This window comes from Nymphaea colorata, chromosome 2, assembly GCF_008831285.2.
Source record: "Nymphaea colorata isolate Beijing-Zhang1983 chromosome 2, ASM883128v2, whole genome shotgun sequence".
Taxonomy (NCBI): Eukaryota; Viridiplantae; Streptophyta; class Magnoliopsida; order Nymphaeales; family Nymphaeaceae; genus Nymphaea; species Nymphaea colorata.
Genome location: NC_045139.1, coordinates 20,515,215 through 20,587,303, shown reverse-complemented (window position 1 = coordinate 20,587,303; position 72,089 = coordinate 20,515,215). Strand labels below are relative to the sequence as shown.

Genomic DNA, 72,089 nt, shown 5'->3' with positions numbered 1-72,089 from the left:
TAAGGTCATTATCTAGGTCTATTTGGTCTAGATCCAGATCCATGACATGGACCCATCAGGTCTTGATATGAAGTCATGATTTGGATCTAGTATCATGCTTTGGATATACGTGGGTTTAGGTATGAAATCATGATTTGGATCTGTTTGGATATGTATTTGAAGTCAAGATTCTGATCCCTTCTGGCTTTGGTTGCAAGCTCATGACCTTTGTCTATTTGGTCTGGCTCTAAGACCATGACATAGCTCCATTTGTTTTAATATATTGAATAGTTCGTGCATGCAAGACTTGTTATATTGGTATTCAAATTTAAATTGTGGTCTAGTCTGATATTTTAAAGATGAATTGATTGAAATAACATACTAACAAAGTAGCCACTTATGTTGTACTTAGTTTATTTTGGAATATTAAGACGTTTGTGTGTTTGTCCTTCATGCAAACAATAATCAGCCCAAAGGAAGGCTACTGTCTGACAAAAGTTCAAACATATTTTTCAGTAATAGATATGTGATTATCTATAAGATTTTCATGTGAACAACAAGTCAGTCCAAAAATAGATTTGTCGTTCGACAACGTTGTTTATTAATATTTGTTACTATATAGAATACCACTTATAAGTTGATGTTACTGTTCAAGGATATGATATAAATGTTGTGTGAGGTGTTCTGCGATGGGTTACATTTATTTGAATTTGTTCATTTAGATAACGTTCGGCAGCACCAGGATTGAAATCCTAGGATAGAAATCTCAGGCTTTGAATCCTAGAACCTGTAGAATGGGGATTTGCGTCCCCATTCTAAAATGTGGGCTTGTTTGTTGAACTTGGATTATAAACTGCTGGATTTCCATCCGGTGTTTGCTGCATCATGGAAAAAAATTTGGAGCATTGATATTATGCAACATGTTCAAACCTTAAATTTCTCCTTTATAACAACATTAACAACTTTGCAAAGTCGATAACCACAAAGTACACATTAATAAGATTGAAAACTCATTTTGTCGAGCAAATCAATAAAACCTCTCACCAAGCCCCAACGCCCCAACATGGACACATGAAGCAAGCAAGCTCACAAGTGTAAATTCATTGATAGCAACTCCAGAATCCTGCATCTCTACATAAGACGACAACATTTCCTCATGAATCCTGGCTTATGAAAAGCAAGCCAGCACAACATTCCAGCAAACGACTTCTCTCTTGGTGGCAACTCTATGTTAAAGAATTTTCTATGTAAGCAAGTAGCATATATGTTGGCATGATGATATCCTCAGAGAAGCCGCATTTCATAATCATTGCATGGACCTTCTTGCGCTAGTCCAGCTTTAGTACAGGCCTTGAGCACAAAGGAGACGCTGTACTTATTGGGCAAGAAAGAGGATGCCACCATTTTGTAATTGAAGACTGCTTCCAAAGGGAGGGATGGCCTCTGGCAGAAGGCCTGGATAATGGAATTCCATATATGGATGCTTGGCTTGCGGAGCTTCTGCAGAATCAAGCAATCCAAGTGAAGGTTGCTGAAGATATAGAGAGCATAGAGGTTGACCAGCATGGTGGCTATGGATATGTTCTGCCGGTAGCCATTTAAGAAGACTTGGGAGTGGATTTTCTAAAGGGGAACCACAACATCAAGATGGATGCAACGAGGGGGTTAAGGGAGCTAACCTGCAATGGAGGGCTGAATGGCCTGTGGCCCTGTGCAGCAAGCAACAATGAGGAAACTGATGGATGAGGCTGCGGCGGAGTGCTACAGCGGAGGAAGACAATGAGAAGAGGGAGAATACGAAAGCCCTAATGGGAAAATAAATTTTCCATGGATTCCGATTTCGATTGTTTCCCTCTTGGGTGGATCGAAAAACATGGATCACAATCCTGATTTTGCATCGAATATTCATGAATACAATCTCTTGCTTGTCGGATTGGGATGAAAATTTGAATTTTGGGATGAGGAACCCACTTATATAGTGGATTCCTCTCCCGACAAACACACCTTTAATGGAATTGCATGTATGTTCAAACATTAGCTTGTGTTTGACTATTTTGTTATTTGTGTAGTTAATGTCAATCTTCCTTCAATATCTATGCAAATAGAATTTTATCTCTCTATAGAATGGCTCAAACTTCAAAAACTAGAAAGAGAAAGGATAGTTCTTGGGTGCATGGATCTGGATCTTGCCTTAAGAGAGTAAGTGCCAAAGGCTCTTACAAATGAAAGTTCTACTTCGAATAAAAGGAACTTTAAGAAGTGACAACCTTTCAATTGGATGAGCCTCATGATCATGAAACATGCGATTTCAGAAACTTTTAGGGAGGTCATATCTGAGATGTAAATGATAAATAACTCCTAGATGAAATGGAAAAGCATTTTACCAAAAACGAGAAAGTAGATGCATGCATACTTTTGGCAAACGTTTGTTCAAACCTGGCCCGGGCCCGATAGGCCGGCCCGGTGGCGGCCCGGCCCGACTCCCTCACTATATCTCCGGTCCCCCTCTCCCTCTCCCTCCCCTCCCGCTCTCCCTCTCCCTCTCCACTCCCCCTCCCCCTCCCCCTCTCTCGCTTACCCTCTCCCTCTCCGCTTCCCCTCTCCCTCTCTACTCCTGCTCCCCCCTCTCCCTCTCCCTCTCTGCTCCTGCTCCCCCTCTCCCTCTCCCTCTCTGCTCCCGCTCCCCCTCTCCACTCCCCCTCTCCCTCTCCCTCTCTGCTCCCGCTCCCCTTCTCCCTCTCCCTCTCCCTCTCTGCTCCCGCTCCCCTTCTCCCTCTCCCTCTCCCTCTCTGCTCCCGCTCCCCCTCTCCACTCCCCCTCTCCCTCTCCCTCCTTCGCCGTCTCCCTCGCCGCTCCCCCTCCTCCTCCCGTCCTCCGTCTCCCTCCCCCTCCTCCTCCATCAGAGCGCGACGGGAGGGCGGGGGAAAGGGGGTCGGGAGGGGGAAAGGGGCCTGGGTTCGGGAGGGCGGAGGAAAGGGGCTGGGTCGGGAGGGCTGGGCAGGCCGTGCCGGGCAGGGTCCGGGCTGGGCTGAGCGGCCCGATGGGCCGGCGGGGCCGGGCCCGGGCTGAGCGGCCCGATGCCTAGAAAAAGAAACATTAAAGAGTACATAATACAAATGTCTCATCTTCTTTCAAAACTGAAAGCGCTTAAATTGGAGTTTTCTTAAGACTTGCTTCTATATTTAGTGTTTATCTTTCGGCACAATTTAACTATTTTAAGGTTAGTTACTACTGCCGAACGAAGTAATGCATTGTGTGCAAGAGGAAGAGATGATGGAATAAGAGAAGACAAAAAGTAGAAAGTACTCGCATGACAACTATGTCTAAAGTTAAAACTCGAAAGAGGAAAAAGCCTAAGTTGTAGATGATTCACTACTGTAGAAGAAGCAAAAAAGACATAAAGATAAAATATCAAGTTGTTTCTTATGTAAGGGGGTGTTCGATGGGTGCGGACATCACTGTAGAGCATGGACTTTTGTCTGTGTTATTGAGTTTTATCCACACCTCATCATGCATGGGGGAAAAGCCTATGCTCTAGAGGTTAAGAGCTTGGACAAAAATCGGACCTTGAGAGTTCCGATAAAAATCCATGGATAAAAAATTAATCACTATAAGGTGTGCAAGAGTTGCATCTTCACCGCCACAGCAGCACAACCCGTGTTCACCCATCCACTTCCAGCACAACAGCAGCATAACCATCACAAGACGGCAGCTGTAACCCTATACCATCCCTTCTTCCCTAATGTTGGCCCAATGTCAGTGAACAAAATCTCTCGCTCAACATGTATCCAGTTGCATCCCCACTATGAATCTTGTTGTCTGCTCTTTGTTTGTGGTCGCCTTTTGCCCCTATTGCCTCCACTGCTCACCGACAAGTGTGCTTCCGCCATCACTCGGTGCTTTTGCTACCGTTGACTCCTGCTGCTACTGACACCCTCACTCCCAGCTATTACTGTTCCCATCACTCAACACCAGTTGCTGCCGGTTTGTAGTGTGGCATCGTGGGTTCATGTCCCTTCTACAACAGTCACCACTTTCATTAATTTCCTTTTGCGTTAGATGCAGGCCGGTGTTTTGTAGCCCCCACAGCCCCAGCTTTCAGGCCCTATTCTACTTCATTAGCTGCCTTCTTATGTACTCTATTTTGCCTCAGCTACACGGCCCCCATTTCTCTTTGTTCGTGCCTTGGTCTTTTCAGTCGGTGCGTGAGCAAAAAGGGGGAAATTCTCTTCATTTTTGAGGTGGCTAGCTCTTGGTAAATCTCCTCATTTTTGGAGCAGCTAGCTATAAAATCAGTAGATTTCTAATTTTTTTAATCATAATATGTAATGTTTAGATGGCATATTTATTGTGTGCATAAAATGCATCAAAAGGAAACAAACAAACATTAAGAAAACTTGTGCTTAGAGATGTTTAGATGTCTTATAATTTATTCATACTCATATTGTGGTCCATTCCTTATGGTTTCATGGAATGACCAATAGTATTTTATAACGTTCATAGACGATTATTCTTGTTATAGATACTTGTATTTAATTCATGAAAAGTCACAGTCGTTGAATGTGTTCAAAGTTTTTAATGCTGAAGTTAAAAACCAACTCGGCAAAAGGATTAAAGCCATCAAATCTATCCATGGTGATGAATACTATGATGGATCAGGTGAATAACAGCTGGGACCATTTGCTAAGTTTCCAAAGGAATGTGGTATTGTCTCTCAATACAAATACTGGATAGTTCGTGCATGAATGGTGTTGTTGAAAAACAAAATAGGACTCTTAAGGATATCGTAAGGACTATGATTAGTCATTCCACCTTATTTAAATGTCTTTGTAGTGAAACACTAAAGGATGTAGCATATATATTGAATAGAATACTAAATAAAGCAACATGTAAAACCCCTTATGAATTGTAGACATGCAAGAAGCCTAGTATGAAACATTTTTATATTTGAGGATGTCTAGTTGAGGCTAGTCCATATAGGTCTAACGAAAGAAAATTAGACACTTGAACAGTTAGCTGCTACTTTATTGGATATTCTAAAAGATCTAGGGGCTAAAAGTTTTATCACCATGTTAACAAATCCTTTTTAGAGACAGGAAATGCTTGTTTATTTGATGACAAAGTTTGGGAGATGTGATAAGATTAAAGACTTGGATTTGACGAAGATCGTTTTTCTATTCCTACAATTATTGTGAAGACCATGTTCAGTTGCTTGACATAGATCAAATAGCAAATGCAAAACAAGGTATCATCCAAGATCTTCCTACTGATGAAACATAGGTCTTTCCTAAAAATCAAACTCAACAACCTCAAGAAACTCATGAACAGGTAAGAAGATCTACTAGAGGGATGAGAAGTGTAATTTTAGATGATTATATTGTATATCCCAACTTGACAGGGTCCTTTTATAAGATGCCTTCAAGATTGGTGCAATGTCAGACACGAGATCAATGGTAAAGTCAATCTCTCAAGGTGGCTGTAATTTTGGAGATCCTTAGGAAAAGCTTGAGTGAACTTTGAACTTCAAGAATTTTATCTATCTGGGATATATCTACCTTTGCTCCAATCAAACTCGGCAGGTAGGCAAGGTTTCCCATATGAATGCGTTGTTGCACTTTTAGGGCAAGTGTTGCTAGCTGAGGACTGGCTCTATGAGTGGAGGCCTTCGATGAGATCACATCATAGAGTTTATAAATCTTCAATAGTCTTAGAATATACATGCCCCATTGCCCTCATGCGATATGGCTAACTAGAATCCACCTGACAGGCAAAGGTGGACCGTTCTTGGTTGACAATTATGACTGTTGTTATCGTTGATGTTGTTGTTCTCTCTTTTTCGGGCAATCCCAATAAAATGCCCATTTGCACCATAAAAAAGACAAACACCTAATAATTTGGGGCCCTAGCATTCTGTACAGCCTAAACATTACTATCTTGGTGATGGTGGCCTTTACTCCTACAGAGGAGGTGGAGGCATTCTTCTTCTGAGTGGGAAATGCTTCTTCACGTTCTTCTGATTGATCTCACTGAGAACATCCACTCTCTTCTTCTCGATGCACTCTTGCACCTGAGCCCAATTATCTTTGAATCTGATAGCCATTTTCATTGTTTCCTTTAGATTAGTTGGTTTTGTGCTCATCACCTTGACATAAAACCTATGTGTCCAATCCTTGATGAATTTGTGTAATATAAATATGGGAGCAGTACTTCTCAATATATCTAAATTTGGCCACATAGTCTGTCATACTCATTCCTTACTAGGATAGGTTACATAATTCTTGTATACAGCTCAGTCGTACATGATCAGGAATGTAACTCTCAACAAATAGCTATCTAAATTTTTCCCATGAAGTATCCCTATCTCAAAAACATGACTCTTTGGTGTTATCCACTAGTCCTCTACATCTATGCCCAACATGTAAGTGACATGTCTAAGTTTCCACTCTTCAAGCATCTTAGACATCACGAAAGCATTTTCGATCTCTTTAAGCCATTCTTCTCCACTTCTACACCATCACTGCTTATGAATTTTTAGTGGCTTCATGTTCAAAAGTGCTTATACTGAGTCTTGGATAATGGATGCACTAAGGGTATAAGGATTGTAGCGGTTGTAACAACTGATTGAATTAGTGCCACAGCTACCAGCACATAGTAGCCTCTACCTGACATGACATGCAGTAGCCTATATAAAGCTTGCACAAACCCTGTGAGTTCATGCAGGGTCTCCAAAATAAGGGCTTGATCATCAGGTTCCTACTGCTGGGCTCTCTTTTCTCCCTCAGAAGAAGCACTAGCCTCATAAACACCTGTTGGGCATGATGACAGGTAGTGTGTGACATCTTGGTGCCATCAACAAACCAACACTCTAAAAATTACATGTGCACTATATATGACTCAAAACATCATAATCCACATCATAAAGCAACAACAAAAAGTATAATTCAAATCAAATAACTACTAAATTATTTCACTTGGCAAACAGTACTAAGGATCAATTGCTTTTCTCAAGAATAAATGGGTGCTCTGATACCAACTGTTATGATGATACCATTAACAACTATATCCAGTAACGACCCATTGTACAACGGATGTGAATCATACATAGTGTACAAAATTGTCTTCTAATTAATGAATAGTACAACTGTACTACGATATAGTATAATAACTTCCTATGTAATTGGCACATAGCTTGTCCTATCCTAAGCATATATATGTGCTCTATTTATCATAGTGGTGTGTTAGTGTGTGTATAATATAACTAACATGTGACACACCCATACTCTAGAGATCAAACCTAAAACATACAAATATTCATTGCAGTTTCTATACAAATGCGTATTGCTATGCATGATTGAAATATATAGAAACTGGGTGGACAGCAAAAACATATAGCAAGAATGGTGTAAATCACGATGCCCAGCAGTCACCCTTTCTCATGATAGCATCACGATCGAGAAACACTAGCTTATGCCGAGCAAGTACCAAAAAACAACATCAAAGCATCAGAGATAAACTCTGAGTATGGCCTATTTTGAGCCTACAATGCACAATCCAAGCAAACCATAGGACACGAATAACATGTGTCAATACACAACATAGTCCATCTATATAACAAACTAATCACCTTAAATAACATTATCCAATAACTGCATATATACCCACATACTAAGTGACAATGTATTCACCACTGTGATGTACACAAGACCACTGCAGCTTATGGTCATAGCACAACCGAGTTGCTGGGGATAAAAAAAGTATGGGATAACTCTAGCTGTGACTCCAAACTAGGCTAAGCTCAACTACCACTTCTGCAGTAATGCATCCCAAACTATTAATGGTAATGGCTACTTGCTAATAGCCGGTGTGAGGTGCACTTCACGATAAAGTTCATTCTAGGTAAGCCTTTCTTAGAACCAAGCTCGGACACCTATGCCATGCACCTAACCCCTTTTACAGTAGGCTCGGCTAGCATCCATTCAGTAAAGTCCATTCACAGTAAAACTGGCTTTTGGCTGTTACTTTACGCATGTCTCATACTCAAGCTCTCAAAACCATATCCACATGCCCCATATGATCATATTACAATATTCAGTAAAATACATTGAGAAACACATACTAAACCATTGAACAACATCAAATAATAACATTTGCAGGTCTGAAATCACATCCACACAAGCATTGGTTCAATGCCAGCCTCTCGACCCTAGTTATAATACAACACCTCTCGTAGAGGTCCACTTGCAAACATAAGATGGTCGTGGTACCCATGAACATTACATCATATCGTCATATATCAGTTGGTGTAATCGCATAGAAATGCTAGCTAACAGACATTTGTGCAATGTTGATAATGTTCATTAGAAACCATATCATGCTATTTGACACATTTTAGGATAAAGTTACGCCTGTAGGCGATAGAAAAATAGGAAAACTCGAATCCCCCAACATCAGAGGAAGTAGCGCCTCATGACGACATGAAACTGCATCCATCAGCACAATCAACGCCACAAATGATTGTTCATTCACCTGTATCTGCTCACTCGTAGGTGATGACTCAAAGGTCAAAATGCACACTTGACACGTGGCAATATAGAAAACAAAGTGCATGCATATTTCAAATGTTCATGTGTGTACATACTGGTAAGGAAAAAGATTAAACATGTAACCACTAGGTCGTAGGCCATCTACTCACCAAACTGGCCCTAGAGAGCTCCTAGGAAAAAAAATCATGCGAGACAGCTTCCACTCTCAGGAAGAAACAACTCATTACAAGAGGGGTATTCACATTTCTCCTAACCCTCAAAAAAACTCCTTTGAAGAATACAAGTAGAAACAATGAAGGAACAAAAATACGTTGAGATTTGCCTACGAAGGGATTTTTTCCTTCTCTTCCTACACTACATCTCTCTACCAAACCATACTATTGGCAACAGATCTTACTGTTGTTAATAGCTCCAAAGCCATTTCTAACAAGATTATTTGCAACAGACTTTGCCTTAACAGTAGCTGATGTTGCAGTTGCCATTCTTGACATAGGGAAAAACCTTTTGGAAGGGTATGAACCATTGCCAATATGTCATCGGCAATGGCCCGTCATGTTACGGGTAACGATAGTTGTTGTTGCTAAAAAGAACTATAACGGTGTCTTCATTCCACCAGTATAGTAGTGGAAAGCTTTTTTTTCAGCTGTGCTTTTTGAAACTGCTATATCTCTCTCTTTTGAAAAGTAGTGCTGCTTATATAGCAGATAAACCTCTTTTCTCCAGTATGTTTGTGGTCGTCATCCCAATTCCAATTAGAATACTCCCATTTGTAGCCAAAAAGGAGAAACCACCTGCATGCATAGGTCTAGGACAACACAAGAAAACTTTAGATAATTGTAAAAAGTGAATTCTTTAACAAACTACAAACAAATATAATATTGGAATCCATCTAATAAAAATAAAAATGCTAAACATTCTACTATAAAATAAATAAATTGCTGCTTATGACATTGAAGCAGATCTGTAGCTCAAAATCCTCCATAATGGTCAGCTCCCATTAGTCAGGAGGGTATCTTCCAAGATTGCATGCTCAGAGATAAAGGATCTAATACCAACATCAAAGTGATGGATTTTACAGTTCTACACCAAATTAAACTGTTAGAAATGTCCTGTAGGGCTCATAACAAAACAAATTGAAGGAAGGTTATCAACTAAGTCACCAGTATAGGTAGCAACTTTGGAGGAAAACTCTATACTAGTGATATTCTGCCAGTATAGCCAAGTGAGGTTAGTAATAAAAAAGCTATATATATGAAATTAATGTTGATAATTTACCGTGCTTTTGTATTGCTAAAATATTTGTGGAATCGCTGGTACAGATTTCTGGCACTGCCATTATAGAATCAACTTATACTGGTGACTTATCACAGGTATAGATGACCTATATAAAACACCCATGAACCCCCCCCCCCCCCCACCCCCCCACGACGGATTTTGTTTCCCAACCTTTTTTTCTACCCTCTTCACACCCTGACCTTCCCATGACATGTGGACAAATGAAAATCATGCACAAAAATAGTGAAATTTGAGTTTTGTTTGAGAATAAATTTTTAGGAGAAAGGGACCCACCCATCGGTATGAGGATACTATTCCTACCTTTAATAGGGATAATCGATCCAAGGTGTAGGTTTTCTCAAGCTTTGACAAGTTATTTTTTCTACATGCATGTCCAAAGATTGGATTTGGATTTGTGGAGTCCATTTTGAACAAGACTTGGATTTGATTGAAATGTTTATGTATTTCGAAAACTTTCAAAATTTGGAAATTGTCTTTAGAGTGGATTTTGAATTAATCCCATAGTAATTGAACTTTGATTTGGGGTCCCACAAATTGGAGTTTGGAATTAAGAATTTGTATGAAATTGAGAATTTTGAAATTGAATTTCGAATTGAATTGGATTTTTGAATAGGATTGGGGATTGAAATTGGATTTTTGAAATTGAATTTTGAATTGAACACCAAAAATTGGAGATTTGGATAAACTTTGAATTTCAACTTAAAAATTCTTCGAATTGGAATTTGGTTTTGTAACCAAATATTAGATTTGATAAATGAAGTTTAGCATTTTTGAAAGTCGGACTTTTGTGATTTGAAATTTCTAGGCTTGGAATGGCCGAAAATCAACCAATATTTTGGGAGTTTTAGAAGTTGGTTTTTTTGGTGTATTGGGGAAATTTGATTTCACTTTATTGGTGAGATTGGAAAATTGAATTTTAGGATCCCAAGTCTAGTTTTTGAGAATTGTCATGATTTGAGAAACTTGATTTTGGGAATTTTGACCAATATCATGAAAACTTGCTTGATTTGCACTTGAAAATTGGTTTGGACATGGAGAAAATCCAATCATGTCATTGAAATTGATTTTGAAAATGTAGGTTTTACAACTATTTTGGAAATCTTGTGTTTTCGTGTCAAAATGAGGTGCTCAAGTTTTTGTCGAAATATGACTTGGTCACGATAGCGACTGTGACTAAATTCACTTAGATTTTGCAAAAGTGACTGGATGCATTTGTGAAGTGAGTGCATGCACACATCATAGACTACATGTACATTCATGCATCACTCTCTTTCACTCTATGCATAATTTCAATGAGATTGCACATAGATATAGGTCCACCTTAGGGGTTGGAAATATAGGTTGTTTCCCAAGTTTAGTCTTGATGCCAAGAGAAGCATTTAGAGTTAATGTCCAAGATGCACTCAAGAATAACTTTTTACTCTAAAATAGATATTTGAAGGTTATCTTATATAGCCATGGGGAGATGAAGAATGGAAGAAACATGGGAACCAAAACAAGGCTATATTCAAGAAAAGAGAACATGATTTAATCATAAAATGAAATATCATCTCATCTTCTCATGTTTCCGGTGCACTTGAACATAGCTCCTTTACTCTAAAATAGAGGTTTGGGAGCTATCTCATATGGCCATGGAGAGATGAAGAAGAGAGGAAATAAAAAAATGGAATGTGATGTAGATTACATAACTCTAATGAGAACGACTTTAGGGAAAATGAACACCTTAGCTTAGAATGATTTTAGATCCTCTTGAGTGAAGCTCCAAGATGATGAAGAGGATGCCTCCAAGAGAGTTGTAGCTTGATGAAGCTTGCTCCAAGTTGGAGAAGAAGTGAGAAAAAGAAGGAAAAGGAAAGAGGAAGATGAAGATGAAGGAAGAGAGCTAAGGGAAAAACTCTCTGTCTTCAAGTGAGAATGCACTATAGTTTCTCTAAGGTCTAGCTCATGCTCAAGGGAGAAGATTGTGGGGGTATTTATAGGGTGAGTTTTGGAGCAAAATCTCAAAATTTAATTTTTTTTGAATTTCACAATATTTTCAAGCGAATTTCAAATAATTTTGAATTATCTTCAAATTTTTTTCTAAAAAATAGGTTTCGTTTTAAGCTTCAAAAACATATTTTGGTGGGATGACGAAGCATAAAACAAGGGAGAGGTCTGTGCATGCGCGCGTGACGCTTATAGCACCAGACTTTGTTGTTTTAAACTCGATTTTGGATTTGGAGTTTGTAACACTCGATTTGGATCTAAACTCAGGTTTTGGATCTAATTTGGATCTGATTGTTGGATTTTAGATTTGAATCTTGCGTCTAAATTTGGGTTTTGTGCTTGGGTAAAATAATATGGTCTTTTGCAAAAATTTGGGGTGATTACACCATAGCACTATTGTGAATTTCGGGTCAGCTAGCTTCACTTTTCCTCTTCCATTGTTGTTGTCTCATTTCTTTCCAATATCTTTACAGTAAATTAGATTATTAATTCATCCTTGCATTAGTTTGAACTCTAAACGAGGACGCTCTGACTTGTTTGAACTCTGCATATATTAAGTTTGTGTTCAATTGAATGAGTGACACTCATTTTGTCAATTGTTAAATGTTCCTTTGCAACAAAATTGTTTGACAGCAAAAATTACATTATGATATTTTGAAGAGTCATTTTCTTTTACAAGAAGTGTTTAGTTTGCATTCTTCTATTTTTATTAGATAAAAATTTGCAATAGTATGTGCCAAAGGGTGAGAGATGTAAAGAATGAGATTTTTTTGCCAAGTGCGAGCCCTTCTTTTGGTTATTGCATCAGAATTATCTAGATCTCTTTTTTCTAAAATTTATGCAAAATATGAAATCAATAGTTGATAGTCTGTTATTATGTGCATCAATGGGAGAGGGCTTGTAATTCTACACAACAATTGGAAAAAAATGTTTAAGAAAAATCATAATTTGGTTACAAGTGAGTGATCACTTGAGTTTATACTAATAACACTTGTCGATTGGGATGGATTTTGTAATTGTTTTTCATAGCCAAATTATAAAAGCTGCAGGTTTTGATTAATCTAAACTAGGGTTGTTCTTTTAGTCTAAGGCCTCAACCTTCCACTTTGTCCTATACTTGTTCTAGCCATTTCTGATTAGTGATAAGACACATAAATAAGCGTAAGATCCTCTTTGACTGCATGTGTTTGCTTCATATAATGACCATACTCTGATAATCTCCAATTGAAAAATCTGGTTCATATTCTTATTAATTTAGTGTTTGGCTACTTTCTTTCCATTCACTTAAATAGCCTTTGCTTTTGACTGAATTTGAGGATTTTCATTTTCTCCATCCAATATTAACTTTAGTGAGTCTAAGATCTGCTTTCAAGGGTGATACATGAGTGAGTCTGTGATCATCCATTCCTAGCTGGCACCTACTCAAATCTAACCTATTGTCAATGTACTTGTCTGTCATCCAAATCTGAATCATTTGTGAGCCCATGCTGTAAATTTAGTTCAATCAAGACTTATTCTGATGTTGTGGCTGATTCATATCTAACTCATTCAGCACCAACCATCAAATAGCACCCTCTCAAAGCTTAGCCCAACTACACTCAGCAAATGGCATGAAGATTCAATCCCAGATGGTTCTTGTCCCTAAAACCTAAGTATATTCTGAAAAAGTGAGACATGATCATGTCTTCCATTTAACCAAGATTCTAAAGAGGAAGGCAATACCTAGTATAAATGCTTTGTGATGGTAAAGGGTTCAAAAACTGCTTTGTTTAATTTTAACTTCAAATTTGTTTTGCAAAAGATAAGCAGATCATCATTCATTATCATAAAGGAAAGCATCTCTAAGCAGCTCTTTTTTTTTTAAGATCAGAAGTTGAGGAAAAGTACTTAAAGTATGGTTTATGTATCTTTACATACATCTGCTTTACTGATGTTGGCATAAGGTATGATAGGTGGCAACATGTTCATTTTAACATTGTCTGTATGCGGATAGGAAGACCTAATGTCAATTCTTCACTATATTTCCATTGTAGTAATAGCAGCTAGAATAATTAAAAAGTAGACAAGATCCCTAGACAGATTTGTTACTTTTTTCATGTTGCTGGATGAGAATAAATTTTTTGACTTGACGCAAATGCTTTTAGTGTATCTCAATCGAAAGTTTTCTTATCAGGGGTATGATTTCTTAGATTTTGTTGTCGAACATTTTTTATGTCCTTTTAGCTGCTTTCTACCTATTTCTTGCAAAGCACTGGCCAAAGTAGTTCAATCAGATTGTCATACATATAAACCTTTTTGTTATAAATGAAATTAGTAGAAACATAACAAATCTATGTCAACTCTGATGTCATATGACCATAGCAAAAATATGTGCTTGTTAATTTTTAGTGTATTGCAGTAGAAAATGCATGTATTTATTGCAGAATTTCAATAAAATTCTCCTTTATCCTTTTATTGGGCTTTCCCAAGGAAATACTATTTTAGCTCATTTTTATAATAATTTCTATAGAACTGATGAATGTTTCTATTATTGTATCTTTGCTTTAGCTTCAAAATCCAAATAAGTCAAATTAGGTTCAGGTTGATGATTTAGCAAGTGATTAATTCTTCTCATGTCAATGAAAAAGCAACTTATTTGCAATCCTACATGAACCTGCATGCTTAAAGACCTATCCATCCTGGAATGTAGCATTTGTGTAGTTTTTTTTTTTAAAGCATAATCATCTTATTGCAGGAGAACAGGTTGATGAGTAGTATGTATTAATGGTTACATGCTTATTTTTTCTCTGGTAGATTTGTTACTTTTCTTTATATTACTAGATGAAAAGAAAATCTTCATGTTGCCAAAAATGTTATAAAATTCTATAGACCATAAGGCAAAAACTGCATATTGCACTGAATTAATTCATGTATGAAGTTTTGCATATTAATATGTTTAGTTTCATTAGGTGGATAATATATAATAAAGAAATGTGATTGTTGAAGAGGGAAGAACTAAGTTGGATACACAAAGATAGGTAGCATTTTCTTTTATTTGACTATAATATGGTACTGTATAATTAAGATTTTTAATAATTTCTTTATTATTCTTTTAAAAGAAGCATCAAATATGCAACCAGAGTAAAAGGTTTTATTGATTTTGTTGTGACAAATAGTATAGTAATCAATGGAGAAATTATGTGCCCCTGTGTAAAGTACAACAATTGTCTATTTCTACCAGTAGGAGATGTTTTATATCATTGTGTATGTTTTGGTTTATCCAAAATTATACTCGTCGGCATGACGTGACCGCGGTCCTTTTCTTCCAAAAATCCATAAAGTTTATACTCGTCGGCATTATAATGGTGAGTCATTGTCGCCATATCAAGGTGATGATGATAAGACTACAGAAGATGATGAATGTGAAATGCATGAGTTGATTAGAGATACATTTAGAGTATATTTAGAAGATGTGCCACATGAACATGCATATGATGATATGGAAGATCAAGGGTTATAGAGTAATGAATAGATGAAGTTGCCAAAGGGTGTTGAACAAGAATTGTATTCTAGATGTCTCAATTTCTCAAACTATTTTTCATCATTCGATTATTTACATAAAGTGCATATATGGATGGAGCAACAAATCATCTAATATGTTATTCAAATTATTACATTAAACATTTTCCAAGGGTGTACAAATGTCAAAGTCATTTTATGAGACAAAGAAAGTTGTTGCTACATTGGGTATAACTTATGATAAGATAAATACATGTCCTCAGAATTGCAAGCTATTTTAAAAGGAATCTTCTGAAAAAAATCAATGTGATATTTGTGGTGTTTCAAGATAGAGAGATGTAGAGGAAATGAATAATATAACAAATGCAAACTCTAGTAAAACTTGAAAGATTGCTATGAAGATCGTACATCAATTTCCACTAATACCAAGACTTATGAGAATGTACCTATCTTTCAAAATTGCTTCAAACATAAGATGACATGTCAAAGGGAACATTAAAAATGGTATACTAATGCATCATGCTGATTTGTTAGCATGCAGATTGCTTGATGAGTTACATTCATTTTTTTCATTCAATAGTTGTAATATTAGATTTGTTCACAAGCAACGAGTTCAACCCCTTTCATATTTTGAGTACATCATGTAGTATGTGGCTGGTTGTAATTGTTATATATAACCTGCCATCATGAATGTGTATGAAGCGACCATACATGATCTTATCGTTGCTAATTTTGAGCTGAATTCTCTTCCAAAAATAAATGTATATTTTCAGCTGCTAATTGATGAATTGAAGTTATTATGGAATGTTCATATAGAAACTTACGATGCAAGTAGAAACAAGTGTTTTCAAATGTGTGCTGCATTGCTATGGACAATAAATAATTTTCTAGCTTATAGAAACTTATCAGGATGGAGTACAAAGGGGAAGTTTACATGTCCTACATGCCATTAAGATACATATTCTTATCAACTAAAACTTAGCAGTAAAGAGTGTTACATGGGTCAATAAAGTTTTTTGCCTGCTAACCATACATTATTTTATTTGATGTGGTATATATTTCATATGGTTATAGATGGTTGATAGTGAATTGCTTCTTGAAATGTCATCCAGTAGCCAAGAGTTTCAAGTATATGAACCCTCTAAACATGTATAAATTACTTCTACTCCAAAGTATTTTTAGTTATTTAAGTGTTTGCTTTGTTCTCTTCATGATCTATATGAACACATGCCAGCGATCTCAATAGTAGAAGACAAGAGGTCATTCTCATGCCTTTGATACTATGAGGCTGAGCTCAAGATAAAAATTCTATGTTTGCATGAACAAGTATGATCAACCAATAGGTGAGAAAGCATGAAAACTAAGTTCATTCATACATATGTTGGCACAAAGCCCATAGATAGAACCACTCACCTACATCACATGGAACATTTTCTAAGATATGTAAGGATGATGTGTGGAAGAATGTCACAATAATGAGATATTTTTTTCTTCCTTCTCATGGTTGAATAGAAAATGTAATAATACTATATATTATTGCATTGCAAGACAAATAAGTAGGTCCTAGAACTACCTTAAAATGGTTAGTAAAACAATATGCAAAATTGTGGAAATGTTGGAGATGTAAGTTGATGAAACTTTATAAAAAATGTAAAACATTGGAGAACTGCATGAAGCATTCCAAGATTACGATCCCTAAATATCGATGGAGGGCTTTAATTAGACACTTCCAAAGTAGAAGATCAAAGCTTAGTGTGTGGTTAGTTCACATTTAATTTTAGCTTCATCAAGTTTCTAATTTTTATTTTCTTTTATAAGAGCAAAGTGTGCAAAACAAAATTAACCATGCATGCAAAAATTTTTTTTTATACCAAAAGCACAAAGAGTTTTGCTCGATTTCATACAGAAAATGTAATTTAATACAAAAATTATTTATTTATTATTAGTTATTTAATTATCTATATTTAATTGGATATTTTGTGTAGATTCCCAAGAGGGAACATGAGCCCTCATGCGCTAAGGTATTCATTATGATGCAGACATGTAGAATTGGTCCTCAAAATCCAACAATGAGTGAAGGAATTCTAAGTTGGAAAAGTTAAATATTATTAATGATGGTTGTAATTCAATATTTTTAGCAGGTATATTATTACTCTATTATATTTATTTGTAGGCACGAACCAATGAAGCAAGAGCTCGACTACCTGAAGGCATTAGAGATGACCCATTGCCAATAAATATATTGTCACAAGTGATGGGGATTATGCCATCTATAATTTTTTATGCATCTCCTGACAAAAGTGAACTGATAGCACAAAATACAATGCCAAACAAAAGGTTATGACTGTTGGCTCAAGAGCAAGGTTCTCAAGATGATAAGATTACAAATTGAAAGAGCAAATGAATGCAAGTCAATTAAGCAAATAAATTACACCAAGTTGAAGAGTAAGTGAAGATGCTTATGAGAGTTATTAGAAATAACCGATGCTCCACATATACATATATGTCTCTTATTTTTTCATATATATAAATCACATTAGGTACCTAAATTTTGATTTATCATTGAGAGATGCTACATGCAGGGGCAAACTATGTAGTTTACAAATACCAGAAAGGTCAATATTACATGATTATTTATGATGACGACAAGTGACTTTTATTTATTATTATTTTTTTAACTTTAAACATAGAATTTGACAATTTTTTTTGTGTTTAACTCTTCTTTGAGGGATATTCTTACTTTCCTTAAAACATGGGAAGAGCATCTATAGAAAGCCCATGAACATGGAAAACTAGTCTTGCTTAGTAATTTGGATCCATCTTACATTTCAATAGAATTAGAGGTAACTTGTCCTATGTGAAATGCTCCTATTACATCACTGAATACAGTAACCAATAATCCTAGTTGTTCAACTAAAGTATCAACTCAAGGGCTTGTGCATGAGTGCGTTCCATTGCAAACTCCAACCACAATTCCATCTCATTGTTCTATTCCAAAACCATGTCAGCCATTCTTTCAAGGATCTATCAATCTGACTCAATTTATAAATCAAGTTTATGGGGAGTTCTGATGTCCAATTTCTTGATGGGAAAAAAAGGAGATTCAGCCATGCTAGTAGTCATTGATCAGTATGGTAGTTTAGTGTTTATGTTCTAACAACCTTTTATTCTCTACTAGTTAGATACACTATATTTTCTCTTGAAAATATACAACCACGTAAAATTGTTATCCTCTCATCTATATTTCTTCTATAGTTTGCATCTATATAAGTAATAATCTCAAATGTCTTCTTTTATATAGAAGCTCATCCCCACTATTGCTTTCAAATGCCACAAAATTCTCTTTAGAACATCCACATGTAGTTTTTGGCTTATACGTAAATTGTTACACTTGATTGATAAAATAAACAATATTTGATCCAATGAAAGTAAAATATTGGAATTTCCAACAGTGTTTCCGTATCTAGTTGGACAATATATATATAACTAACCTATGCGTGTATGTTTTTTGTGTTCTTGCAAACCTATTGTTGTTAACTTTACTTTATCTATTTGTGGTACAAGAGTGGAGGGCTATACTTGGATGTTTCATTAGGGAGGAAGGACTTGACGACAGAAAAATTTGCGACAGCAAGCATTAACATTCCATTGCCCAATCAAGACCTAGGCACCCTTCTCTCCAAGTTTCTCTTTCAAGGCCTTTCTTTACAAGATTTGGTTGCTCTAATTGGTAAGATTACTTCAGTGTTTTTTAATGAGTGACTTTGACCTGTTGTTTTTCTGAAACATTTTGATTTTTATTCTTGTTCTTTTCCGCATTTTTTTCCATTTTGATGTGAAACAGGTATAGACTTTTTGATGAATTTGAAGGAATTGTGGTTGCATGGAATTAAGTGAAATTCCATGATTTCTTGCAGGTTAGTTCTGAGTAATGTGAGATCCATCTCTTAAAGAACCTCAAGAACAAGAACATTATGAAGTTCTATGCTTTAGGAACATCAATTTTGTAATTGAAAGGTTCGCCTTTGGTGCATAATTATTTAGAGAATGATGATAACATTGTTAGTTCTTCAAAGAAGGCAACCAAGTTTCTTGGCAAGGAACATGTTGTGACTCACTCTTAGTTTGTAACAGACCTTTAGGCATGCCCTTGAAGCCTTGTTCTTCAGTTCAAACATATTTGGGGCCATGACGAAGCTCTTTGTAGCCTTACTAGGTGATCTAGCTAGATAATGGCACTCACAAAAGCTGTTTATCTATGTCAAGCTGAAGGTTTTGGCAATAGACAATGTACATGCATGTGTGAAAACTTCAGTATATTCTGAATGTAATATAATGGTCATATATTCTCAATTTTTCTTCAATCATTTAATGAACAGAAACTAAATTTTACCAGTCTATTGTTGTAAAAAAGTCAGAATGCACAAATTTTCAGTATCAATGGTTCAAATTTTGAGCTGTTGATAAAAAAAATCATAGTAGCATAAATATTTGTCACTATATGATTGATGATCCCTAATGCTTGTTACAACTTATGTGACACAAACATGATATTCAGTAGCAAAAATGCAACTGAAAATTTTCATTGACGTAGAATTCTGCGCTACAATAAATTATCCAGATCGCATGTTTTGCATCACAAATAGGTAATCAATGATGCATAGCCTTTTGTTTTTTTTTTAATGATGGGACCTACAATGTCAATCTTTGTGACGCAGCACTTTTGTCATTGAAAATTTTTGGTACCTCATTATTTGCACCACTAAATGTGATGCATGTTGTAGTGTTCCTCATCTGCCATAATCTTGTTGAGATGATACTTCTGTGCAAGTTCCAATATGCACTTTGATTTGCCCACAGATGCACCCTACAAAACTTGCAACAATCATAATAACCTTTCCTGCAACATTCAACACTCAAAATCACACCTTATTCGTAGAAAATACCCAAATCTCACAATTAAAGCCAAATCAAAACATAAAAATGCTTACCCTACAAATGGTGGAATTGTGTAGGTCAAAATAAACATAAACAATACACGCCCATTCTTTAGCACCAAGTGAGACACAAGTGAAAGATCGATGGGTTGATTGATCGCTTATCCAGCAATGATGACCATGTAAATACCAAAACAAACAAGAGTGAAATGACTAGGAACTTGAACACCACCATTCTTCATCTCCAAGTGGGATGCAAGTAAAAGATAGGCAAGTAGCCAAATCAAGAATAGCAAAGTCAAGTAGCTAAATCAAGAATAGTAGAGTTGGAAGAATCTGTCTTGAACCTTGTCGATTTCTCTAGAGACCTCTTAAATGTTGTTGATCTCCAAAGAGTCTTTATTAACTCTGATGAATTGGTTGATGTTGATGGATTGATCAACTATGAGGGGATCGATGATTGACTCATTGCTCCTCTCTCTTGACCTTTTTTATGCCTCCTTTGTCACTCTTAACCAATTAAATGACACACCAATCCAAACAAAATGGTTTGCTCATTGAAAGGAAGGCTTGAGGCATACCATCCACAATGTCTGATGCCACAAGCAATGGTCATAGTCAATGTATTGTATTACTTTTTTCTATTTTTCATTTTCTCTTCTTTCTTTTTTCATCTCTTTTCTTCTTCTTGTCTTTCATTCTTTTTCCTTTTATACTAAAATCCTCACCAATTCGGGTGATGCCACAAGGAGGATGGACAACGCTTTGTCCTAGCACCTCTCCCTTTTCTTCTTTCTCTCTCTCCCTTTCCCAATTTATCCTAAAAAGGCATTGGGCTCTCCTTTTTGTCTAAAGGAAGGACCCAGGCTTGATGTATGACCCATGTCGAGTCGAACAATCTCTCTCATCAGCACAGAGTGTCTCAATCTCATCATATCATTTAGAGACACATTGATTATCATAATAGAGCAAATACTTTTCCTGCTCAAAGCCTAGCCCCCAAGAACTTTTAATTCAAAGCAACTCTTTGCAGGCTTTTGTGATGGCAATGTATTTTGCCTTTATAGTACTCAAAGCAACACATCTTTGCAACTATGACTACGAGACACAATCTCCCCATACAAATGTAACCAAATAGCCAGTTATGGACTTCCTACACCTTCAATCTTTGCCTAAATCTACATTAGTATAACCAATAAGTACAAGCAAATTACCTCCAAAACATTGACAAACCTTGAAAGTGCCTTTGAAGTATTCAAAAATCCGCATCACTATCAATTAACTATACCTAGATTTTTTAGGAACCTATTAACTACACCAACAACCTACGCTATGTCTAATTTTGTACAAATCATGGCATATATCAAGCTAACAACTATTGAAACATATGAGATTCTTTGCATCTTCTTTTTCTTGTTTCTTCCTTATTGTTGTGACAACTCTCATATGCAAATTTCCTCTTAATGTTCACATCAAGTAATGATTTAATTGACCTTGCATTGTGCATATGAAACCTGTCAAGTAACTTTATCATATATTTTTCTTGTGATGACCTAACTTATTCACCTATCTATCATGGGTGGTTTGCATGCCTAGGATCTAGTTTGCAGCACATAGATCATTTATTGCAAAATACTTGCTCAACTCCTCCTTTTATCTATCAATTCTAGACATGTATTTAACTATAATTAACATATCATCAATATGATTAACATGTCATCAACATAGATTAATAAAATGATAAAGTCATCTTCACCAAACCTTTACACATAGTGGTCCTTGCATATTTATTTTATATTATAAATGTGTCAAACTTCTTATTTATTGTCGAGGAACTTTGTTTGAAACCATACAAGCTCTTCCTTAACCTGCACACAATGTCCTCTTTGCCCTTAATGGTAAATATCTTAGGTTTCACCATATATATTTCTTGTTCCAAGTCTCATTGTAAGAAAGCAATCTTAACATTCATCGGCTCAATCTCGAGGTTCATGCTCATGATCAATCTGAGTCCCCATGGAAAGGTCACTAGCTTGTTGTCTCTTTGCCCCTATTTTTTCTTCTTCATGGTTATCATCAATCTCACTATGACTAGATGATTATTCTTCAGGTTCTACCAACACTAACCTATGAGCATCATCTAGACTTACATCCGACTGTCTACCTTATACGACATCTTTAATCTTTTGATCCTCTATGAAGACAATATCATGACTCTTGTGAACATTGTCATTCTTTAGATTCCACAACTTATAGTCAAACTCATCATTGAATAGCTAAGAAATATTAGTGGAACAACTTTATCATCCAGTCTACTTTTTTGTTCTTTATGTACATGCATAAAGGCTTTATACCCAAAGATTCTCAGGTAGTCATACTTTACTTCTTTAGTTTGTTAAAATTTCTCAGGAATATCACCTTCAAAAGGTATTGAAGGAGTTATATCAATCAAATAATTACAATGTGAATGACTTCCTCAAAAAAAGAACTTAAACAAATTAGAACTAGAAAGCAAACTTCTAATTATCTCGACAATGCCTGCTCATCCTTTCCGCAACAACATTATGTTGTGGAGTATAGGGAATTATTTTCTCTGGTCTAATACCATGCTTTACATAATATTTTCTTAGCATCCTAGCTCTATACTCACCACTATTGTCTGAGCATAAACTTTTGAGTTTCTTGTCAATTCTACAGTCAATGACTACATGAAGTGCCTTGAAGAGGTTAGTAATTTCACTTTTGCTTTTCATTATAAATGTCTATAGCTTCTAGGAAACATCATTAATGAATGTGACAAAATAGGACATTCTACCTTTAGATATCACATTTATAGGTTCATAGGCATTGGAAATGGACAAGCTCTAGTAAATCTTTTGTTTTTGTAGGGTGATTTTTCTTGAAAGCAATCCTATGCGGCTTACAAACCAATGAATGATAGCAATGAATCAATTGTGTACTACCTACCTTAGGCAATAAATTCTTCTTAGGAAAGAAATCTATCCCTTTCTAATTAATCTGACCAAAACTTTTATGCCATGATTTTGATAAAGCACTATCAGCAATTACATTCACCTTAGCCCCTATTGATCGGCGTATTCATACCACATATAAGGGCCAAATTTTTCTCATCGAACAAATATAAGTACCCCTTTGGAAGTCTCTAGAATGCCTTACTAAAGGAAGAGTGATAGCCATCTTTGTTCAACTTTTCTGCAAAGATTAGGTTCATTCTACGATCTCATACATGTCTCGCATCTCTTAAGGATAGTTTGCATCCAGTGCTTGTCTCAATATAAACATCTCCTATCCCAATAAGCTTTGAAATATCACTATTACCATGTGCATTACTCTAAGGTCGTCTAATCTGTAAGATGTGAACAACTTTCAGCATGATATGTTGTGATAAGATACCTCTGCATCTAGTATCCATGTAGAGTCGGTGTCATCAATTGAGAGGCAATCACCTTCTTCAAATGAGAGAATCATCTCTTCATTTGAAGTAACTACAATATATTCTTTTTCTTTGCTATTCTCTTGACTTTTCTTTTCTTGCTTGTTTTCTTCAATTTATTCCAATCAACTTTCTTATGGCCTACAATACTGCAATCAAAACATTTTCTTCTGATTTTTAGGCCTAGATTTTCTTTTTGTTTCTTTTTTTAAAAGGCTATTGATTACATATTTGATGGCTGGCACACCATCTAGAGTTGAATTACATAGGGACACAACTAGGATCTCCCAGATATCTAGTAAAGAATTGACAAATAAGAGTGCTCTCAATTCAACATCAAACACCATTTTCATGGTTGATAATTGATTCATTATGCTTTTGACCTCATTCAAATGCTTTACAATAGCAGTGCCTTCTTTAATTTGAGATTTACCAATATCAAGAAAGCTTTATTTTCAGTTGGTTTTCCCAATCAAAGAAGGAAGAGGGTCTCTGCAGTTGTGCAAAGTCAATCATTTTGATGTGAATATGTTCACATCAAAAGCCATGAACACACATACCTGGCTCTCACAACGTTTGAAGTTCATAATGAAATGTTCTTCTCCAAGAGTGAGGACCAATCACAAGGAAAATTTTGGCATAGCTCTGCTGGATAAAATTTCCAACAAGTAATTCAACAATGAAACTTCATACCATCGCTGACCACCACTAAATGGGCAACACTTGCCAGAAGATAGCCACCTTCTTGGCCTTTATGAAAAAACAAACTGAACATGACTGTGTTTGCAGGGGCCAACTGAATAACAAAGGAAGAGCTGCCCAAAGAGGGACAAGGGTCCAGCCTCATACTGTGTCCTATGGACCTTCCTTATCCATTGCTAAGAGGTTTTCACTTGTCATAAACATGATAGTGCAACAGGTAGAAGCTAAATCCACCTAACTGTGTGCACACAAGAACAAGGTTATCATTGCTTCATCCATGTCAAAACATAGTTCTCACACAGTTTGGATGACCAAAGGTGCAGGGTACATCATTTCCTTTTTGTATCTGCTTCTCATTGGTGAATCTAAAGGCACTTATTTGGTAGTTGTACTATAAGGCCTAGTCCAGGCGGTCTCTTCAATCTTTTCATTGTGATCATGGTAAAGAATTTTAAGACTACAATCACAAGCAGGAGATACCTAATTTCTTTAATGGGGTGAGAAAAGGCAATCTCGAATTCTTTGTGCAGATTGTGACATTGATTTTTGTGGATTAAGTGAGAAGTCGTTAAAGACCTAAAAGTTGAGAAAAGAATTTGGGAAATGTTTTGGCATGAGAATAGAAGTGGAGAAAATAATATGTTTGCAATGAGAAGATGAATGATGGCTATGACAATATGTGGTGGAGAAAGGAGTTTTCCTGTTGAAATATTTTGGGTTTTCTACATCTTCTCTGTCAATAGATTCAAGTCACTATAAGACCCTTAGCCACAAAATTGGAAAAATGGTCAACAGCATAAAAGGCATTATTCCTTTTTATACTGGCAGACTTTCTTTCTTGAAGGCAATTTCGCAGCCATACCACAATATTTACTCACCATGATTTTTTAGAACTATATTGAAACCAATTTTGATAACATGATGAATACCCATTTTTTTCTCACTGCCAGCTTTTAGAGGGGAAGTCCCTTGGCTTTTATTAAAAGAGAGAAGAAAAACAGCAAATAGTTACAAAAGTAACTGCCATGAACAACGACTGTGGAAACGGCTTACTTAGGTCTGCCCTTGAAAATTGATTCTCCCAACCGATTGCATAAGTGATGCGGTTTTTGTGATGAATCTATTTTAAAACATATTTTGCAGTGAAAATCAATGGAAATCACACCCACCAAACATAACTTCCAATTCCCACTACAGTGGTAAGTTAGGACAAACCCGTAGGGAACGTGATAAAGGTATAGATATTCAATCTCCATATGTTCAAATTTATTAACTTCATTGTGTGATGTTATACACAAAACAAAGGAAAATATAAGCAACACAAATCAAACTCCTAATTCAACTAACTTCTTCAATGCCAAATGTTGATGTTCTTTGATTAATGGCTTGGACCTGTAGAGGAGGCTCAAAAGACTTCCTAAAAGGTAGCAAAGAAACCCGTTAGTGATCATTGACTATAATCTAAGCCAAGTCAAATATGCACGATACCCGTTAGTGATCATTGACTATGTATGGTTTGTGAATTTCTTATTTGAATAAACTGTCATTTTTGTTAAAGATCAAATAGTTTTTTAACTATATTTTAACACTTTGCATTTCATGGAGCATATAATTAGTCAAGTTATAAATCGTTGTGAGAATAAATCACTTCCCCGTGCTTTTCGCGTATGTCAAGCTCCCTGATCGATCTGGCGGGCTCGTCTGCGCAGTTGAAGTGAACAAATAGATCATATAAGTCAACGAGTTTGGCTTCAAAAAGAATTCCATGTTTCATGCGCTATTATCGTGCCTATGTTCTTCCACTTTGAATACGAGGGGACACACCACGTGGTTGGGTGTTCTTTTTTCAGAATACCACTCAACATGATTAGCAACGGCACGTTGATAGCCTTCCTTTTCATACATCAATAACGTTATCAGCATTGACTTTATACGGCTAGAGATATATATATATATATATTGATATAGATTATTCATAAGTTTCAAACTCTAAAATGCCTCGTTGATTTGATGAGTCTTACCAGTTGTACCCGCCACATGACAGGCCCATGTGGGCTTGAACTGCATACACTGGACTATTGGCCCATAGATTCATTCTTTATGCCGATCCAAGTTTACTTAACTCAAAACGTTTGGGCCCGAAAGGTCAAGTTCCCACACCAACGATGTGAATGGATTGGATGTATTAGAATACCTGTTCAATTTGAATATGTTCAGTTCGATCTATTAAAAAAATAAGATCCAATTACCATTGATCCATCTTGGATTGATCATACAATTGCATCTCTGCAACCAAATCAAGTCCGACACCCAACTGATCATACAATTGCATCTCTGCAACCAAATCAAGTCCGACACCCAACTGAGATCCAACAAAGGATCCCTTCATATTTGCACTGAAATTCTTAATTTTGTAGGAAACAAGATTCGAACCTGAGTTCCATTTTTTATTTATTTACATGAAATCCGACTAATTGGAATTTCAAAAAGCAGAGTAACTGCACTTTTTATTGACTAGAAATAAGGAAGTTAATATATTAGTTTTGAATCAAACTTATCCCACCAAACCATTCCCAAAAAAATCGGATATGAAAAAAAAAATTAATATCGGATTAAGAAATCAATTTGGATTCAGATTTAAAAAATGACATCCGATCATATTCGGGTTCAGAGTTGGATTTGGATATACATATATTATCTAACCACATGCAGATTTAGATCGGATTTAATTTTAAATAAATACCTTATACCCGTTGCTTTTACATTATAAAAATCGACTAGGGATTTGGATATGACTTTTATTTAATTATGTTTGAATCCAAATTAAATCAGAATACCTGAAAAAGCGGATGGAAATCATATATATCTAATTTGAATCTAATCAACATTCCCAACTAAAGAATATCATACTTTCGTAACATCGTTTATATGCGTGTACCAATCCAATCATACCATGTGGCATTGGGTGGAGTCTTTGGAACACTTAGAAATTGGAACTGGTATGAATCCACCTTGCCTGCCAAGTGTTTGACAAATTGCATGTTACTTTGCAGGTTGATGCACGTTCCCTTGAACAGCCCATGTGCCCCTTTTTAGGCATGCATCACGGCCACGTTGGTTGCGGAATTGAAGCACCATATTTTAGTTTTTCTTCAACTCCCAACGGGCCCCATTAATGAATGGGCCCTCCAGATAAATACAGATAATATTAAAACCCTTTTCCTAATTTCTACCATTCAGGGGAAAAAAGATTCACGGATTACTTAAATGCGACACCAACATTTTCTCCTTTTTCCCTTCTTTCCATTACTCTTTTTTTTGTTTTTTTTGCTTTGTGATGTCTACATGTACCTTTTAATAATATGGTGTCCTGTTTAATGGTATGTGCAGAATTACTTATAATACAGTGCATACATTTAAAGTGATCTAAAAGGTCATCTTTTGTTTTACTTAAAAGGCACCAAAATAATAAACAAATCTTGGATCTAGTTATTCAAATTTTTCAACGTTAGGTTTAGCCGTTTAAGTAGACCAACAAATATTCTATCATAAATCACGGTAAGTGGATCCCACATCTTACAAATTTTCTCCATTGGTTAGGGTAGGGTGTACACAATTGTTTTCCATTCTTGAAACTTTTAAGTTTCCATTATTAGCTCATTCATTTCCAAGACATAAGTACGGAGGCATCTGAGGAATTTAAGAAATCAAAACAAGTTTTAAAAACTCCACATTTTAGTCAACAGCGGAACACGTTCAAAAAGCTTTTTCTTTCTTCTTAACCATGTTAAATATATATTTGGGGCCTGATTTAACCGACATACTTTGTCAAATTAAAAGAAAAAAGACATATATATATATATTTATTTATTTCAGATGTAGGGAGGAAATTAACTTTGGTAGGTGTATCGTTTGAGAAGGGAGTAGCTTGACTGTGTTATCCAAGAAACAACGACGCTGGCATTAGAAAAATACATGTGCTCACGGGTCGTTGAAAGAGTGCATTATAAAAGGAGAAGGTGCCAAACCTCCGAATCTCACAAGAATCACCACCACTCCATAATTAAGCGTATATCTGCCATCTCCTTTCCTCCCTCCTCTCCGCCTCTTTTTGCTGCTGCTTCTTCTCCGAGCAGAAACAGAAATCAAGGAAGGTAGCAACACCACAACACAGGAGCAGCTCCCCAAGAATGGCCGCCACTCTTGCTCCTTCGTCCTCCAAGCTCTTGGCTGCCTTTCTCATTCTCTACATCGTCGCTCATGGTACCTCTCTCTCTCTCTCTCTCTCTCTCTGGTTTTCTCTTTGCACTCCGTAGTCTTGGACAATGGTGGCTATTCAAAGTTGTTCTTCGTTCAACCACTTATCGAGGGAACTTGGAACAGTTAAAAGATGTTGCTTGGCTAAGACAACCTGCTCTGCTTTTGCAATATCCCAGTTTGTCCCGGATTTTCCCTTCCGCCTGCAAGATCCCACTTTATCTCACCTCATCCCCGTAATCTGCATAGACTGGCAGAAAAAGCAGACGGACCATTTTACCAACTCGTTGTTTCTTTTTTCACTTGTCAGTAACTTCTCGAGTCCTCGACATGTTAATTTACAGAGTCTGGACCGATAATATCATCACTGCCGAAGAATCACAAGTTCCTGTTACTTTATCATCAAAATCCAATATTTTAAATTTCTTCTTGTCCATATTTGCGCTGTCTTCAGTGCATGTGAATCCATTTTCCTGTCCCGCCCGGTTGTCTTGCAACTGCTGCTTGATTTGCTTTGTCTTGGGATGTGCGTCGGGTGATCTTATCTGTTAGCAATAAAGCATGACGTCTCACAGCACATGGTCTCGTGAAGCCTCGTTCCAGCTCTGTCATTTTTCACACAAATATTTCTATGAAAATCAAACACATTACAGTCTAATATAGATGTTTTTACTTTTGCTTCCAAACTGGGTTGTGGCAGCTTCTGGGAAATTATGTGATAAGTCGAGCGTGAACGTGAGCTACGAGAGAACAGGGACGGTGGTGGAAGGACAGCCGGAGTGGGAGGTGGTGGTGAGGAACACATGCGGCTGCAGCCTCTCCCATGTGCAGCTCACATGCACCGGGTTCAGCACCGTCAAGGAAGTGGACCCCAGACTGTTCAGAAGCCTCGCCAAAGACCAAGACCACTGCCTGGTCAACGACGGCAAGCCCATCGCGCCCAGCTCCACCGTCCGCTTCAGCTACGCTTGGCTCACGCCCTACGACCTCCCTTTCTTCTCCGCCCAACCCCGCTGCACTTGATTGACTGTTCAGGCCACACCAAGAGGCCCCCCACTTAAATGGAAACCATGGTGTGGTGTGGCGTGGTGTGGTGTAGTGTGCTGCTTGCTCTGCCGTTGTGCATGTACTTCATTTCTTGTGAAATCAACTATAACCTTTTGTTAGTTTTGATGGTTAATATGTGATATATATATCTATTGGAAGTTCGCACTTTTTTGAAGTGTAAGGCCTAACCTCGCTTGTACAAGCGATCGTAGCCACATTTTCTTCCCAACAGTGAAAAATTCTGAAGTCAAAAGTCAAACCGTTAAAACTTAAAGAACCTTTGTTTTGGCCAAGGACCAGCTAGAGATTGAACATGTAAGTTTTAAGAGCGCACAAGAACAAAAATCTCGAGAAATAATCAACTTTGTATGCTCATGTTCTACTGGTTGTCATTTTGAACGATTGAATGATGTCTCAAGGGGAGACTTTTGCGGTTTTTCTGCCATGGCGGCTGGGTGAGTGAGTCCAAGAGACCTAGGCGTATTCCAGCCGACGCCCGCAACATGCCGGGAAAGCTTCCCACAATGAAATCTTTGGCAGATATCGTCTGCGAGCGTTCTGGAGATCAGGAAGAACTTCGTCCTCTGGAGTGGTGCATCGTGATGGATGCGCTCGCATAGTAATTTTTTGTGAGGTTTTGGAGGAAATGAAAGGGCCATTTAAATAGTATACGCTGTGTTGCTTTGTCGGTGATTCTTCTAGACGGAATATGGATTTCAGATTCATGATGGAAGGACTTTGAAAATTATGGACGCCGATAAGGAACCCTAAATTCTCATTAGGGAATAGGGGGACTTTCTTGTGCATGTAGATTCTGAGGAGAAACTCAAGATAGTCCTACGACAAGGGGGAAATTACAAGAACCTCTAATCAATGAAATATCTTGTGACCAAGTTTATGTATAGGAGAATGAAAAATGTGCATAGTATCTCACAGGAATCCAGCTGGCAAGCACCAGAATTTGGTGAAGTCAAAAATTGGAGAAAAATTGATGGTTTTGTACATGTGCAGAAATTTCATGCAATCAATACATCAAATCAATAGTACTTAGCTCACAGAGGTAATTAGAAAGTTTCAAGACCAAACCCTACTGGTAAACAGTAAAATCTCACAGAAAAATTTGGATACATGCCTTACAATAATAATATAAACCCTAAAATCATTCACAAATAAATATAAACTAAATATAAAGGTGGAGGAACCGACTGGATGTTGTCTGGACACCAAAAATCAAAGAAAACGTGTAGTAATCATCGGAAATGTGTGGTAATCGTTAGTGGGAAGAAGAGGGAGGAAGAAGGAAGGAAAAGAAAGGTTCGAGTGGACATAAAAAGTCGAGGAAGCCATTAACAACGCATGGAGAATGTCAGTAAAGGCATAACTTTAAAACGTCGCTGAAAATATTGTGGAACTTTCACTTACGCGTAGTGAACGACGATGAAACCCCTTTTTACTGACGTCTACGATTAAGGCATCAATTAAAAGGCAAATTCTACCGATGCACATTCTGAAGGTTAGTAATATTTTGCCTGAAAACACATACACCTATGCAAGGTATAGTACGTGTCGGGGAAATCATTATTTTTACCGACGTCGGGAGGCGGTCAATAAAAACTAACTTTCAATGACATGTATTTTCCATGTGTCGGTGAAAGCCTATGTTCATCGATGTCTTCCCCCATATGTTGGTGAAACACCAACACCACCGTTTGGATGTTGGTAAAAATAAACTTTCAACGACTGCCTTTTTCCCAAACATCGGTGAATCCACATTTGTTTTGCAGTGAAATCAAGATAATCCTACGAAAAGGGGGCATCGCATGTCGGATGTAGGTCCTTGGTGGCGTCAAGATGGGGACACTGGTGATTATTGGTTGATTGAAGACAACCTTCTTGTGACCCTTTTAATATGTCTCCCAGATCTCTCGTCTCATTTTGCTGCAGCGGAAGCTAATGCTCTGAACTCAGCCACACTAGAGGAACGAGCAACACTTTTTTTTTCTTTTTTTCTTTTTTGACGCCATGAGCTACAATTGGGTCCAATAAATGTGCAATATTATGTAAAGGAGCAACGAGTGTTGGGACATCTTGCCCAATCGATGTCCGAATAAGCTTTCAAAGGAATTGATTTGGGTTTATAAAATTGCATCCCATGACATATGGTGCCTTAACATAACGAAGTATCCTTTACTAGTTGAAAATGATGCACCATTGGAGAATGCATGAATTCGGAAACAAAATTTACTGCATATGCAAACAGGTGATTGTCAAGTGAGAGCACCCACAAGACTTTCATACTTAGTGATGCCAGAAAAGTTATGAACTTGAGAACCAAAACCGGCTATGTTTGCTACCATCGAAGTGGTTGTGGGATTGCAGGAGACCATCTAAGCATGCCTAAGAATATCATATCACATCGGTATTGGCTCATGAATAGGCCATTGCTTGTTCATTGCGCCAGAATTCCAAGGAAATAATGTAACTCACCGAAATCATTCATGGGAAAAACTTGCAAGACTTGCCGTTGAAAGTGACGTGAATATGTGCAATGGCCTCCTGCCAAGATAATGACATCAACATATAAAAGGGGTATAGAGATGGTGTTTTCCTTTCAATGCGTGAAAAAAGATGGATCAACACTATTGACACTGAGACCATTGGCAAAGAGATCATATCATGCCATGGCGCCTGCTTAAGGCGATACAAAGTAAAGTTCAATCGACATACATGATTGAGAAATTTTCCATATGTACTACCGATGGTTGCTCAATATGCATTGTTTTGGAAAGGTAACCATTTAAAAGACATTCCTGACATCTAATTAACGTAATGGCCAATCAAACATGAGAGCAATAGTGAGTACCACTTGAATAGTCATGGACTTGACCACAGTTTCTAGAAAATCAATCCCTTCCACTTAATTACAACTTTGAGCAACCAACCTCGCTTTCAATCATTCTACCTCTCCTTTACTTCTCTATTTTGTTTTAAACACCCAATGACTGACAATCACATACATTGAAGGTTCCCATGAAACCAAAGTCCAAGTGTCATTCTTCTGAAAAGCTTTCATTTCATCCTTCACTGCTTGGTGCCACCTAGGAAGGTTAAGAGATAGAATAGTGTCTCAGTTTAGTTGGTATATGGGTAGTGAGGAGGTATTTGGAATTAGGTTTAACAATTCCTAATTGAGATCTAGGGATCATCAAGTGAGTAGGTCGAGGTGGAGGTGGAGTATTTGGTGAGGATGTTACTGGATTAGGTTGGGAGAGGGAGAGTGTTCAACTGGTGTAATAGGGGCTTGAGTGTTGGTGGCGGTGTCTTGATCATGACTAGAGTGCAGTCTAGCAAGGTCATTGGGATCTGGTAAGGTGTATGATGGATTATCAGGATTAGTTGTGGGCTGATCAGAGGAGAAAGAAATGAGGCCATCACTAGAGGTAGTGAAATTTGACAAAGAGCAACGTCGAAAAGGATATAGCTATTCATTGAATACAACATGTTTAGAGATATACGTTCTTTGAGTAGTGTGATAAAGACACATAAACCATTTGTGGTACCTTTACCATTTGTGGTAATCACTGTAGTGGATGAACACACAAAGTAAGAATTTGGGTTCAATTTTTTGTTTATTACAGCTCTTAATATATGAAAAAGCACCTACATCCAAAAGAGCACATGCATGACTAATCGAGGAGTTTATCATAAAGGCACTCACATGGACTTTTCATATTTTATAGTATGAGATGGTAGACGATTTATGATCCAAGCTGCACTAGAGGGAGGTTCAATCTAAAAGCAAGGAAGGAGTTGACTATGGAATAACAAGAAGGCAAGTTCCATGGTAGAGCTATAGCTGTATTCAACCACTATGGAATCTTTGGGCATGCTTTATTGTGATGAATTACATGCTCCTTGGGATAAGAAATGCCACATTCTTGAAAGTCTTAATGTTCTTTCCAAACTGCATGGTGACTATCTTATGAAATTCTAAAAATTTTAGAAAAAATATTCATGCTTTCGTAGATAGATCCAAGAGAATCTAGTAAACTCATCAACAAGGAGAGCATAAGAGCAGAATTTCTAACAAGCATATAGGATTGCATCAAATGACTTGTACACGACCTATGAAATACTTAGTCCTTTGTCTAATTACCTTGGTTAAAGGCAGTAGGAATGGTTAGACCTTGTACCGATGGACGGACCTATTTTCCATGAAATTTTCCTCAAAACCCAATTTAAAATTTTGTTGCTTCCCATTTCTTCCTTCACTCAATCGATACCCCCGAGGACAGAAGGGGTGCGAACACTAGGATTACATCATACCCCACCATGTTTATTACACTAATTGAGCTGGTAATAAGTACCTTTGTATCTAAACTTTGACATCTTCTATATATGTTCTGCAGGTATCTTTGTTTCCTACTAGTGTAGTGACTAACAATTCATATGGCATGCTCTTTTCTTTTGCTTTTAATAATTTAACAAACTTTTTGAAGCAAAAGAATGTGTTTCACTAGAGTCAAAAGAACATGTGCCGAATGAGAATTTACGAAAAGTGTACATTTAACGAGATCGTTGGATTTTAGGTTCTCTATAATAGTAGCATAGACCCATCCTGGTACCTTCTTCTCTACATGTTGGCTGCCCCCAACTCTTTTCCTCTTTGCCTCTTTCTTCTTTCGACATTCTCAAATGAAATATCCCTTGGTACCACAGTATGAACACGCTCTTGTTTTCTGGTACCATGGCCTAGCAGGGTGCTGTTGATGGCACTTGGGATACTCCTTGTCCCTCTTAGATGGCGATGATCTTTGCTTCTTGAACTTTTCCTCATTTTTCACCTTATCACTATGCATCCTCTTTAACCAATCCTCCTTCGACCTTGCCTTGAAGAATTCACGCTTCTTGCCTTTCCCACAACTTCTATTTCAATCTTCTTCAAAGTGTGTAGACATGTCAATAGTATCATCTGAATCATTTGGACGATTGCCTATTACCTTGCTCCTTAGCCCACCTTTAAGTCCTCTCACAAATTTATATCCTCTGTCCACCTCAATATTGTAAATATGTTGACAATATTTTTTTAAATGTCAAAATTTGACAACATATTCATGTAAGCTCATGTTCCCTCTCTCCAATTCCAAGAACTATTGCACACGCTTTTGTCATGTGTTATGTATGCATTTCTGAATGTGTCCTTAAAATCCTTCCATGTTATATTCAGTTCAGTGAACTTTACCTCGAATTGTGTTTGCCACCACTCCTCTACATCCCATTTCAGCATAAAGGTTTCAAATTGAACATTCTTTTGATCTGGCACATCTAGACTAGCAAAGATTTTCTCGATCTCCTTTAACCATTCTTGTGTGTCATCTGTTGTACCCATTCTATTGAACTTCGGTGGGTGTATATTCACAAATTCTTTGTGTGTTGTGCCTTTTGCCTCATGATTCCTTATTCTATCAATCTCCACATTGCTTCTGCCAGAAGGAGTACTTTGCATTAGATCATGCATCAATCTTGAGATCATTCGTAGAGTATACATGATGAACTCGTGCATCTGCTGGATACCTCCCAATCGTGCTTCAAACACAAAATGGTGGATATCTGCATTTTGAGCTCGAACATTGTGAGGGCCATGATCACTACCCTTCGTCTTCCCACATTCAAGGTAAAAATCATGAATGTAATTTTTTTTATGTTTGTATCCAAACATATTTCTAGGTTAGTTCAAATCTTTGGGTCTTTGCCCAAACTTAAACACAAACACTCTTCTACACCAAACTCGGATGACATTCCTTATTTTCTTCTTTGCAACAGGTACTATGCATTGGACACAAATTCTAGTCATTGGATTTGATACCAAAGTTGTCATGACCCAAGTTTTGACACTAATTTTTTTAAAATAAAGAAAAATAACGAAAATGAACATCAAGTCCTACTAAATAGATCCAAAACAAGGAAGAACAATGTCATAACGACCCATGTAGAGCCGAAACAAAAAACTATTGACTCAACGATAATGAAGTCTCAAAAAAAATCTCAAATCGAACACAATGCTCAGATTGCCAATGATAGTCCGTCGCAAAACTAAGGGAGTCCATCCAACCATAAGTGAACCATGTTCGACAAAGTAGATATATGGTTATATCAAACAAAACTAGTATGCAGCTCAAGACTTCCACCCATGAGTTGAAGATTTCAAGCCACAGTAAGGCTAAGCTTACTACCACAATTGTAGTAACGTGATTCATTATGGGTTATAAAGATACATCGATAGTCTAACAACCACCAACCATGGTCAAAGTGATGAGCATCAGCAGAAATTCCACTATGCACAAACATAAGCAAGCAGAACCAATCTTCACTAGGCAATCCACATAAACTGAGGGTAACCTTTAGTGAAGCCTTCTAAGATATCCCAGATCACCAATGCAGCAACATGGTCCAACCACCCAGCCATGACTCAAGTGGTACACTGGCCCCTATAGGCACTTCAGGTGAGGTACCAGGAGATGTCTTGCTATCCAATAGAAATAGAAGCCCAGCCCCTTGTGCCGCCCAATACTTCTGTAAGCAGTCCAGTGCAGATGGAGGAATGGATAGCCACATTGAGCTCATGCCATCCCATAACCTCTTGGAAGAAAGCCAACTGCCAGACTCCACTTGCATTCACTTGTGTCATAGCATAAGACATATTTGGTGTTCTGTTATATATCAACAAATGATTTGCCATATCAAAACATATTTTAGAAGTTTTTATGGAACCTAGCCTTAAGTACAATGCCCAAGACCAATAAGTTCAACTAACCACAAGGAACACAATGCCATATAAAAATGATTACTATAATCAGATTGGGTTCACTTGGGCATTGCTGGTCAACATATCCCCAAAGCGAATAGAATGTCAGTTCTATTTTATTTATTTTGGAAAAGGACCTTATTACGGGACTTATTATCTTATTTCCACCAACATGTTTCTGCACTTTTCTCTTGTTTGATTACAGATACATCACAATTGATCCATCTGAGATTGTTTCAGTACCCAACTTAAAGTTCTTAGTGTATATAACATACTTTCTAGAAACTTGCATGCACAACCAAATTCGCACAACATGTTTTGGTGCATAACAGTCACTTGCTATATAATGTTTTTATGAACAACATTATCTCTATTCGAAGTGTCCACGTGGTTGCTATGTATACAAATACATATGAGCAACATTATGTTTACTCAAATGTGCAAATATGATTGTCATGTATATAAATGTGTAATAACATTATCTCTGTTCTAACGTGCACTTATGGTTACCATTTATATGTGTGTGTGTGTGTGTGTGTGTGTGTTGGAATTGCATTATCTCAACTCTAATATGTCCATATAGTGGTAATGTATATATATGTAAGAACAACATTGTCTTAGCTCTAATATGTCCATGTGGTTATCATGTATATCTGTGTAAGAACACCATTATATTACCTCTAATATGTCTATATGGTTGTCATATATATCTATGTAAAAACAACATTATCTCAGCTTTATTATATCTGTATAGTCAACATATATATAAATATGCAAGACCACCATTTTCTCGTGTCTAATGTAGGTTTATATGTATACAAGTATACACAAATGACATTATCTTGTCTCTATTTTCCTTAAAGTTAGTAGACATGCCTCACGGAATTGTGCACTATAATAGTTTTAATATAACTTTGATACAAATAACATCATTCCCTCAATAATAAATACATGCTTAACTTTGCACATTTCTAAATGCATTTATATATACATATTTTATTCCTCATATATATACCTTTCGTTATTTTTATATATATCTAAATGTGACAAACATACATGAACTACATGCTTCACCTAGGTCTAAATATTCTCATACGTGAAAAATATAAGATCTGCTCAACTCAATCCACTTGGTGTACTTCTAGCACAATTGACCAACACTTTAATTTACGATAGTTGCTGCACTAGTTATGTCTACACCCTTGCAACATATATATATATATATATATATATATATATATGATCAGATTATTGCATACTCATTCAACACTGCATAGATGTCCATATAGAGGCCTATTTTTATTTCAAGATATATACTTGAGTAATCTATGGACAGATGTAGTCCTTATTGACTATAGTTAATCAACTGCTTCTTCACCCTTGCAATACACGCATATTCATACACTTTTATATTACATAATGGCATTTGCAGATATATCTATATATATATATATATATATATATATATATATATATATATATATATATATATATATTGCATCCGTTAGAATGTGCTTGGTCTATTGCCATCGTTGTCTTACTGTTGATGCTTTTAGGGTTTGACAAGTCCTGCAATCGCGGTTTTGTTGTTGGGCTTTGACATCGCCATTTTGTTGCTGGGATTTGCCAACGTTGTGCTCATGTGATGTTATCACCTGTTGGTATTGTTGGAGTTTGTTGCTTCTTCGTTTCACCCTCCATCTCAGTTTGTAACTTCCCCTGGTCTGTCTCAGTTTGATGTTCATAGCGGTTCACCTCCCCAACGCATAGGTGTCTTAGTATCAATTCATTATTGCTAGCATGTGATCTTGTTGAACTTAAAAGGGTAGCATGCATTTCCTTGGCCTCTTAATGGCCTTGTTTTAATGTTTGATGGGCATTTTTACTCGGCTATGCAGTATGAATTGGGTGCAAGATTTGAAGTCAAGCCAACTTTTTATTTAAAAAAATGAGTTTTGAACAAGTCGAGTTCGAGCCCATTTAGTGGATCTCTGCTCGAGCTCGAGATTTTATGAGTCAAGCTTACCTCGAGCTGTTCCACCTCAAGCTCAACTTGGCTCGTGTTCACCCCATGTAATAGAGGTACTCATGGAGTGGAACCGTGGTTAGCATGGGATATTTTCTTGTTTCTCATTGCTTAGAGGAACAATTGCAGTCCTTGTTGGACCTGTGAGTTGGTGGAATTTAAGGAAATTAGTGGTTGCAAGAAGTAGAGGAGTTGCGTGGGGTGTAAATGAAAATATTTTTTTTATCATAAAAGCCTTGTTCTCACCATGGTCCTATAAAGGAGGCAGTTGATTTGCTAAAACTAGACATTCATCTGTCCTCTGAGTCTGAATGCGGGACCTCATAATAATGCTGAGGTTTGTTTCTCATATTTTCATGATTTGGAATAAAGGTAGGGAGACTGTCTCCCTGTGCACTTACATCGATCGGATTACTGGTTGTCATTTTTCTGGAAGTACATAAACACAGGATTTGCCATACTGAGCAAAAACCATCTTTTATAGAAAAAGGCCAAAGGAATGGAAGACTTTTTTGTATGTGGAGTGTAGGAAGTGACACATAGCGAACTTGGTAATACCCGAATAACAACTTGAACCCCACATTCAAAAGCCACTTTCTCTTTATTACTCACCAAACAGGAAAAGCAACAAACATGGGTTAGGTTATAGGAGGGGGGCACTCCCGGGCCATGGCCCGGGTGAGCCCAGAAAAAAAAAATTATATGTAAAAAATCAAATTTTTTGGCCTGACCCGTCGCTCCTCTTGGCCCTACTGTCGCTCCTCTTGGCCCGACCCGCGGATGGTTTGACCCATCCCCAAATAAAATTTTGGCTCCGCCCCTGGTTATACATACGTGTACTATATGCATACCAGATTCACCTGTATGAAGAGACTCTTGATCTTCTTCTTCTACATGAAGTGCCTTTAACTCTAATTCTCCCGTCGGGTTTGGCGAAAGTGAAACAGAAAGATGAAAGGAATTGTTCAATCATTTAGTGGAGTATAACTTTTGAAGGGAAAACTACGCACGAATACTGCAATTAAGGTTCAGATATAATATGTATCAAGCTGAACAAAGATGCCTACGATATTCAGATGTAAGACTAATTGGCTCGCTTTTCTATGCGAAATGGGGCTAGACTCGGAGCTGGTTTCCTTTTTAAGAAAATCGGACATTTCTGTCTCATTTTGCAAAAGCTTCCACACATCACATGCGCAAGAGCCGAATTGGCCCTCTGCCAGTGCACGCAATGGGCTAGCTAAGTTGCCAAAAGAATTGCAAGTGGGTTCGGTGTCGAGCCTAATGCGGCCAAGAGGGTCCAGCCTGTTTCAGTCTGGGCCCGGGCTATTGTACTCATTAAGGCCAAATGATTTGTCATAAGGTCGAGTCCTTAAGCTGGCACCCTTTTTGCTTCCTAATTAAGAGGAAGAGAAATTAAAAGTATGTCCTATGGGGAGAGACGTGACATGTGGTATGAGGTGTCTGTTGGGTAAGGGGGAAAGGGAAGTGCAGATGGGCCACATTGTTGTGAATTTTTCTTTTTTCTTTGCTTTTTTTTTTTTACCATACGTTCTAGTTCTACACATACAAGCCCTTTCTCTAAAAGAAAATCGTAAGACATGTTGAGTGGATCATAGCGGGACATACAGGTAGGGATGTCAACGGATCGGATACATCTTTAATCATATCCGTTTTTTCGGATATTCATATATTCGGATTCGGATTCGAATTCGAATTCGAATAAAGCAAAGTCATATCCGAATCCGAATCCGAAATCCGATTTTACAATCCGAATCCGATTTTTATATTTATATCCGAATCCGATCCGATATTCATGTATATCCGAATCTAAATCCGAATATGATCGGATGTCATTTATTAAATCCGAATCCGATCCAATTTCTTAATCGGATATTAAATTTTTATCCATATCCGATTTTTTCGGATCAGATCGGTTGGATATCTGATTCAAATCGGATATATTGACATCCCTACATACAGGGGACCTGAAGTGATGACAGCAGGGCACAGAGCTGATTGGCTCCTTTTGCAAGTGATTGTGAGATCCCGCTTTGCAGACGCATGACAGTTAATGAATGGCCCCCTTGAAGACAGGCCGTCGTGTACATTTTGTCTTTGAAACATAAAGTTTATCAGTTTCAATTATTTCGTGTAGTTGGGTATCAATGAAAATCTAATCATCAAGATGTCGTAAGGTGCTACTCATCTGCACTGTAAATGGTAGAAGTGTGACATTTTAATCAACCGATGCACTGCTTCCACTCAAGTCCCAAAACAGTCTCGACTCTGAAGCTAGGCTGGCTTCAGCCTATTCAAAATAATCTACCACCACCTTCTTCCCTTAAAAAAAAGAAAAGGAAAGCAACCATCCATTTCCCTTTTTATGACTTATGAGGCTTATTTAGTGGGGATCAGCTTTTGAGTTGAATCGGCTGATCTGGATTGGCGTTTTCCTGACAATTCAAAATCAATAGGCAGTTTTTCTTTCGTAAAACATTTAACACCGATTTTTTAAATTTGCATTTTCAATTAATTAAAATCGCTTTTCTAATATTCAATAGTATTAATGTGAAAATAAATTTGTAAATGAGGTTATACAAGCCGAATAAAAGGCCAACACTTCCTGGTTGTGTTAGCGTTTTAGGCTTTTTAGGCCCTGTCCGGACCATGTCTTTTTTTTTTTTTTTCTTCCTCTCAATAAAATATTTTAAGTTAGAAGATGTGTCAGTCTCTTAAAAATTCTTTATTTTTAAGTAAGAATCTTAAATATTTATCCTTATATATATATAAGTCCCCCACCAGCTTTGAGTATTTTAAATAAGTACCCCGCCAACCAATTTTTCTGGCTCCGCCACTAAATAGGCCGTTTTGAAGTTCCTTAGGTGAAAAGCAGACAAGTTAGCTGAACCTACATGCTTCCAATCCCCAGTCCTTAATGATATCCAAGTTTGGAATTCTGAATACATCCGATTGTGGGACGCCACAAAACTAGCTTGCAAGTGGATATGTTTACAATACCCTCCTTCTCCATCAGCCATGATCAAGGACGTCGCTCTCATTATCCTAAACTTATGTACGTTTTGGTGTCATCCCTGACAGAAATCTAGAGACAAAGGTGTGCCTCAGATAGGATGTTGGCATAGGGTTGTCAATGTACCTGATTTGCATCCTATATCCGACCGAACCAGTTCAAACGAATCATATACGAAAAATTGATATCTGATTAATAAATGGGATTGGATTCATATTTTAGAAATGACATTTGATCGGATTTAAATTCACATATGCATAAATGTCAGGTCAAATTTGAATTCAGATTGGATTTAGTTTTGAACATTTTGAAAGTCGGTGGATTCAGTTTAAAATTATAGATTCTGACATGCATTCACATTTCAGATTTGAATCGGACTTAAATTGTGAAATCTGACTCTTCATTTGCATTTGAACTTTATTTCAAATATTGTGTTTAGAGAGTGAGAGAGAGTTCTCGTTGCCACATGGAGTGCTTAGAGAACATGGAAGTCACATCGAGGAAAAAAAATTGCTGAATTATTAGCTTTGGGGATAGGGTTGCATATCCAACTTTATTTGCAAGGCAAGAGGTAGGCAACGCTGGCACTCGTTGATTGTCTGAACATCTTTTCCACTGGTGGTAGCATGAGAGATAGAAAGGGGATTTAACTACTAAATATACGTTAGGATTCCATAATTCATGTTCTGGATTCATGGTTCTTCGGATATCAAAACCAACCGAAAAACAAAAGGATCTTGTAAACAACAGGGGGACTGAAACTCCAAAACCATCTTTCTTATATAAAGCGTCTCACAGAATTTGTGGGGAGTTTGATTGCCCTTTGATCTTAAATATAGTTCATGAAACTGAAAAGATTTCACTAACATGAGAGTCTCAAGGCTAGCCCAAGATCTATACGTGAGATCAACACTTTTCTCCCCTATATTAGAAAGGAATCTGATCTAAAATCAGATGGGGAAGGGGAAGGTCTGAACCCATGAATTTCAGATCCTCAAGATCTGAAGCCGAGCTAAATCCCAGGCAACCAATCTCCCCTTACGTTTCAAAAGGTGCCATCACGACCAATTAAATTAATTTGAATTAAACAAAGAAGCAATGGAACGACTGCAGAGAAGAGATTCTGAAGGCTCGTGCTTCCAAAACAGAACATCAACAGAATTGTGAGCAATAACCAATGAATAAACGATGCAACGCTACCATTAATCGGTCACTGCAGACATTGAAAACAACAAGAAGTTGGGAACGGAGAGACGAAGAGAAACTGTCATCGCCACAAAGAAATCGTAAAAGACATGCAATCGACTTTGGAAATTCTGCCATGTATTAAACAGCCGCTGGTCGACAAGAACTGCAATGGTCCTGAATTGTTTGAAGCAAGAGAAGAGGCAAACAGATGAAGAAGTTTTACAAAAAAGGAAGAAGAAAAAGGTCTCCCTCCCTCAATACGTCGTTGTCGGTACAGAGAAACCTGATATGCAATTGGCTGGCAGAAATAAAAGTGGGGCAGTACTTGGAATGAATGAAGGGGGGGATGTGGGGTACATAAACATGCGGAAGGTTTGTTGCAACTACACACGCGTGGCAGAAGAAATTTGTCCTCAATCTTTTTGTTTTCATCTTACTCGAAAGAAACATCTGGGGATTAAATTTAGTAGTTAATGGCATGCCCCCAATAACACCACGAATTTAAAGAATGGTGTCCACGAGTTGGAGCGTCGTTTTAGTGATCAAGGCTTCCAGAATGCGCAAATACCAATCGTCAGTCTCGCCGGCGGGTATAAATATTCGGTGGATGAGGACAGCAGCAGCAGGAGCAGCAGCCGCCGCCGGGGAAAAGCAAGATGGGCATTTCCCAGAAGTGTCGATTTGCTTGCTTATTCCTTTCCTTAATCACTGGTGATCTCTCTTTCTCTTTCTCTCTGTTTTCTATTTTAGCATGATCAAGAACAACTTTTAATCCCATCCTTTTTTACCAACACAAGCAGTTGATTTTTCTAATATAATCATGAAACAGCTAATCTGTACACGCTCTAATTGGCTGGAAAACCTACATCAGAAAATCACATATCACGTATCAACGATTGCTCTCTCTCTCTCTCTGTCTGTCTTTGTTTTCTAGGTTAGCATGTACAGAAAGATGTTTTCACCCAATCTTTTTTTTTTTTTTTTTTTTTAACCAACACAAGCAACTGATTTTCTTGCAGAATCATGAAAAACAGCTAATCTGTACACGCACTAATTAGGTAAAAAGCGTACCTCTGAAAAATCAGATGTCAGCAACTGCTAACACGATCATGAAAACAGCTAATTGTACACGCAGTACTTAGCTAAAAAGCGTACATCCGCAAAATCAGATATCAGCAACTGCTCTCTCTCTCTCTCTCTCTCTCTCTCTCTCTCTCTCTCTCTCTCTCTCCAGAGAACCTTCAAAAAAAAAAAAAAAATTGTCTTCGCTCAAACCAGAAAAGTCGTTACACCAATCTTTTTAACCAATCGAAGCAGCTGCTTTCATCACGTAGTGATCAGCAAACAGAAATACATTAAAAGATGTAAGCAACTCTCTCTCTCTCTCTCTCTCTGTGTGCCTGCATAATCCGAACATGTATATGTTTTCTTGATCTCATTTACTATCGAACGTGTCATTGCAAGCAACTGATTTTTAGTTGTCGAACACCACATAAGCACGCCCAAAAGGCTGACACTTAATAAACATGAAAATATACATCATGTACGAGTCGTAATAAGCGAACAGTATTTTTCTGTTAAATCAGATTCAGCTAACCTGCAACTGTAATTTGCGAAACTGATTAACATAGTTAAGAGGGATTAGATTAACATATCACTGTCTCTCGTAAGATCTGATTTTTTTCTCGTTTCTTGGTTCAGCATGGGCCTGTGATAAGACAAGCCTATCAATCACACAGCAAAGAACTCCACTCTTGGTTGCAGGGAAACCAGAATGGCAGGTGGTCGTAGCAAACACATGTGATTGTCCACAATCATCCATCCTGCTGACATGTGCAGGATTTTCCACCGCTGAAGATGTTGATCCTTCCATCCTCAGGAAGGCGGACACAGACCCCACTTACTGCCTCCTGGGAGACGGAAAGCCCATCCCTTTAAATGCAAACATTAGCTTCAAGTACGCTTGGGATGACCCTTTCCTCTTCCTTGTTTACTCTTCCACCCTCGGTTGCAGATAGAAAACGCTGAAGCCCTTTACTAGTCCTTGGTTGGTTAAACTATTATATATGGTTTTCTATTTGGCGTTTGTAATATAAGCGTAAGGATGTTCTTCTCCACTGTTTTGTGCCTCTTCCAAGGCACTCAAAATCATTTGGTTGCCATGGAACCCCAGGAGTAACAACCAAGTCTGTTTTGCATCTCCAATGAGGACGTTGAGCCCTGTCAAAGTGGGAGAATTGATCCCAGCAGAACAAATCCATGGTTACACATCCCAGCTTACTCGCTCCTCCCCACCAACAAAAAAGAAAAAATATCTACACTATCTTTAAAGGCGTCTTGTCATAGACAGGATTGGGATACCATATCTCAGACCCCTTGTCATAGATAGGGCATCAATGTGCACCTGCAACGATTTGACAGTCATTGTGACCCTTTCATCTCGTCGCTTCTAGGATGCGGTTTGGTTTTAATTCTGCTTACCGCAGATGGAACTGAGTCTAATTCTTCAATCATATTATTCCTGTGGAACCACGCCTGCAATTTATGTTAACGGCTGCACTTTATGTCGCCCCCGTATTCCTGACGATTTCACCGTAGACTTCAGCCTGAAAACTCTTGCTCAGCACTGCATGGACACATTTGTCAGTTAGAAATTTCAGTCGATTGCGATCTCCAACTGAGCTTTAACCTTATCCTCCATGATTTTCCAACTTTTTCTTAAGCTTTCCCATGCTCTAGACACTTTCAAGGTTGCTTGAGAGTCCACAAACTATCGTTTTTTCGCCCAAATATAGTGATTGCATTGTTGGCAAATTCTGTGAGTTGATTTGTTCTCACTAGGCCATAAGTTAGGACCCAAGCAAGTCAGCACCAAAACCCGGACGACTCAGCCAAGAATTGGCTGACTTGTTGGACTGATGACTCGGCCCAAGTTTGACTTTAATTGCTTCAAGGCGTAAAACTTCGTCTTGATTTTTAAGTTCTTATCCATCTTTTGCTTGTTTCTTATAAAACTTTTATCATGGACGTGAAAGGGATACTAGCCCAACCATTTGGAAATATATTGTTACCATGAATTTCTAAATATCCAAAGGCACATGGAGAATTTGGTGGTTGAAGGAGATATCTATGCATAGGCATAAATACAAGAAAGTGTTCTTAAATTCATGGCCTCTTTCATGGTTAGGATTGCTGATAAATCATAACCGAGATCACACAGCTCTACGCTGGGCGGGGAGACAGTAAATTACACAATAATATTACAACAAAAAAAAAGACACTAAAATTTACGACCTGGTCTGGCCAAGTCACCACGACCCAGTCGTTTACCGATCTAGGTCTGATTCTCAAGTTTGATCCAAGATTGATTCTCAAGTTCGCCATCCATGCTCAATTGTAGCCACTTCGACACATTGCTATTGGAAGTTAAATCATTGTATAACATCGTTTATTGTATTAACATTGGCTATTGTACAAGTTAATGTGCAATTACCGTACCATTTTATCACCGTAACATAACCGAGAGAGTTTCTCAATTGTATGTTTGAGACATTCTATCAACCCTAACATTTCACATACCTGAACATTTCACAGGTTAGGTAATGGCTGAAAGCACGGTTACCGTACCATTTTACATACCTGAGAAAGTACAAATTAAAGGAACGAGGAAATCGGCATGTTCAAGAAAGGGAAAATTAATACCAATAAATTCTGTGAGCATCCATAACTCTTTTAAGTTTAAAACCGAACTTATTGAGAACATGCTCATGCTAAAGTCACTAGTCAGTACAAAACTATGCTAAAAAAAACGATTCTACATGAAACACCACAGAATGGATGTTTTTATTAAATATCCAATCTTTTCTTATAGTGTCACCTGCCAAAAGGATGGCAAAATCGCTTCAAAGGGTAAGAATCTGACGCGCATAACCTGAAACTTCCTTGATTGGCTAACGAACAGGAGAAAGGAGCTCACTCCATGCATCTCTTGCTTTTAGTTTTAACCACAAGGACAACAGCCTCCTTCTTATCTCAAGGCTGTCATCTAGCTTTGCATCAACTATACACAACTTACCACAAATTTACTAGTCCAGAGGACAACCAACTGAAGTCAGGAATTTTCTCACTGTAATGGACTCAGAAAGAAATAAACTACAGAAACCATAGGAACGTAAAGTCCAAGAAGGCTTTGATATGCCCACGCTAGATGCTAATCTTTAGAATAGAAAACCAAGTGCGAGGACAAGGCTAACACTTTGTTGTACAAATAGTTACATTATGAATTAATCAAACAAACGTAACGCATGAAATATGCAAGTCTACATATTTTCATGTGCTTAATTATACATGATAAAGCGTTAGGGGTCCATAACCACTAATCCAATCTAGGATTGGGGATGGTGGATCAGAAATGGAGAACTCATATTGCAGTTCCTTTGGTCTTAGTGCAGTTCAGACACTCCAGCACCTAAGCATGCCATTTTTCCACCCACAAATAATGCACTCCCAGTAGGGACCAGAGGCAAAGTTCCTCTACATGAATAAGTCTAAACTCTGATGCCAGACATTAATCAGAAAACTAACTCTTTACATGTATTAGCATAATCATGCGAGAACAATTAATGCTAAACATGAGTATATACCATGGTTTTATTTCTTAGTTATACAAAAACACACACCTCTTGATGTTAATTTATGTAAGTCCATGAATCAGCCATAAAACAAGGTCATAGAAGTAGGCCTGCCAACTGAACAAAAAATAAAGCGATATTGAAGTTCAGGATAACTTTCAAAGGGAGATATAAACGTACAGATTTAGTTCTTTTAATTTCAAGGCAGAACAAAAGAACAAGAAGCATGAGACTAATTCTTTAGGAAGCATCAAGACAACAACAAATAAGAAAAGGAACAGATAATCTTTTTAGCTAAAATCAGCCTTGCCAGCTTTATGATTAGCCACATTATATGTATCACCTGAAATCAGTTAGAATTACAATACAACAAGATGCTAGCTTTTAAGATACTAAATCTGACAGGATATCATCCAGGAAAGATTCCCATTATAGGAGTCCCATGGGACAAGGCATCAGGCATCATTCTCTAAGAAGTGCACTTACATGAAAAGAACAATGGGTAAATGCCTGAATGCCATGTATATGAGGGATCCATCAAAATCTTGTCTAAGTTAATTGTTATTCTTCATCCATCTGTCAAAAGTTGGTGCACCCGATGCCCTTCTAGATGACCTCTGCAGTGGCAATTAAACAGCCACCAGTCCCTCTTTCTGAAGATCAACATAACAAGGATGCACCTCCATTTGGGCATGTCCATTGCTTTGTCCAATTTCTTTTTTACTTTCTGCATGCTCCAATTAAGCATATGCAAAGAAATGGATAAGATCCATCAATATGAGGAAGTGATGATTTCACGTAGATACTGTTCAAAGAATCGGAAATATCTTATAAGAAATCACCTTGTGTTCAGATCAAGCTCACCAACTTCACGCCAATCCTCCTGCAAACCATTTTCACTGTTCTGTTCATGATCATCGTTGAGAAAATCTTCAGGTGGTTCTTCTTCTTCTCTCTGTACATTCCCCCACCCATGAAGAATTTCTTCCATGTTCACTCCCGGTTCTTGTCCTGGCATTTCATTAGTGTTCTCTTCAGCATTGCCTTGAGAACTACTACCAAGCCTTACAGGGTCGCTGCTTGTAGCTCCACCACGTGCCATCATCTCAGCACGTGCTTGAGCCTCTGCACGTGCTTGCTCAGCTTGTGCCATTGCCATACGTAACTTTGCTTCTGCAGCTTCTCTACCGGCCTTCTCTCTTGACTCAATCTCTGCTCTCACTTCCATGTACGCCTGCTTCTCATCTTGCAGCAGAGCCTGCTCAATCATAAGCCTCTCCTCTAACCGGATTTCACCTTGTGCTCTCTTCCTTGTCAAGATGTTGAACGCAAGAACTTGTTTCTCAAAAGTAGCAGTAAACTCAGCAATTTTGACAGCAATATTGTGGTCCCACTGCTGCAAACGGCTCATCATTTGACCTGTAGGATCAGCATCTAGTAGTTTGTCATCCTCCTCAGCCTCATAATCTGCTACAACATGATAGGGCAATAGCCTGCAGAACAGGGGACAGTGTGCAAAAATCTGTGTGACACTTGGATTAAAAGATTGCTCTAGTGTTCAACTATTTCCAGCTTCATGAGGGAACTGGAACAACAATCAAACCAATGGTTTGGAAAAAAGGAAACCATTTATTAACCACTAATAACAGATTATTTGTAATTCCTTTTCGTTTCAATTGCTTTTTCCCCCCTCATTGTGGAGATACAATGTCTCAACATTTATCATACACTGGGAGTTTGAAAGCACGATTCACCCATTAAGCACCAAAATCTTCATGGGAGTCATGCAACAACAGCTTTGGTATAGATTAGGCTTAGACTACATAACTATATTATCTGGCATGAAAATTGAAAAATTATGTGACCCCTAATTAACAGACTAGAAATTAGAACTAACAATCATTTTCTGAAAGCCAATTCCTAATATCCATTTAGTGCATACTCGACACTATGTTTACTGTTTTTGCTATTAAATTTAAGCTTTAAGTGAACTTGGATGAACAATCATTTTCCTTGAAAGCATAACAGATCATGATGACCTAACGCAGACATACACATAAGAGCTCAGAAGCACATAACCACATCGACAATCTGACCCAGACATGCATCCAATCATAAAGCATCATATAGTAGTAATACAATAGTTTAAATTTTAAAATGAGAAAATCTCTAAACGTGTATGCATCCGCAGAATGACCTCAGGAAGCAAATAAGCTAAGCTACTTTTCTGATGCTTTTAAATTTTTTCTTTTAAGCTATTTCTTAACCAAGTCATATGCAGATAAGGATGCCGATGCACTATGAAAAGTGACCTATTTCGTATTTCCAACCACTGCAGAACCCACACCATTATCACAAAGACCAGTGAGACAATTGTCTCTTTGTGTCCTTTTGCTAACAAAATCTTGTTCGAACTCAGAAAACAGGTGTAGCCAGCTGACAGAAGTAGGTGCTAAATAACACCAACCTAACTTGTGTACTTGTCCGATTAAAACCTTTTGTGGTTCACAGTATGTTAATATGACTTATGCCCACTTTCTGCCATTGTCAGCAATGAAAAAATGTGTGACCTTTTGTGGTTCACAGTATGTTAATATGATTTATGCCCACTTTCTGCCATTGTCAGCAATGAAAAAATGTGTGCTTTGTTAAATACATAAATGGACTTAGGTTGTTCATCTCAGCTTATCACAAGCTCAATTTTCTATTGGATGACAAAGAGTCTGAGTCCAAGATTAGCGCCTGCAGATGAAAGGGCAGGCTTCCCCACTTGGTGTATGTCGACATCCATGTAGTTTGATGACGGATCACAGTAAGCCCTTGACTTTTTATTAGTGTGGTAGCCTCACAATTGCAGCATGAAACTATGTACAGCATACCAAACCAAATTGAAGAAAGCACCAAGAAAAATATATATAATTATTATTATTTTTCAGATACACTAGCATCATAAATATTTTGGACCAGTTACTTTAAACTTTTATTTTTGTCTCTAAACTTTAATGATGCAATAAGAGATACTGATAATGTGTGACAAGATAGTCCCAGATTTGATCTGATAGATCTTGTTACAGCATGCATTTCAATGTTAATTAGCAAATAAAAATATGAAGGTGCCTTTACCGTCATGTAGGAATAACAAGGATAAATGGTGTGACCAGATCTGCTCACCAAGAGATGATGAAAAACGACATCTATTTATAAGAGTTATTTTCTGAAACCTAATAATGCACTATTCCACAAGTCAATGCACCATCTACAAAATTTATTTATTTGTTTCAACCTTGAGAAAAGAAAAGCTTGAAAATTTGTTCATAGACCAAAGGCACACATGTAAGTGATACTAGCTTATAAGATACCAGGTATATAAAGAAATGGAAGTGCTTTTGAAACAACAGAAAAGGGGAAAAATATACAAACTGCATTGTCACAAAAAACATGTACGGGTATTATACGACGAGAAATTTTTCGGTTATAATATGGCAAACTTGTATATCTCGAGAATATTTCGAAAAAAATCTCAGATTTTTAAAAAAATTAAAACATTTAATAAATCCTGAAAATTACAAAAAAATTAAAAAAATCATAAAAATATGAAAAAAAGAGAAAAAACACGTATAATATGCGTTTTTTTCACATTTTTTTTCTGGCGTTTTTTTTTTTTAAAAAGACGCATTTTTTTCACGTTTTATACGGCTTACTGTGTTTTGGCATATTATACGTGTTTTTTCGAATAAAACATGTTTTCTGTGACAATGATACAAAGTTAGCACTTTCAAGTTTCAACCAATTCTGTACATGTTTGCCCACCTGTTGGGATATACACAGTGGCTTGTCTCAGCTAGGACCACAGCTGATAAAGCAGACTTCAGACATGCTAGAAAAAACTTCTAAAAGTCTAACATTTGTAGTCTGCTAGAATTCAACAGGAATCTTGGAAAACAATGAAATCCAAGCATAACATTGAGTATTGACAATGCAGTGTGGTGTTTAGGCTGTGCAATGCTATTTATGTGGTTCAAAATTCCATCACATTTTCAGAAAGCAGTATTGGCAAGCTGCTCCAGTGGACAAAGTTAATAGAAGGGCCATAGAAACATGGTGAAACTATGGCAACTTCCTTTTACTAACACCAAGAAAGTTAAATATTTATCAGGCCGTGTTCTATGGAAGCTCAAGCCTTTCTTTGAAAGCTACCATAACAAGCAGCTAGGAAATGGAGCTTCTAGACTATCAAGATCCAGATACAAGCTAAATTGAGTTATTATCTCTCACATCTCTTCACAGTGAAGAAGATCAATTACCTCACAAACAAGAAAACACTGTATAGAAACTGAACACCAGCATGACAGTAACAAACTCATGGTGAATTCCAAGGAAGGGAAGGTCTGGCATGACAGTAACAGACTCATGCTGAATTCCAAGGAAGGGAAGGTCTGGTGGACGTTATAAGTGCTACTAGTCATCCAATTCTTTTCAGGCAATGTTGTAAAAAGCTTATCGTAAGCTGTATCGGTCTGGCTTTAAGATACGATGTATCGTAAATATCGTAACATATTGTAAGTTTGTAACTGTATCGTATTTTAAAAATAGATATATATATATAAAAGATAAAAAAATTCTGATAAAAAATCAGTAAAAATTGACGTATTGTAACTGTATCATAACATATTGTAACTGTATCATAATTGTATGTATCGTACGATACGTACAACACTGTTTCCGAAAAATGAATGCATGCCTCTGCAACATTGTATAGAAAAGGATCGATGAGAAGGATAGCAACAGCCATGTTTTGCTCTCAAAGTGGAATATGTATGGTCAAGTCACCTGGGGGAAATGGTCCCAGCTGCAAACAGGAACAAAAAAATTCATAGAGATTGCACACAAGGCACCACAAGTAGATTAGAGCACTACTTATTTGATGGTCTCCATCGAGCTCAGTTAAAACGTGCGAGCATTTTTTATCCAGGAGATGGCATCTTCACTTGGTAAAGTAGTCTATCGTCTAGGGTTAATTAGGTTGTATACTTAAACCTTCCCTAAAAAGTCTTAGCTGATCCCTGTCAACATCATTTTCAGTTCTTCCAGATTGCATATGGAAAGAATCATTAATTTCAAACTTTTTACCTTTTAAAATTAATTCTTTATATGTTCCAACACCAGATTATTGAAAACGAGAAGAAACAAGCAGCAGAATCCAATCTCAGCAGCAGGTAATGCAATGATAAAAAGAGAGGATAGGACCCAAACCAATGAGATCTAAGAAAAAATGGGATGAATTTTTCGTGAAACTCTAAGAACATATAACAATCACGAGGAAGGCTGGATCCCTCATACCATAAAAAACCCCATGTCCAGTCAAGGAATGCCATATAACAAATAAAAAAGATAACGATCGGGATGAGATCAGAATTATGAGGAGCCCTAATCCGCAATAAATCTCAGAGAAGCCCCCAAACCTTCCTGCCCTAAACGGTAAAAGAATCGAAATAGACCGCGATCAGGGGAAAACCCTAGAAAGAGCAAAAGAGGAAGAAGAGGGGAGAACCTCTCACAGGCGTCTTCGAGGTTGGAGAAAGGCCGCTTGACGTCCGGGTGGCAGACGCGCCAGGCATCCTGCTGCGCCATCTCCATCTCTGCCTGGGAACCTTGACGCACGGCCGCGCTTGGTTTCTGCTGCTGTTGGGGAGATTGTTGTTGGTGGGGGTGGTGCTGCTGCTGCTGGTGCTGTTGGTGATGCTGCTGGTGCTGCTGGTGCTGCTGGTGCTGCTGCTGCTGTTGTTGGTGTTGGGGGTGGTGCTGTTGTTGCTGCTGTTGCTGTTGCTGTTGCTGGACTTGGAGGTGCGATCGAAGAAGGCCAGGGGTCCGGAGATGGGCGTCGATGTTCGACGGGAACCTGGAGATGACCGACTGCTGCTGCTGCAGATGATGATGCTGTTGTTGTTGCTGCTGCTGCTGATGATGCTGCTGCTGTTGTTGTTGTTGCTGCTGATACTGCTGGTGAAGGAGCATCAGCTGCTGCTGCTGCTGGTGCTGCAGCATCATCTGGTGCTGAGCCATGGCGTTCGCCTCCTCCATTTTCGGACAAAACCCTCAAGCTCACCTTCTTTTCTCTTTTGCGAGGCTTCTTGTTTTCTACCGGCCTTGGTCATCCCCCTCCGTGCGTTGGTCGGGTCGGGTCGGGTCGGGTCATAATTTGGGCTTTACTGTGAAAGAGATCGGAGACGCATAACGCTTGGTGATTCGAAAGACTCCGAAAGATAGCGCAATCTTCAGGGTTTGATGGGCCCGAAATTCACACTAGTATAGGAAAAAAGAATTCAAAATTTTAAAATTTTTTTGGTTTATCAAATGTCAAAATTTGAGACCGTTAAAGCTGAACCAGAAAGATTTTTCCAAAAAAAAAATGTTTCCACCGCGAGGGGTGGAAAATGTTTCCGAAATTATTTGTTTGCCTCCGAAATTATTTGTTTGCCCGTTAGGGCTCTTCGCGTCAGGCTCCCCTCGTCTTCCTCTTTTCATCTTCGTCCTCCGAAGCCACTGCCTCACGCTGCTGCTGCCTCCTCTTCCTCTTCTCATCTTAGTCTTCTCATTCTGTTAAAGCAAGGAAGGAAGAGGGATGAAAGGCGAAAACAATAACAAAGAAAAAGAAAAGGGAAGGAAAGAGAGAGACTCATTTCTCCCGAGTCATATCTCCTTCGAGATTTTGTTGTCTCTCTCTCTCTCTCTCTCTCTCTTTGCGAGGCTTCATCCTCTCCGGCTCTCCTTGTCTGAAAGGATTAGTCAATGGCTCCCTGCAGCTGCTCCCTCTTCTCTATCTTAAGTTAGGGTTTAGGGTTTTCTTCCTTTTCTTCCAGCTCCCTTCCTTCCCCCAAAATCCCCTTTCATTAGATACCCATTTTGGGGCCAATTGCTGACAATCGAAGCGGGCGATTTATGGCATCCTTTTTCCTCTCCCATCTATTGTGCCGTCGATCTGCTGATGGACTCTACCAGAGAGTCATCGTCGTCCTCACCAGTAATGCCCTCTCAGTCTCCGCGGGAGGAAGATGGCATCCTATCCACCGCGTCCGGCATGGCCAAGGAAGCTGCCCTCCTCTTCCAGTCTCATCATTACCAGGAATGTGTTGACGTCTTGAACCAAATCTTCCAGAAGAAGGAAGATCTTATTATGTGCAAGTTCGTCAGATAGTTGTGGCTTTGCAGGTTGTTCACAATATTGTGGTCGTAGAATACTACAGGGATGGCTGTTCTGATCCCAAGAAGCTTCTTGAAGTGCTTAATAAGTTTAATGGGGATGGTGAGTGCTACCTTACCTAATTCCTGATTAGGATCTCCCTCTTTGTAAGAAGATCATGGGAGCTTCCATGGAGCAGATTATTAATTTTCATGCAGAGAATTTACTGATCACTTTAAATTCACCTTGGATTAAGAATGTGATCAGATGTGTGCAGGTGAACTCTAGAAGTGATTCCTTGATGTGGAAAAAGGACAGAATGACCGAGTTGAAAAGGACAGGTACAAAAGAATTCAGGTTCATTAAGAAATGGCTTTTGCTAATATTTGAGAGAGATGAGTTGTTCCTAGAGCTAAGTGAACTGCTTATTTAGCAGTAGGGAGGCGGCTGCTTACATATGGCAGATTACAGAGAATGGTCATTGAAACGCCAAACAGATGCAAACCCAAGAAATCTACAGAGCAGAGAGGAATTTGTTAAGTTCCTTGTAAATAAAGACCCTGAATTTTGTGTTGTATGATCAATATAGTTTTGTTGGATCTAATTTCTTTGAGAATGCCTGGATTTTGTTTGTTGATTTGGATGTGAACAGTTTTGATGCATTTCTTAGTATATGAGGAACTATGGACAAACTTGATAGAATCACAATTTTGTTTACAGGGACTTCCAGTCTTTGGAATTGGTGTGGGGCTGAGTACCTTTGACAAAGGATATGTAAGGATCCATCTATCCCATGAGTGACACAAATATCAGGTTCTGGATGTTTCAGTGACTAGAAATATTTATTGAACTTTGATTGTTGAACAAATATTATTTGGTTGTTTTGCTTTTTGTAACTCTACAATATCTACAAAAAGCAAGCAGTTGAGCGGCCAAAGTAGGATGTGGTTCTCTTGTTAAGAAATAGGAAATATATTTATTTTTCATTAAACTTAGAAATATATTTTTGGAAATATAGTTCTCAGTCATCACACACACATCAAAATGGGAATCAGAATGATTTTTCTCATTCCTTTTTTATAGGAAATATATTTCCAAAAATATATTTCCAATTCTAGATTTCCAGGCCATCAAACGACCCCTTAAGTAAATGAAAGAAATTTATTGTCGTTAATATTAAAAATTATTTTTTGGGATAAAGTCTGCGTGGGGGTTAGGACCCCAGCCTTTTGTTCATAAAAAATGGTGATTATGTACAACAACAAAAAATAGAGGCTAAAACAAATCCCTAAACCATAATCACGTATTCCCAGAAAGGGCTCCATAAGCAATCAAGAGCAGTCCAGATCTTAGAGATCGAGTTACACGCGTTGCGTACACTGACAGTGGGCTCTACTATGTATATGTAAGGTTTCAATATTGACCTTAGTGAATGGAAATGTATATGTCCTTATTTAATTGAATGTCCTTACAAGGTGATCCGTATTACGTATATGTAAAGTTTTGTGCTAGAAAAGGTACATATACATATTTACTTGAATGTGCTTGCATTGCATGAACAACATATACGTACTTAACCTTCACGCCGTATGTATTATTCCATAGAAAGGAAGGAAGACAGTCATAGAGTAGAAAAATAAGGGAGAGAGGTTCCCGTTGAAGGAAAGAAAGAGAGCGGAGGTTGCTAGTGAAGAAAGCTTGGCCCTGAAGCAGAAATAGTGGAAATGGCAACAAAAGTAGAAGACGATGAGTTTACAACGATGTTGTTGTGATTTTTTGTTTGTGGATGTTAAATGATAAAGGCAATGGCTTATATAGGTTTTTTTTTATGGTTGGACATTTGAAGAAATTGAAGGAGCACTTCTTGAGGAACTGAAGGCAAAGGTGATGACAAAGCTTAAAAAGAAAGAAAATGTCGATGCAACAGGTAACAAGTGCTCCGAGTTCATGTGTTAGATAATGTTCCAGATGAAATAACAAATGCATCCCAGTTCATGTGGTAGATAATGTTACGATGTAATGGGTTTGAGATAGGTAGCTTGAGATAATAAAATTGTGGCATAACGAATGCATGAGATAATGACTTTAGGGGATAAGTTTATGCATTCAAGTTTATCTCATTATTTCATAACAATTCCTCTTGTTATTGATCGATGGAATGGGAGAAGACACGTGTACAAAGTACACGATAAGTAAACGGAAACGAGATAATGTGATTACATAATGAAAGGAATAGTTACAAAGTAATGAGATAACAATGAATCTATCACAAATGCTAGGAATGGTAACGAGATAACAATGAATCTATCACAAATGCTAGGAATGGTAATGAGAAAAGAGATAACGTCGAGTCTACCACTAAATGGCATGAGATAAGGTCTGATCAACAAAGTTTATGGTGAGATAATGTTGAATGTTATTTGATGGAAGGCATTTATGTGAAACAAATAATTCGTGAGATAATGTTAAAATATTATTTACTTCAACTTGACTTTATGTATTGCAGATGACACAACATATGAAATATCTACATCATCGGATGACGACAAATAAGAGATTGAGTCCATCTACGAGGAAATAAAGTATCCCAAAAAAAATACTTTTTTGTAGGAATGGAATTCAAGGCAAAGGAAACCAAAGAATGTGGTTGTGTTGTAGGATTGGATTTTCCTACTGTAGGAATGGAGTTCAAGATGGAGGATCCTAAAGAACGTGCTCCTATTATAGGAATGGAGTTCGATACAAATGACACAACATACAGTTTCTGCAATTCTTATGTTTTTCGCCATGGGTTCAGTGTAAGGAAGAGTAGGATAGAGGGAAATACACAATGCATGGTTGTGCAAAGGTCATATGTTTGTTCGAAATAAGGATGGAAGAGATCAGTAACATGTTTAACCAAGCACATAATTGATACAAGGTGCAGTTGTACTATCAATTTGGAGCTAAGAAAGCATCCAAATACAAAATATTGCATTTGCACAATGGCAATTAAACACAACCATCCATTGAAAACTTCTTGCATGAGCCGCATGTTGAGGTTGCATTGCAAGTTGTCATCGTCACATGTTGAAATAAGTAAGTTGGCTGATGGTGCAAGTATACCGCCAAGGAAGGCATATGACCTGCTTGTTAAAGTAGAAGGTGGTTGTCAGAATGTTCCATTCACACCCATGGATCATAGAAACCACTTGAGGAGAAAGAGGGCAAAATGGATGAAAGAAGGAGAAATTATGGCATTGGTCAAATACATTCATAAAAGACTAAGCAAAGACATAGTTTTCTACGACGCCATTCAGATGGACAATGATGGTTGTGCTACAAATGTCTTCTAGGCAGATTCGAGGTCTACGTTAGATTATGGATGCTTCAATGATGTGCTTATTTTTTGACACAACTCTGAAGGTCAATACCCACAAGTGGCCTTTTGCTCAGTTTGTGGGGGTGAACCATCACTCAAAACGTTGCATTTTTAAGGGTGTATTCTACTTTGATTAAACTACTGAGACATTTGAGTGGTTGTTCAAGGTATTCACCAAGGCCATAAATGGGAAGCATCCTAAAGTTGTACTGATGGATGGTGACAATGCAATAGCAGCTGCAGTGTCCCTTGTATGGCAAGAAGTGCATCATCGTTTGTGTTTGTGGCATATATTCCAAAATGCAATGAAGAACATAGGGCATGTAATGAATTGGAAAACTAGCTTTAAGGATTGCTTTGCAAATTGTGTCCTTAAATGCGAAGATGGTGAGATGTTCGAATGTATATAGACACAAATGATTGAAGCATATAACCTCTAAGAAAACATGGCTTCAAAAATTGTATAAGGACAAAGAAAAGTAGGCATTGGTATATGGAAGACAATACTTTTGTGCAGGCATGACAAGCACAGAGAAAGTAGAGAGCATGCAGATTGCACTGAAAAGGGGATTGTACTCTTGCTTACAAATATATCAATTCATAGAACACTACAACAAATTTTTGGATGGTCTTAGGGGCTATGAGCATGAAGAAGACGTCAAAGCATTTGCTTGCAGGCCTCAAAGTCTGGGTATAAATATACTTGAGCAAGCTGCAGCTGTGTACACACCAACTACATTTGAATGGTTTAAGAAAGAGGTCCTTCAAAAGACTATCTGTGACATAGAATTACATGCACAACAATCAAGTTGCCATGTATATTATGTGATAAAAATGGGAAGAGATTAGACTAAGATCAATGATGTGTTCATGACCTACATCATCGAGACAGGTGATGTCGAATGTTCTTGTAAAAAAATTGAATTTAAAGGTATTTTGTGTTGCCATGCTCTAAAGACTCTCGATCGAGAGAACATTCTAGACCTGCTAGAGAGATAAATCTTAGATAGATGGACCAAAAATTTAAAGATTGAGTTAATGAAGATTTCTTATGAAATTCCTTTCTATGATTGTCATAAGTCTCGTAGCCTGTCCAGCTATCAACATCTGTGTAAGACACTGACGTGCGTTGCAAACTTGGCAGCAAGAAACGACCAAGCTTATGAACACATGATGTAGTTACCGAACGTAGCTGTAGAGAATGTTTTGAATCTATGTTGTGACATCAAGTCGACAATGAAAAGTCAGCTTGAAGCAAGAAATCCTGTCACCCTAGTCTCCTCGAAGAAGAAGAAGAATGGTTTTGCTAATATGGTATTCGATAACGCGGGGTGAAGGTTGTAAAATACAAGGGACTAGTCTACCGGTCACTACTTTCAAGAGAAAGCCAGATAAGAGTTTGCATAGGACAAAAAGTGCCATGAAGTAAAGACACAGGACTAGAAAATCAAGCAAGAAAATCATCCTTAAAAAGTTGATTATGTTTCGTATACAAACGGTGCAGTTGAGACCTACATGCCGTCGACATGTATGCAAGATGTATATGATTGCAGCGGTTTTAGAAATTCCTAGTAAGCTTTTCATATTATACACATTATGTATGACTGAACTTTAAGTACATTCAGGTTATCGATTTTGTTTAATTGATACAGTGCTGCATGGAATCAGTTTGTCCTTCCCAATAGTATCCATCTCTCACAATGTGCCATTGAGATGGAGATGAAATAATGCAATAACTACACACAAACCTGGTGTGGAAAAGGATCCTAGGTATACGGTGCCAAGAGTGAATGAGATAACAATGAGTTTATTATATAAATAGGATGTAATAATGGCTAGAATAAACAGAATTGATACAAGAGAATGAGATAACAACATGTCTGCTTCTAAGAAAACGATAACAGAGACAAAAATGCGATAAATTGACACAAAAGGCAATAAATTAACATAACAAAATAATGAGATAACAATGAGTCTACCATAACGATAGAACATGATAACGACCAAACCTAGAATTGCTTGATGGATACAAGAGATTGAGATAACAACGTGTCTGTCAAGAAGACAACAAGTAAACATAGATGAATTAATGTGATAACGACAGAACAATAGACAAAATGGATACAAAAATGCACATAGTGATGAGTGAATGAGATAACAATGGAAGGTGATAACTAAATTGATACAAACAATGCGATAAATTAACATAACAAAATAATGAGATAAAAATGAGTCCACCATAGAGATATAATGCGATAATGATTGAACCTGGTTATATGCACAAATAGAGGATTGGAATGGATACAAGGGAATGAGATAACAACATGTCTGCCAAGAAGACGATAAGTAATTGGAGACAAATTAATGCGATAATAATAGGAAAGACCATGTGAATGAGATAACAACGGAACACGATAAGTAAATTGACCAAAAATGTGTTAACTTAGCGTAACAAAACAATGAGATAACAACGAGTCTACCATAACGATAGAACATGATAACAACATTAAGGGTCAGAATGGATACGACAATGCACATGCTGATGAGTGAATGAGATCACAATGGAAGGTGATAAGTAAATTGACATAGACAATGTGATAAATTAATGTAACAAAATAATGAGATAACAATGAGTCTACCATAAGGATAGGCAATATGTAAATACAAGCGAATTAACGCGATAATGAGAGAAAGGCCATGTGAATGAGATAAATAAATGGACACCAAAAATGCAATAAATTAGCATAACACAATAGTGAAATAACAGTGAGTCTACAATAACGATAGAATGTGATAACAACAGTAAGTGCCAAAATGGATACGAGAGAATGAGATAACAATGCATCTATCAAGAAGACAAGTAAAATAAGACAAATTAATGCAATAAGCACATTTACAAATGCATTAATTTAAAGAAGTGAACACAAAGACGTGAAAATCAACAGAAATGGTTACAAAGATGATATTATTCAGGCGCGCAAAGGGTAGGTGGCATGCTAAAGATGGAAGGTGAGTGAAGTGGCACCCGAGAATGGCGCTGGTTTCCTACAAGATAGGAAACGGGCGGGAGATGGCGTTTCACCTTCTGGAAGGTGGGGCGAGCTGGCGGGCAAACTTCTCGGATGAAGGACACGTGGCTCGATCGTGTGGACGAGATGGAGTCAAGCGGGTGAGGTGGCACTCCTTGTCGGAAATAGTGGAAACGGCTAGGAGGTGCGCCAACGGAGCCGACGGCTAGGGAAACTTAACCCTAATCGCTAACTCCATTTAGACAACTTTACCCTTGCACTCATTAATTTCTTTTATTGATTAAAAGCTTAATGGAAGGGCAATAATGGAACACCTTTTCGGTGACCGGAATCTGGCTGGAATAGTAGCAGCGGCGACCAGAATACAGAGGATTCCAGCCGAGGCTAGTACTACCTTGACATTACTCCGATGTTCACCAAATTACACCGGAAGAAAGCTAATCCTCGGGCGATCCTTTTGATATTAGTTTTGCACCAAGAATGCACCCAGAACTAACACTTTAGCTGTCGGAATGTGGCTGTTTTTCGGAGACACGAACAGGCCTAAACCGAGATGACAAGCTCTCGATTCCAACCTATTCCTCAACGGATCTGAACGCCCAACCGGTGGACAAGTCTAGACCTCGTTTGGCCAAGGAAAAGGGATATTTCGAGGGAGAACGCGGTGACTTTCAGCCGTCGGACAAGGGCTGATCTCTTGGGGATGCCGAGGAATCAACCAAAGCCTTGGGCTTTAAACCGAAGCCTATTCTCCTTCTAACTATTAAACCCAAATGCTTAACCAAATGAAATCGCACACTTGCCTATTTTCCGGTGGCCAATCGTCGATTTGCTCCTTGGAGAAGCCGGCGATCCGAGATGGATTTCCCACTTCTTGATAACCTTTTTGATGGCATGCTTAGCCTTAAACTCCCGGCTGGTTTGGGGAGAATGTACCTCACACGCATTTTGCTTTGCTTTTTGGGATATTGTGAGGAAGAAGACACCACAGCTGCTATGGAGAAGCAACCCGAGACCTTCTACCGTCAAAACCGTGGGCCGAACGAGATGAGGAAAGAAAGAGACTTTGGGGGTGAAGGGAAGATGCTGAAGGCAACGATCTTCACGTGTGATCAGCCATTGCCAACCACAGGGGAGATGATGATCTCCGGCCGGCGCCGAAGATGGATGAAGTGCAGGTAAGAAGGAAGAAGACGGAGGTGCGATAGCAAGACGAAAGGGATGAGAGAGATTGTGACGCTGAAAATGAATTCCTTTCAACTTCAACCATAAGGAAAACAAAGTACACGAAAATATTTATAGTTCCTACATTGTCCCGGTTCTCTAAGTGAACCGAACAGAGATGCACACCAAACTCAAAGCAAAGTATGAAAGCAAAGATGTCTCGAGACGATACATCTCGTAAGTTTAAACACATAAAGTAAATAAGTCTTTTGGCCTTGCCATGATGGCTCAGCCCGTAACACGCCTAGGCTCGGCCTAGGCTTCCCCGAGTTGACCTGGGTTTGGACTAGACTCATGACTGACTCGATCTAAACTGGGTATAAGTCCTTCTTCACCCTGTAGATCTGCCCTTTGTTGCTCGTGTCTAGCCTGTGATGCTCCTCCCGTTCCTCCCTCAATTGCACCACAAGTAACTAAGTCAACCTCCTTAGGCGCTGTTTCACTTGCGCCTACAACTATTAAGGCCCTGGCCGACGCTGCCCGATTGAACTCGGCACCTTCGGCTATGGTTCTCGGCCTTCTCGGGGGGTAGGGCTGTAACAGATCCTCCCTCCTTAGACGGAGCTTGTCCCCAATCTCCTGTAGCTGGAAACCGATGAGAAATTGGTCAAACTCTTCCCACAAAGTGCCACTATCAGGCCCTTCCCATTCCACTAATACCTCGTGCCTAATTCGCCCCTGCCTCTGAACATGCATGTGGCGTAGGATGCGTTAGGGTGTTGGCAGTTGATCCGGCACATGCTCAATCGTTGTTGGGATTGGCCCAAAGTGGGGCTTCAGCCGAGAAACATGAAATACGGGTGTACAAGGGCCATTCTTGGGAGAGCCAACCTGTAGGCTGCATTTCCAACTTTCTGTAGTATTGGATACAACCCGTAGTACCTTGGCAACAGCTTTGAATAAGGCTGGCCTAGGAGAGACTTCTGCCTCATAGGCAACCTTTTCAGACAGAAATAGTCCCCTTCATTGAATTCCCTATCCTTACGACCTTTGTCATAGGTCTGCTTCATCCTATTCTGAGCTTTGACTATATTCTGCTTTAGGGAAGCCAGTACCTCCTCTCTTGAACATAACTCATAATCAACTCCATCTTCAACTGTAGTTCCCCCTTCATATCTTGGAATCAATAGGGGAGGGAACCCATATAATTCTTCATAAGGGGTGATGCCGGTTGATGTGTGTCAACTCGTGTTGTACGACCACTCAGCCCACGAGAGGTATTTTGCCCAAGTGTTGGGCCTTTCCCTAGCAAAGCATCATGGATAGGTTTCAAGGGATCTTTTCACTATCTCACTCTGCCCATCTTTTTGGGGATGATGGGCAGTGCTATACTGTAAAGTAGTTCCCATCGTTTTCATGTATTCCTTCCAAAAGGAGCTTAGAAAGATTGAATCCCTGTCACACACGATGGTCTGTTGTATCCTGTTTTCGACATAATCATGGTAGACTATTGCTATCATTGGCCCTTGATACATTTGGGTAAAGGGGCAAAATGGCTATACTTAGTTAGCCTGTCCACGACTACCATCATTGCCTCCTTGTTCCCTGATTTGGGCATCGCATCTATAAAGTCCATGGTCACGTCTACCCATGGCTTTAAAGGGACTGGTAAGGGATTAAGGTGGACCGGGGGTTTGATAGTTTCGTATTTCTCCCTTTGGCATATAGCACAATGTTTGACGAAAGTTTGGACATCTGATTTCATGCCCTGCCACCAAAATTGGGTCTTTATCCTTTGAAGTGTTTTTGTGACCCCCTCATGACCCACTGAAGGTGTCGAGTGGAAGTGATGCAGCAATTCCGTTTTGGGTGGTGAACTAGATGGAACTACTGTTCGGTTCTTCCTTTGAAGCAAATTACCCTTCATGGTGTAGTGGGGTATTGATCCCGGATTCTAGCTGACCGAGGGTCGAATGAGCTTGAGCCCCTCGTTGGCCAACTGTTCAGAGTTAATCTGTCCCAAAGATCCGTTTCTAAGATCGAAAGGGTAGCCAACTGTTCACTCAGTCGTGAAAAAACATCAGTTGCATTGTTTTCTAGACCACGTTTATACTCAATGCTGAAGTCATATCCTAATAGCTTAGCCAACCATCTCTATTGGGTTGGCGTGGACACCCTCTACTTCAACATATGCCTTAGGATGGTGTGGTCAGTTCTGATGGTAAACAGACGTCGATTAGATATGGCCTCTGTTTCTCAACTACTAACACGATGGCCAAACGTTCTTTTTCATATGTAGACAAAGGCTTGGCATGGCTGGTCAGAGCCTTTGACATATAAGCTATTGGGTGCTTCTCTTGGTTGAGCACCGGCCCTATGCCTGTGTCACAAGCATCAATTTCTACAACAAATTCTTTGTTGAAATCAGGTAGTGTGAGTACAGGTGCTGACAATAGTGACAATTTTAACTGTTCAAAGGCAGATCTGCTTTTCTCATCCCATATGAAAGCTTCCTATTTAAGCATCTGCGTCAAAGGGGCTGCAATTAGTCCATAGCCCTGTATGAACCACCAGTAATAACTTGTGAGGCCGGGGAAACCTCCCAATCCTTTCAGATCCTTGGGTAGTGGCCATGCATACATGGCTTGCAGTTTTCTCAATGACACCTTCATGCATCTTTATTTGATGATATCCTGCCCTAAGGTAGAGTTTCGAGAATATGGTTGCACCTGTCAATTCATCTAGTAGTTCATCAATTACCGAAATTGGGTGCCGGTCTTTAACAGTGGCCTCATTGAGAGCCCTGTAATCCACACAGAATCGCCAAGTATTATCCTTCTTCTTCACCAAGAGTACTGGTGAAGAGAAGAAGGGGCTACTACTTGGCCGTACGATTCCATCTCCTAACATCTCCTTTATTAACCTTTCTATTTCAGCCTTCAGATGATACCGATATTGATAAGGCCTTACGTTTATAGGTTATACGCCATTACTTAACACAATCCTGTGATCGTAAGATCTTTTGGGGGGTAGACCCTTGGGCTCTTCAAACACGTCTTTAAATTGATCCAGTACCTGCTGCACCTCGGCAGACACTATTTCTTCTTCCGGATTGGTGGTCGGCACATCAGTAGCCATGGCTACCACCCAGTTTGCAGGTTGTCGTGCCTCTATTGCTTTGAGGGCGGCTTTGGGTGCCACAGTGGTGCTTACTACAGTGAGGGTGACAGATCTCATCTTAAGGAAATAAAATGAAGTTATCTTAACAATAGTATTATCTCATCGCTGATATATAAATAATTTTCATATATATTCAAACAAGTATAGTATTATCTCATCTATGATCTATCCATATGATTGTCATGTCAATATGCGTAAAGCAACATTAGCTCACTTATGATATATCCATATGATTGCCATGAATATATGTTTAACAACAACATTATCTCATCTAAGATATATTCATATGACTGTCATATATCTATATGTGTAATCATAATATTATCTCATCCATGATATATTCATATGATTGACATGTATACAAATAAACACAAACAGTGTTATCACATCTCTGATGCATCTACATAAACAACACTAATCTCGTTTTGTAAGTTAGTAGACATGTCTCACAAAATTAAGCACTTCATCAGTTTTACCATTACTTTGATATAAATAACATTATTCTCTGAACCACATGTTGCATTTAGGATTAAATATTCCCATACCTGAAAATATAACATCCTAAAACAACATAAATGACAACCATGCTTTACAAGATTTTAGATAATGTTAGTCATATGTATCGATAAATGACAACCTAATTGACGTGTATATCCATACTAAGCTTATGTTCACATTTGAGTAGCGATGATATTGCTTATACATACATATACACATATGGTTTCAATATGTGCACAATTGATAAGAGATGATGGTAGTTACGTCACACTTTGATCATTGATAACCATAAGTTCACATTAAATCTTAGATAACGTTAACCATACGTATTGATAAATGACAACCTAATTGATGTGTACATCGACACCAAGTTCATGTTCATGTTTGAGCAGCTATAATACTAGGGCTGTTCAACGAGTCGAGTTAACTCGAGCTATACTTGAACTCGCTCGACAAACTTGGCTCGAACTCAACTCGTTTGTTAAATGAGTAGAGTTCGAGTTAAGAAATGAACTCGAAAACCTAAATGGGTCAAACTCGAGTTAAGTGGGCTTGGCTCGGTTGAACTCGGTTATGCTCGAGAAAGAAAATATATAAAAACATTTAAAATTATCAAAAAAAGTAGATTGCTCAAATGGATATGCATGTAACTGGTACATGGGAGGTTCCATGTTCAAATCTATATGCCACCTCTTTCTTTAAAATTATTTTTTTAATAAAATGCTTGTCTCAGGACAAGCCAATTTTCAGCTCAAGCCAAGTTCGAGCTTAAGAACTCCAGCCAATTTGAGCTAATGAAATCAAACTTGACTTGAGCTCAAGCCGAGTTTGGGTTTCTTTCAAGACACTCGAGCCCAGTTTGAGTTGGCTTAACTCGGCTCGAACTCGCTCATGAACAGCCCTAAATAATACTGCTTATACACACACACACACACACACACATGATTTTCATATGTGTTCAATTGATCAGAGATAATAGTGCTTATGTCAAACTTCGATCATTGACAACCATATATTCAAATTAGATCTTAGATAACGTTAGTCATACATATCGATAAATGACAACCTAATTGACGTGTATATCCATGCCTAGCTTATGTTCATGTTTGAGCTGCGATAATATTGCTCATATATATATATATACACACATCGTTTATATATGTGCACAATCGATAAGAGATAATAGTGCTTATGTCACACTTCGATCATTGACAACTATATGTTCACATTATATCTTATATAACATTAATCATATGTATCAATAAATGATAACCTAATTGATGTGTATATCCATACTAAACTTATATTCACGTTTGAGCAGCAATAATACTGCTTATATATATATATACACACACACACACACACACACACACACATATGGTTTCCATATGTAAACAACCGATCAGATATAATAGTGCTTATGTCACACTTTGATCATTGACAATCATATGTTCACATTAGATCTTAGATAACGTTAGTCATACGTATCAATAAATGATAAGCTAATTGACGTGTATATCCATACCAAACTTTTGTTTACGTTTAAAGAATGATAATATTGTTCATACATATATATACACATATGGTTTCCATATGTGATAATGGTGATCATTGACAAACATATGTTCACCTTAGATCTTAGATAACGCTAATCATACATATCAATAAATGACAACCTATTTGACATGTATATCCATGCCAAACTTATTTTCATGTTTGAGCAGTTATAATACTGCTCATACATATATATTCACATGGTATCCATATGTGCACAATCGGTCAGAGATAATGGTGCTTATGTCAAACTTCAGTCATTGACAACCATATGTTCATATTAGATTTAGATAACATTAGTCATACACATCAATAAATGACAACCTAATTGACGTGTATATCCAAACCAAGCTTATGATCACATTTGAGTAGCGATAATATTGCTCATACATATATATACACATATGATTTCCATATGTGCATAATTAATTAGAGATAATGGTGCTTATGTCACACTTCAATCATTAATAACCTTATGTTCACATTAGATCTAAGATAACGTTAGTCATGCGCATCGATAATCGATGTGTATATCCATACACAAGCTTATGTTCACGTTTGAGCATAAAATACTACATTCGGCTATAGCAGTTGGTTATTTGAGAGGGAAAAACATGTGATATGTACTATTGCTGTTGTTTCTAACACCTATGCGGTTGCATTAAATGAACAGTCAATAACGTACAATTCCGAATGTTCAAGCAACATTCCTCTAGACTATTGTATATTAATTAGCAACTCAAAAATGGAAACATACCACAGTGATATATATTGTCGCATGCATGAGCATTAAATGTGGCATGGCGGGAACAATTTGGACTGTATTCATAAATAAATGGCGGAACAACATGTGACATCTCACTCACATTTGGCTATATCAGTTGGTTATCTGAGAGAGAACAACACATGATATGTACTATCATCTGCTGTTTCTGATACTCATTCGACTACATTTAATAAAGCTGTCAACTGTTGCAGTTGCATTAAATGTATGCAGTCGACAATACACAATACACAACGTCCGAGCAACATCCCTCTGCAGTATCGATTGTTTGTCAACAGTACAAAAAATGGAAACATACAACTGCGATCTGTACTATCGCATGTGGGTGCATTAAGTGTGGTATGGTAGGAACAATTTGGACTATATTCATAAATGCGGGAGGGGCAATAGGTAATATCCCATTTCAAAAGGTGATGACAATAAAAAAGGAGAAACATAATTTGTTCAGTGATGATTTGCATACGATAGTTCATGAGTTCAGCCCAAAGGAATGGATTAGCAATGTTGTAAGTACTATCTCATTAACATTATCGTTAGGGAATATGGTAAGTGGATCACTTATATAATTTGTCATCTCACAAGTTTTGCTAGATGAATAGAGTTAATGTAATGACGACTGGCGAATAAAAAGCACTACATTCTCAGCCCTGCTATCATGGTAGTTTATTTTTTTTAAATGCATTTGTAGCATACTTAACCTACAACATTCTTCATGTTCATCTATCATGTTGTACAAAGTGTAGTCCGTTGAAAGCCCTTTGGTTGTGGTTTCATGCATAATAAAAATATGCTTCCCGACCCTTTGTTGAACTCGTTTGAAGTGGTTTTGCTTCCAACCTTGTGGGAAGAGTGCCGTCATTTGGTATTATACATTTTCAACATGCAGAACAAAGCTTGTTTTAACTACAATTCAATGCAAATGCATGGACCAATACTACATGATTTGTGGTTCGTGATAGAATTCTTACAGAATCAGTGCAGAATCAACATGATTCAATGGCATTTTTTCCATAAGAAGGATGCTTCCCACCAAAACAACTGGTACGATTGCGGTGCTTTCATGATCAAATACACATAAGCAATTTACAATGGCAGCAAACCTGTTTTTTCACAAGAAAGTATACCACATCTCCGAAAACAACTACATGATGACTTGGTGGAGTAGGTTACATTACGTGCTTCACTAACAAGGCCAAACCAAATGAAGAAGAAGGAAACAAAAACCATTGACATGAACAATAGTGAATGCGATAAGCACATGAACATTACATAATGTGACAATGCCATTGTATGTATTGGTACGAAAAAAAGACATTTACTAAGAGGGGATAAGCAATCTAAGAAAACATATTGCGATAATAAATGACATGATTGTTGTATGAGAGAATGAAATTAAATGCGACAATAACACTGTATGGATTCATTTTATGATAATAATGCGTTTACTATGAGTCCCCACAAAACAGATTGCGATAACGCAACTGTAGATTTTGTTTTATGACACTTAAATAAATTTGTCTTACAAGGACACGATAAGCACTTAGAAAAATTAAATGTGACAATGACACTATATGGACTGGTTTTACGATAACAAGGTGTTTACTGAGAGGCAATAAACAGTCATACAAAATAGATTTTAAGAATGCAAATACAAGATTTATTTGACGATACACTCAAATAAATTTGTGTTTACAAGGATGCGATAAGCACTCAAAAAAATAAATGTGACAACGACACTGTATAGATTGGTTTTTTGATAACAACGCGTTTAATAAGAGGTAATAAGCAGTCAGACAAAACAAATTATGATAACACAACTACATAATTCATTTACGATACACTCAAATAAATTCATGTTTACAAAGAAGCGATAAACACTCGAAAAAATTAAATGCGACAACAACACTATATGGACTGGTTTTATGGTAGCAAGGCATTTACTAAGAGGAGATAAGCAATCAGACAATACAAATTGTGATAATGCAACTATAGGATTCACTTTACAATACACTCAAATAAATTTGTGTTTACAAGGACATAATAAGCACTCGAAAAAATTAAATGCAATGACGACACTATATGGACTGGTTTTACGACAACAAAGTGTTTATTAAGAGGTGATAAGCAAGTTGTACAAAGTAGATTACAAGAATGCAAATATAGGATTCGTTTTACGATACACTCAAATGAATTCATGTTTACAAGAATGCGATAAACACTCATAAAAAATAAATGTGACAACGATACTCTATGGACTGGCTTTATGATAACAAAGTGTTAACTAAAAGGCAATATACAGTCAGACAAAACAAATTATGATAACACAACTCCAGGATTCACTTTATGATACACTTAAATTCGTATTTACAAGAAAGTGATAAGCACTTAAAAAAATTAAATGTAACAACGACATTGTATGGACTGGTTTTATGATAACAAGGCATTACTAAAAGGTGATATATAGTTGGACAAAATAGATTGTGATAATGCAACTATAGAATTCCCTTTCCGATACACTCAAATAAATTTGTGTTCTCAAGGACACAATAAGCACTAGAAAAAATTAAATAGAAAAAATTTAATATGACAACAACACTGTATGGACTGGTTTTACCATAACAAGGCATTTACTAAGAGGCTATAAGTAGTCAGACAAAACATATTGTGATAACCCAACTGTATGATTCATTTTACAATGCGCTCAAGTAAATTTGTGTTAACAAGGACACGATAAACACTCAGAAAAATTAAATACGATAACGACACTTTATCGACTGGTTTTATGATAACAAGGTGTTTACAAAGAGGCAATAAGTAGTTAGAGTAAACAGATTGTGATAACGCAATTACAAGATTCACCTTACAATACACTCTAATAAATTCTTGTTTACAAGTATGCGATAAACACTCAAAAAAAATAAATGCGACAATTATACTATATGGACTGGTTATGTTAACAAGGTGTTTACCGAGGCGATAAGCAGTCGGACAAAATAGATTGTGATAATGGAACAACATGATTCATTTTACGATACACTTGAATAAACTTGTGTTTACAAGAACGTGATAAGCACTCAAAAAAATTAAATGCAACAATGACACTATATGGACTGGCTTTATGTTAACAAGGCGTTTACTAAAAGGCGATAAGCAGTCGACAAAACAGATGACTATAACGCAACTATAGGATTCATTTTATGATGCACACAAATAAATTGATGTTTACAAGGACGTGATAAGCACTCAAAACAATTAAAATATGACAATGACACTCAAATATTAAACGCAAGATTTGTGTTATGATGTTTACTAAGGGGGGCTAAGCAGTCAGACAAAACAGATTGCGATAACATTACTGCAAGATTTGTGTTATGATGCACTCAAATATTCATGTTTACAAGCACGTGATAAACACTCAAAAAAATTAAATGCGACAAAATAGAGTGTGATAACGGTACTGCAGGATTCGTTTTAGATACACTCAAATGAATTCATGTTTACAAGAACATGATAAATGCTTGAAAAAAATTAAATGCTACAATGACATTGTATGGACTGGTTTTACAAATAATAAGGTGTTTACTAAGAGGCAATAAGCAGTCAGATAAAACAGATTGCGATAACGCAACTGCAAGATTCATTTTACGAGACATTCAAGTAAATTTGTGTTTACAAGTAGGTGATAAGCACTCAAAAATATTAAATACGACAACAACACTATATGGACTGGTTTTATGATAACAATGCATTTACTAAAAGGCAATAAGCATTCAGACAAAACAGATTGCGATAACACAACTATATGATTCGTTTTATGATATACTAAAAAAAAGTCATATTTACAAGGATGCGATAAGCACTCAAAAAAATTAAATGCGAGAACAACACTATTTGGACGGGTTTTATGATAACACAATTTTTAAGAGGTGATAAGTAGTTGGACAAAACAAATTGTG

General features: G+C 37.7%; 3 protein-coding genes across 4 annotated transcripts; 2 read left to right on the top strand and 1 right to left on the bottom strand.

The window, feature by feature from the left end:
* Positions 1 to 28,416: 28,416 nt before the first annotated feature.
* On the top strand, positions 28,417 to 29,864 carry LOC116248299 (TPD1 protein homolog 1-like). Its single transcript, XM_031621023.2, has 2 exons — positions 28,417 to 28,658; positions 29,353 to 29,864. Exons 1-2 carry the CDS (start codon positions 28,586 to 28,588, stop codon positions 29,673 to 29,675), a joined length of 396 nt encoding a protein of 131 aa, XP_031476883.1. The 5' UTR covers positions 28,417 to 28,585; the 3' UTR covers positions 29,676 to 29,864.
* Positions 29,865 to 43,134: 13,270 nt separating this feature from the next.
* Positions 43,135 to 44,957, top strand: LOC116248431 (TPD1 protein homolog 1-like). The gene is made up of 2 exons (XM_031621213.2): positions 43,135 to 43,463; positions 44,454 to 44,957. The coding sequence occupies exons 1-2, from the start codon at positions 43,409 to 43,411 to the stop codon at positions 44,768 to 44,770; spliced, it is 372 nt and encodes a 123-aa protein (XP_031477073.1). The 5' UTR covers positions 43,135 to 43,408; the 3' UTR covers positions 44,771 to 44,957.
* Positions 44,958 to 47,512: 2,555 nt separating this feature from the next.
* Positions 47,513 to 53,514, bottom strand: LOC116248506 (uncharacterized). 2 transcript variants are annotated; one of them, XM_031621337.2, is made up of 3 exons: positions 52,935 to 53,512; positions 48,226 to 48,876; positions 47,513 to 48,110 (listed from the first exon to the last, which is right to left on the bottom strand). In XM_031621337.2, exons 1-3 carry the CDS (start codon positions 53,462 to 53,464, stop codon positions 48,104 to 48,106), a joined length of 1,188 nt encoding a protein of 395 aa, XP_031477197.1. In that variant the 5' UTR covers positions 53,465 to 53,512; the 3' UTR covers positions 47,513 to 48,103. The 2 variants fall into 2 exon arrangements, with proteins under 2 accessions (XP_031477197.1, XP_031477198.1); XM_031621338.2 differs by lacking the exon at positions 47,513 to 48,110 and having other exon boundaries at positions 48,222 to 48,876; positions 52,935 to 53,514.
* Positions 53,515 to 72,089: the final 18,575 nt, after the last annotated feature.

Excerpts from the sequence above, each read along its gene's own strand:
- LOC116248299 (XM_031621023.2), top strand. The coding sequence starts at position 28,586 with ATGGCCGCCACTCTTGCTCCTTCGTCCTCCAAGCTCTTGGCTGCCTTT. Across the intron at positions 28,659-29,352 it reads TCTCTACATCGTCGCTCATG|CTTCTGGGAAATTATGTGAT; the intron begins GTACCTCTCTCT and ends GGGTTGTGGCAG.
- LOC116248431 (XM_031621213.2), top strand. The coding sequence starts at position 43,409 with ATGGGCATTTCCCAGAAGTGTCGATTTGCTTGCTTATTCCTTTCCTTA. Across the intron at positions 43,464-44,453 it reads ATTCCTTTCCTTAATCACTG|CATGGGCCTGTGATAAGACA; the intron begins GTGATCTCTCTT and ends TTCTTGGTTCAG.
- LOC116248506 (XM_031621337.2), bottom strand. The coding sequence starts at position 53,464 with ATGGAGGAGGCGAACGCCATGGCTCAGCACCAGATGATGCTGCAGCAC. Across the intron at positions 48,877-52,934 it reads CTCGAAGACGCCTGTGAGAG|GCTATTGCCCTATCATGTTG; the intron begins GTTCTCCCCTCT and ends CCTGTTCTGCAG.